Raw genomic sequence first — 72,089 nt, 5'->3', positions numbered from 1 at the left:
ACATACACAATCCATGTCTTAATTGTCTCGAAGGCTGAAAAATTCTCCTTTAACCTGTCTCTTCCATCTACACTGATTGAAGTGGATTTAACAGGTGACATCAATAAAGGATCATAGCTTTCACCTTAGACAACCTTATACCAGGGGTTTTCAAACTGCAGTCCGTGGCCCCAAAGTACTGCAGGGGGTCAGTTTTATAATTGTTTTTATTTTTAATGTTTTGGGGGATTTTATGGTAAGTATTTTATATTGCTAGCTGCAACAGACTACCATTGTGGATACTGTTTTTATGTTTCTGCATCCCAGATGAAGGAAGTTGGAGGTAGTTTCACAAGCCAATACTAACTAGTATTAGTGCAATGACTTGACGTTTACAGGAACAGTTAGCATAAATGGCTTCTTTGAAAAAATCTCAAACTATCTCTTTAATATGGAGGAAATTAGTATTTATATTTTTGTAAAAAAAAATGTAACTTCCCCACAGTTCAATGGCAAGAGGAAGTCAAAACAATGAAACTGTCTACCAAATCTATTTTAAAATGTTGATTACATAGATAAAAAAAAATTCTTAACATATGATGGGGGGTCGCCGGTTTGCCTGTGCGGGCGTCCCTGGGCAAGGAACGTTTTGAAAACCCCTGCCCTAACCCCTACGTTTACAGGAGCACAGAAGAATCCAACAATTTCCTCGTCCCGGGAGGCTCTGATAAATGTATTTATATTGTACAAAAATCTAAACGCAACCATGCTAACAGATACCCATAGACTTTGAGTCATACTTTGAGTCATTGCACTAACAGTAGTTAGCATTGGCTAGTGAAACTACCTCTTAACTTCCTTCATATGGGACACAGACATAAAAATGATATCTTGAGTTCATCTGGCTCTTGGTAATTAGATAAAGGGTCTCATTGCCATACTCCTGAAGTATCCCTTAAGGGCACTGGCACTGACTCTGACTGGGTATGGGGTCCATTCCTGCAGTGGTCAGCAGGTGGGGCTACTAACTAGTTATCCATGTTCTTAGATACACAATGATCTGAGAATATAATTAATGATATAGAAATATTGGGGTAACTAATCAAAAATATGCCACATTATGAACTGATGAATAAAATTGGTCGTTGGCCTGCCTACCTCTTGATGGGGTGGGTGGGAATAGAGAGAATCAAGTATGGTTTATGTTTGTCTCGCCTGAATAAATAAATTATATATTAAAATAAGTCATTCAGTAGTATATTAGCAACAACCACCTCATTGGTATGATTTGTATGCTCACCACCACTTTACAATTGAATGAATGGTGGTACAATAGTTTGATTAATGCTGATTACAATTTTGCTTGTGCTAATCCCCATAGAGTGACAATGACTTTGAGAAATCTGCTTCGTCGTCCCCAAAGCGCATAGACTTTGTGCCTGTGTCCCCAGCACCATCCCCTACAAGAGGGATAGGGAAGAAGGTATGTGCCTTGTGCAGCCACTGCAATTTGTATGGATGCCTGGCAGTTAGGACCACAAATGTTTCTCTGGCATAGAGTCCTGGCTCATAATTATATATTTCCTTCCTCCAATGAGCAGCAGTGCTTCTCCCCTTCATTGCAAATTCTGGTGAGCAGCAATGGCCTATCCCCCAGCCCTATACCTAGCCCAACGCGACGCTTCAGGTGAGTGCTCTAAGGGAATCTCTGATCACTGACAACTCCCATTCATAGTTCAACTGATGATCAGAATGCTTATTTAGTAACTGCTATAAATGTTGCTTTGTTGTCGGTTTTCTCTTTTCTCTAGCCGGCGGAGCCAAAGCCCCATTAACTGCATCAGGCCCAGCATCCTGGGGCCCATCAAACGTAAAGGTGGGTCTGTATTTTTTTTATATAGATATACACTACCGTTCAAAAGTTTGGAGTCACTTAGAAATGACCTTGTTTTTGAAAGAAAAGCTTTTTTTTTTTGTCCATTAAAATAACATCAAATTGATCAGAAATACAGTGTAGACGTTGTTCATGTTGTGAATTACTATTGTAGCTAGAAATAGCTGATTTTATGGAATGTCTACATAGGTGTACAGAGGACCATTATCAGCAACCATCACTCCTGTGTTCCAATGGCACGTTGTTAGCTAATCCAAGTTTATCATTTTAAAAGGCTAGTTTATCATAAGAACCCTTTTGCAATTATGATAGCACAGTTGAAAACTGTTATGATTAAAGAAGCAATAAAACTGGCCTTTAGACTAGTTGAGTATCTGGAGCATTAGCATTTGTGGGTTTGATTACAGGCTCAAAATGGCCAGAAACAAGCCCTTTCTTCTGAAACTCGTCAGTCTCTTGTTCTGAGAAATGATGGCTATTCCATGTGAGAAATTGCCAAGAAACTGAAGATCTCGTTCAACACTGTGTACTACTCCCTTCACAGAACAGCGCAAACTGGCTCTAACCAGAATAGAAACGGTGGGAGGCACCGGTGCACAACTGAGCAAGAGGACAAGTACATGCCAACCCAGGACCTCCGTATCTGGCTTGTTCACCTGCGGGATCGGTCAATTTAAATTGGGTGGGCCCATAAATACTCCTCAGTTTCATCAGCTGTCCGGGTAGCTGGTTTTAGACGATACCGCAGGTGAACAAGCTGGGTGTGGAGGTCCTGGGTTGGCATGGTTACATGGTCTGCAGTTGAGGCCGGCTGAACCTACTGCCAAGTTCTCTAAAATGACGGAGGTGGCTTACAGTAGATAATGTAACATTAAATGCTCTGGCAACGGCTCTGGTGGACAGTCCTGCAGTCAGCATGCCAATTGCACGCACCCTCAACTTGAGACATCTGTGTTGTGACAACTTAACATTTTAGTGGCCTTTTATTGTCCCAAGCACAAGGTGCACCTGTGTAATGATCGTGCCATTTAATCAGCTTGATATGCCACACCTTTCAGGTGTAGGGATTAATTTGGCAAAGGAGAAATGCTCGCCAACAGGCATGTAAAAAATTTTGTGTACAAAATTAGTGAAAAATAACTTTTCTGGAATCTTTTATTTCAGCTCATGAAACCAACACTTTACATGTTGCATACATGTTTTTTGTGTGTGTGTATATGAGTGTACAAACAAACAAATTGGTGATTTGTTGGGACACTAAAAGCCCATCTGAGGGGTAGAATTATTTTTGTAATACTTAATTTTTTATTTTATTGGAAGGACGAAAGATTTTACGACATTGGAACTAAGCTTTGCTCACTCTAGAGATAGAACCACACTAAGTAAGATTATTTTGAGGCAAGTATTAGCTGAATACGTTACAACAGAATATGCTCTATTTTGCCTCCCGAATGGCGCAGTAGTAAGGCACTGTGGCCGCTGTGCCACTAGAGATCCTGGTTCGAGTCCAGGCTCTGTCACAGCCGGCTGTCCCATCTCACACTAGCAACTTCTCTGCGGGCCGGGCGCAATGCACGCTGACACGGTCGCCAGGTGCACAGCGTTTCCTCCGACACATTGGTGCGGCTGGCTTCCGGGTTAAGCGGGCATTGTCAAGAAGCAGTGCGATTTGGCTGGGTTGTGTTTTGGAGGATGCACGGCTCTCGACCTTCGTCTCTTGAGTCCGTATGGGGGTTGCAGCGACAAGACACACTTCCAATTGAATAACACAAAATTGGGGAGGAAAAAAACATTTTAAAAAACAGTTCAGTATGAAAACCCAGCACCGTTGCAGTTCTTCACCCAAACTGGTGCGTCTGGCACCTACTATACCCTGTTTAAAGGCACTTAACTTTTGTCACCCTCTGAATGGCACACATACACAGTCCATGTCTCAATTATCTTGATGCTTAACAATCCTTCTTTAACCTGTCTCCTCACCTTCATCTACACTGATTTTTAAGTGGATTTAACAGGTGACCCCTAAGGGATCATGGCTTACACCTGGATTTACCTGGTCAGTCTGTCATGGAAAGAGCAGGTGTTCATAATGTTTTGTACACTATATACAGTACAAGTCAAGTTTGGACACCTGCCCATTCAAGGGTTTTTCTTAATTTTTTCTACTTTCTACATTGTAGAATAATAGTGAAGACATCAAAACTATGAAATAACACATGGAATCATGTGGTAACCCAAAGTGTTAAAACAAATACAAAATATATTTTGATTTTAGATTCTTCAAAGTAGCCACCCTTTGCCTTGACAGCTTTACACCGTCTTGGCATTCTCTCAACCAGCTTCACCTGGGATGCTTTTCCAACAGTCTTGAAGGAGTTCCCACATATGCTGTGCACTTGTTGGCTGCTTTTCCTTCACTCTGACGTCCAGAGTAGTTGTCTTAAGTCTCCTTTTATGTAGTGTTGTCTCTCTTGTGTGTGTTGTCCTGTATTGTATTTAATTTTAATCCCAGGCCCCCGTCCCTGTAGGAGGGCTTTCGCCTTTTGGTAGGACGTCATTGTAAATAAGAATTTGTTCTTAAATGACTTGCCTAGTTCAATAAAAAATTGGGTTGAGGTCAGGTGATTGTGGAGGCCAGGTCATCTGACGCAGCACTCATCACTCTCCTTCTTTGTAAAATAGCCCTTACACAGCCTGGAGGTGTGCTGGGTCATTTTCCTTAAAAACAAATGATTGTCCCACTAAGCGCAAACCAGATCGGATGGTGTATCTCTGCAGAATGCTGTGGTAGCCATGCTGGTTAAGTGTGCCTTGAATTCTAAGTAAATCACTGACGTAACCAGCAAAGCACCATCACACCACCTCCTCCATGCTTGGCGGTTGGAACCAAAAATATCAAATTTGGACTCCAGACCAAACAAAGGACAGATTTCCACCAGTCTAATGCCCAATGCTTGTGTTTCTTGGCCCAAGCAATTCTCTTATTGGTGTCCTTTAGTAGTGGTTTCTTTGAAGCAATTCAACCATGAAGGCATCTGAACAGTTTATGTAGAGATGTCTGTTACTTGAACTCTGAAGCATTTATTTGGGATGCAATTTCTGAGGCTGGTAACTCTGCAGCAGAAGTAACTCTGGGTCTTCCTTTACTGTGGTAGTCCTTATGGGAGCCAGTTTCATCAAAGGGTTTGATTTGTTTTTGAGACTGCACTTGGAAGAAACTTTCAAAGTTTTTGAAATGTTCTGGATTTGACTGACCTTCATGTCTTAATGTAATGATGGACTGTCATTTCTCTTTGCTTATTTGACCAGTTCTTGCCATAATATGGACTTAGACCTATTTGGTAACAAACATCTTCTGTATACCACCCCTACCTTGTCACAACACAACTGATTGGCTCAAATGCATTACGAAGGAAAGGAATTCCACAAATTAAGGCATACCTGTTAATTGAAATGCATTCCAGGTGACTACCTCATGAAGCTGGTTGAGAGAAAGCCAAGAGTGTGCAAATCTTTCAAGGCAAAGGGTGGCTACTTGAATGAGTAGGTGTCCAAGCGTTTGACTGGTATGAGCATAAATATAAACACAACATGTAAATTGTTGGTTTCATGAGCTAAAATAAATGTTCCATGTGCACAAACAGCTTATTTCTCACAAATGTGTTTACATCCCTGTTAATGACCATTTCTCCTTTGCCAAGACCTCACTGGTATGGCTCTCAAGAAGCTGATTAAACAGCATGATCATTACACATTTGCATCTTGTGCTGGGGACTATAAAATACCACTTTAAAATGTGCAGTTTTGTCACAACAATTCCACAGATGTCTGAAGTTTTGAGGGAGCATGCCATTGGCATCCTGACTGCAGGTATGTCCACTTGAGCTGTTGCCAGATTATTGAATCCCTCGTTCAATAAAGATTCTGAAGAGTATTTCTGGCTCCAATAAAGCCCTTTTGTGGGGAAATACTCCTTCTGATTGGCTGGGCCTGGCTGCCAAGTGGGTGGCCTATGCCCTGCAAGGTCCACCTATGGCTGCACCCCTGCCCCGTCAGATGAAATCCGTAAATTAGGGACTAATTTATTTCAATTGACCGATTTCCTTATGAAGTCTTATTCAGTGAAGTCTTTGAAGTTGTGTTTCGTGTTTTTGTACACACACACTATACTAGTACCACTTCACTTGCCCCTTTGAACTCCTGTTTAGGTGAAAGGGAATTTTGTGTGAGGTGTTTTATGTCCTATGGATATGTTGGTTCTCTTTTGATGAATGTCTGTGCCTCCTCTTCTCTAGGGGAGATGATGGAGATGGAGAGCCAGCCAAAGAGGCTTTTTCATGGGACCACTACCATGTTGTCCTCTGATTTGCCTACTCCCCAACAACTGACAGACTTCAACTCCTGGTGAATGTTCCTCAAACTTCATAAAAGCCACTGCATGTTTAGGCCATTTAGTTCAATTTAAACACTTTCAGTTCCCTCCCTGCCATTAGGCTAAACCCTGCACCTTCATATGATGAGCAGAATCACAATGCGACCCACTGTCATTGAATATCGTAACAGTTTGTGTGCTGAAATGCATCTTCTTCACTTGCCAGTCTCTGTCCACCAGACGTGCTAGACGGCAGCCTCAGCAGCGTGGGTTCTTCCACTGGCTCGCCAGCCAAGATGGAGGGAGTCTCAGAGTGTCCTTCCTCCAGCAACTCTCCCTTCACCCCCCTCCACGACCACTCCCCAAAATAAACAAGGGAACATGAGTCTCTAAACAAGGGCGAAGACGAGGCACAAAAGCCACCTTGGCTGTATGAGTTTCCTTTAGACTCACCCTTTTCACTTTTCTTTAGTTAATGTGGGATTCCCTTCCCCTGCTGGTTGCTTTCGCAAGGCTGTTTGCTAGGGGAGGAGAGGAGGTGTGTGTTTGCATTGAAAGGAAACCAAAGCCTTGGATGTGTGCTGTGTGGACGCACCATGCTGTAGTAGGCCCTAGTAAGAGTAGGGGGTGATTGTGGATGCTATGTACACCAGCTGCTAGATATAGATCCTTTACATGGTGCAGCTTAGCACCACAGTGGTCAGAACCACCATGTCGTTTACCCTGCATCACATGACCATGTCAGCCGCAGTATTGGATGGAAAATTACTGCCTGGATATGGAGAAAGACCCCCACTAAGTTAGTGTTTTCTGAAAAAATCTCCAGGCCTTTTGGTGTATGTGCACGAAATTGTCTGCAGACATTGTATGAATGAAAGGATTAAACTTGTTTTTCCTGCTTTACATAATTTTGTAAGTATGTACATAATTTTCAATTTATTATTATAGGTTTGTGATTGGCCCTGTGCCTGTATTAACAGCACAGCTTCAACAGTGAACGGACAATTCCCTCTAAACAGCGGATTAGAAATTCTGTTTCCTTACTCTTCCAGGGGTGCGAATATGGTCGTTCTCTACTCGTCCTTGTACTGTAAGAGAAGAACATGGTTATCCTCAGTAGTACTTAGATGTAGGGGATCAAGGAACTGTCAAAAGGTAGAGCATCAACCAGAATGTTAGCCCTTAATCTAGTCCTGCACTGGCATGCTGCAACTATAGTTGCCAGTGAGTTGGGTAGTGTCACGTCCACCCATCGTCCCTGCAGATTGTACTAGGGGAACAGCACGAGAGGGGGCTGTCAGGATTAGAACACGGGAGACTCCAATCTCTGAATCCTGTGTCTTTGCCTAGACATTGCCATAGACGTGCAGCCAAGTTAGTTTTCACTTCAGAACCTTTTTATGAAATAAATTGTTTTCTTGTTTGTTGGAGACATTTTTTAGTAATTTTTTTTTTTTTTTTTTTTTTTTTTTTTGCTACATAATTGCATTGGTTGATACTAAATATTAGAGTAGCGCATCCTGTTCTCCTTTTTACCCAGAAATTAAATCAATAGAATGGTGTAGGACAAACACACTGTAGTGCATGGAACAAAATCATGCCATTATATAAAATTTAAAAAAAGGGGCATGTGTTGTGTCCATATCCTGTGGTCAACATTTGGCATAGCTTTTAGTGCAAAATGTTTTACTGGATGTGTTGTTTATGAATAAAATGTGCAATGAACATTTGTAAGCAATACCAAAGATTGACCAGGGGAAATGTAAAGGCAGACTTAGTTTTTCTCTGAAAATCCAGTTGTACACTGATTCACAAATGTGATTTTAGACCATTGTAAAACATTTGGGGGCTAGTCATTTCAGTTAATCCTGTTCGAATGGTCTCTTAAATTGATTTTAGTTATTTTTCCTGTTTTATTACAAGGTGTGCCATCTTACGAAGGGAGTGTGAAACTCCACTTTGTCATATATAAGTAAGCAAGAGTGATTGTAAATCCTTTTTATGGAAGTAAGTCATTGATCTATTTTTTTTCTGAAATTATTAAGTTTTGAATACAAAAATGGCAAGCCGGTCATTCAGGTCTGCTTGCCCTGCTGTCAATATGATTGGTGTGATTTATTTTTGTCCAAGATGTTTTATTTTGTCCTGTTCATTTTCAATGTCTGCAATATGTCTAAGGCATGAGATGGGTAGAGTAAATCAAAGTGTTTATGTATGTGATGGGAGGGTGGTAGACTAGTTACACCAACCCTTTGCTCGTGTCCCTTGCTGGACTGAAACATTTCCCCTGTGATCCTTTCATATCAAAGACATCTAAACAGGAAAGGGTAAATATGTTTGTCTAATATTTCCATTCAATGACTGGTGTTCTGCTTTGTTGTTGATAGACTTAAATGTTTTTTTTTTTTTTTATATATATATAATTTCCCCCTCTTAATAAACCATTGGATTGACAATTGGTCGGAAGAGTGGGTTTGTTTCTGCCCATCTAGTCATAATGCATTTGATGGCCTTGTAGCAAGTCCCAACTCAACTGACAACACAGTACAATCGGAAAGTATTCAGACCCCTTCACTTTTTGTTACCTTACAGCCTTTATTCTAAAATGTATTAAATTGTATTAAATTATTCAGACCCTTTGCTATGAGCCTCTAAATTGAGCTCCGCTGCATCCTGTTTCCATTGAACATCCTTGATGTTTCTACAACTTTGTTGTACATTATTTGGAAAGGCGCACACACCTGTCTATCTATATAAGGTCCCACAGTTGACAGTGCATGGCAGAACAAAAACCAAACCCTAAGGTTGAAGGAATTGCCCGTAGAGCTCAGAGACATGATTATGTCAAGGCATAGATCTGAGGAAGGGTACCAAAAAATATCTGCAGCATTGAAGGTCACCAAGAACACAGTGGCCTCCATCATTCTTAAATGAAAGAAGATTGGAACCATTAAGATTCTTGCTAGAGTTGGCCTCCCGGCCAAACTGAGCAATCGGGAGAGAAGGGCCCTGGTCAGTGAGGTGACCAGGAACCTAATGGTCACTGACAGAGCTCCAGAGTTCTTCTGTGGAGATGGGAGAATCTTACAGAAGGACAACCATCTCTGCAGCACTCCGCCAATCAGGCCTTCATCAGTCGCAAAAACCATCAAGCGCTATGATGAAACTAGTTCTCATGAGGACCACCACAGGAAAGGAACACCCAGTTACCTCTGCTGCAGAGGATAAGTTCATTAGAGTTACCAGCCTCAGAAATTGCAGCCCAAATAAATGCTTCACAGAGTTCAAGTATTTGTATTTATTATGGACCCCATTACTCTTCCTGGGGTCCAGCAAAATTAAGGCAGTTTATACAATTTTAAAACATTACAATGTGTGCCCTCGGGTCTACTCTCCCACTACCACATATCTACAGTACTAAATCCATGTGTATGTATAGTGCGTATGTGTGTGTGTGTATGCATGTGTCTGTGCCAATGTTTGTGTTGCTTCACAGCCACCGCTGTTCCATAAGGTGTTTTTTTAATCTGTTTTTTAAATCTAATTTTACTGCTTGCGTCAGTTACTTGATGTGGAATAGAGTTCCATGTAGTCATGGCTCTATGCCTCCCATATTCTGTTCTGGACTTGGGGACTGTGAAGAGACCTCTTGTGGCATGTCTTGTGGGGTATGCATGGGTGTCCGAGCTGTGTGCTAGTCGTTTAGATAGACAGATTGGTGCATTCAACATGCCAATACCTCTCATAAATACAAGTAGTGATGAAGTCAGTCTCTCCTCCACTTTCAGCCAGGAGAGATTGACATGTACAGTTGAAGTTGGAAGTTTACATACACCTTAGCCAAATCACAATTTCTGACATTTAATCAGAGTAAAAATGCCCTGTTTTAGGTCAGTTAGGATCACCACTTTATTTTAAGAATGTGAAATGTCAGAATAATAGTAGAGTGAATGATTTTTCAGCTTTTTATTTATTTAATCACATTCCCAGTGGGTCAGAAGTTTACATACACTCAATTAGTATTTGGTAGCATTGTCTTTAAATTGTTTAACTTGGGTCAAACGTTTCGGGTAGCCTTCCACAAGCTAACCCACAATAAGTTGGGTGAATTCCTCCTGACAGAGCTTGTGTAACTGAGTCAGGTTTGTAGGTTTGTAGGCCTCCTTGCTCGCACACGCTTTTTCAGTTCTACCCACACATTTTCTATAGGATTGAGGTCAGGGCTTTGTGATGGCCACTCCAATACCTTGACTTTGTTGTCCTTAAGTCTATCTTTAATTCTGTGAATAACAATTTATCAATATTTATTATGAGTATTTCTGCAAAATCACCGGATGTTTTGGAATCAAAACATTACTGCATGTAACGCGCCAATGTAAACTGAGATTTCTGGATAGAAATTTGCACATTATTGAGTAACATGATGTCCTATGAGTGTCATCTGATGAAGATCATTAAAGGTTAGTGAATCATTTTATCTATATTTCTGCTTTTTGTGACTCCAATCTTTGGCTGGAAAATGGCTGTGACTTGACTCTGACCTAACATAATCATATGTTGTGCTTTAGCTGTGAAGCATTTTTTAAATCAGACACGATGGGTAGATTAACAAGATGTTTATCTTCCATTTGCTGTATTGGATTTGTTAATGTGTGAAAGTTACAGTTTTCGGAAAAATATTTTTGAATTTCGCGCACTGCCTTTTCAGCAGAATGTTGTCGTGGGGTTCCGCTCGTCCTGGATGGCATGAAGCTTGTCCCCAATGATGTACTGGGCCGTTCGCACTACCCTCTATAGTGCCTTGCGGTCAGAGGCCGAACAGTTGCCATACCAGGCAGTGATGCAACAAGTCAGGATGCTCTCGATGGTGCAGCTGTAGAACCTTTTGAGGATCTGAGGACCCATTCCAAATTTTTTCAGTCTCCTGAGGGGGAATAGGTTTTGTCGTGCCCTCTTCACAACTGTCTTGGTGTGCTTGAACCATGTTAGTTTGTTGGTGATGTGGACACCAAGGAACTTGAAGCTCTCAACCTGCTCCACTTCAGCGCTGTCAATGAAAATGGGGGCGTGCTCGGTCCTCTTTTTCCTATAGTCCACAATCATCTCCTTTGTCTTGCTCAAGTTAAGGGATAGGTTGTTGTCCTGGCACCACACGGCCAGGTCACTGACCTCCTCTCTATAGGGTGTCCCATCGTTATCGGTGATCAGGCCTACCACTGTTGTGTCCTCGGCAAACTTAATGATGGTGTTGCAGTTGTGCCTGGCCGTGCCTCGGCTGTGGATGCTGACTGTAATCCATGGCTTCTGGTTCTGGTATGTACATACAGTCACTGTGGGAATGACATCATCGTTGCACTTATTGGTGAAGCCAATGACAGATGTGGTGTACTCCTCAATGCCATTGGAGGAATCCCGGAACATATTCCAGTCTGTGATAGCAAAACAGACCTGTAGTTTAACATCGGTTTCATCTGACCACTTCTTTTGTTGATCTAGTCACTGGTGCTTCCTGCTTTAATTTTTGCTTGTAAGCAGGAATCAGGAGGATAGAATTATGGTCAGATTTGCCAAATGGAGGGCGAGGGAGAGCTCTGTATGCATCTCTGTGTGTGGAGTATAGTTGGTCCAGAGTTCTTTTCCCTCTGGTTGCACATTTAACATGTTGATAGAAATTAGGTAAAACTGATTTAAGTTTCCCTGCATTAAAGTCCCCGGCTAGTTGGAGTGCCACCTCTGGGTGAGCATTTTCTTGTTTGCATATGGCGGAATACAGCTCATTCAATGCTATTTTAGTGCCAGCCTCTGACTGTGGTGGTACGTAAACAGCTACAAAGAATATCAATGAAAACTCTCTCGGTAGGTAATGTGTCTGCAGCTTATCATGAGAAACTCTACCTCAAGCAAGCAGTAGCTCGAGACTTCCTTAGATATCATGCACCAGCTGTTTACAAAAATACATAAGACCGCTGCCCCTTGTCTTACCAGAAGCCGCTATTCTATCCTGCCGGTACATCGTATAACCAGCCAGCTGTATGTTGATATTGTCGTCGTTCAGCCACGACTCCGTGAAGCATAGATGTTACATTTTTAATGTCCCGTTAGTAGTTTAATCTTCCCAATAACTCATCCATTTATTGTCCAAAGATTGCATGTTTGCAAGCAGAATTGAGGCGATTGGGGGTTTATTTGATCGCCTCCTACTCCTCAGAAGGCAGCCCGCTCTCCGGCCTCTCTTTCTCCGCCTCCTCTAAACGCAGATGACTGTTCCCGAGGGAGCTGTATATCCTTCGTCTCGGGCTCGTCAGAGTCGTGAAAGAAGAAAAAGGATTCTGCTAGTCCGTGGTGAGTAGTCACAGTCCTGATGTCTAGAAGTTATTTTCAGTCAGACAGTAGCGACAACATTATGCACAAAAATAGTAAAAAATCAAAAAGTTACAAAACAACGCAGATAAACAAACAAAAAAACACAATCGGTTGGGGGCACTTAAAACGTCTGCCTTCTGCTCCGGTGCCATTTCACATGTACGTCTTACAGAACCTTTTCATAAGTCTATTCAAGTTTCTTCAACTGTGATTAGAGCGACTGTCAGGCTGTGTATGAAGGTGAAGTCAGATGCAGGAGAGCAGAGTATGATTAAATAAAGCGCACTTTATTATAGTTCCAAACCGGGAGCACAACGAAAACAAACACGCTCAAAAAAAACGGAACAATAAAGTAGAGCGCTTAACAACCACAACATAACATGAAAATAATTACACACAAAACATGATGGGAAACAGAGGGTTAAATACAAGTGGATTGATTGGGGAAAAGCAAACCAGGTGTGTATGAAAACAAGACAAGACAAATGGATATATGAAAAATGGAGCGGCGAAGGCTAGAAAGCCGGTGACGTCGGTCGCTGAATGCCGCCCGAACAAGGAGAGGAGCCAACTTCGGTGGAAGTCGTGACAGTATCCCCCCTTTGACGTGCGGCTCCAGCGGCAAGCCGACGGTGAAACTCCCGCAGCAGTTCAGGATCCAAAATATCTGCAACCGGAACCCAGCACCTCTCCTCCGGTTCGCACCCCTCCCACTCCACTAGGTACTGAAGGCCCCCTACCCGACGCATTGAATCCAGGATGGAACGAAAGATGTACGCCGGGGCCCCCTGGATGTCCAACGGGGGCGGAGGGACCTCCCGCACCTCAGAATCCTGGAGCGGATCAGCCACCACCGGCCTGAGGAGAGACACATGGAATGAGGGGTTAATACGATAATCAGGGGGAAGTTGTAATCTGTAACATACCTCGTTCACCCTCCTCAGGACTTTAAATGGCCCCACAAACCGTGGACCCAGCTTCCGGCAGGGCAGGCAGAGGGGCAGGGTACGGGTCGAGAGCCAGACCCGGTCCTCCGGTGCGAACACAGGGGTCTCACTGTGGTGACGACGTGCGGCTCGCTGTAGATGGACACAAGCGGTCTCCCATGTTCCTCTGCGCGCCTAAACCAGTCATCCACCGCAGGAGTATCGGTCTGACTCTGATGCCACGGTGCCAGAACCGGCTGGTACCCCAATACACACTGAAAGGGGGAGAGGTTAGTGGAGGAGTGACGAAGCGAGTTCTGTGCCATCTCGGCCCAGGGCATGAACACTGCCCACTCCCCCAGGCCGGTCCTGGCAATAGGACCGCAGAAACCTGCCCACATCCTGGTTGACTCTCTCGACCTGCCCATTACTCTCGGGGTGAAAACCTGAGGTAAGGCTGATCGAGACCCCCAGACGTTCCATGAACACCCTCCAAACTCTCGACATGAACTGGGGACCCCGATCCGACACTATATCCTCAGGCACCCCGTAGTGCCAGAAGACATGTGTAAACAGGGCCTCCGCAGTCTGTAGGGCCGTAGGGAGACGACAGGACATAGAAAAACGATCAACAACGACCAGGATCATGGTATTTCCCTGTGAGAGAGGAAGATCTGTTAAGAAATCCACTGACAGATGTGACCAAGGTCGTTGTGGAACGGGTAAGGGATGTAACTTACCTCTGGGCAGGTGTCTCGGAGCCTTACACTGAGCACACACTGAGCAGGAGTAAACAAACTCTCACGTCCTTTGCCAAAGTGGGCCACCAGTACTTCCCAGTAAGACAGAGCACCATAGGACCGATCCCCAGATGACCAGAGGAGGCAGACGTGTGGACCCAAGAGATCAACTGGTCATGGACAGCAGACGGAACGTACTTACGCCCAACGGGACACTGGGGGGGAGCGGGCTTCGTTAGCAACGCCTGCTCAATGTCCGCATCCAGATCCCACATGACTGGCGCTACCAGGCAGGAGGCCGGGAGTCTGATCCATGGGCCGCTCCTCTGTGTCATAAAGTCTGGACAGTGCGTCTGCCTTCTTATTCTGGGAACCTGGTCTGCAGGATAAGGTAAACACAAAACGAGTAAAAAACATGGCCCACCTTGCCTGACGAGGATTCAGTCTCCTCGCGGCCCGCTTGTACTCCAGTTTGCGGTGGTCAGTCCAGATGAGGAAAGCCAATATCCCCACGCTTTCAACGCTTTAACCAAAGCCAACAACTCCAGGGTCCACCACATCATAGTTACACTCCGCTGGACTGACCTTCTTCAAGAATAAAGCACAGGGGGGAGTTTCGGTGGCGTGCCCGAGCGCTATGAGAGCACAGCTCCTATCCCAGCCTCGGACGCATCCACCGCCACTATGAATGCCAAAGAGGGATCCGGATGGGCCAGTACCCCAATACACACTGAAAGGGGGAGAGGTTAGTAGAGGAGTGGCGAAGCGAGTTCTGTACCATCTCGGCCCAGGGCACGAACGCTGCCCACCGGAGCCGAAGTAAACAGAGCTCTTAGCTGCCCAAATGCCCTGTCCGCCTCAGCCAACCACTGCAACCTTACAGTACCCCCCTTCAGCAATGAGGTAATGAGCGCAGCAACCTGGCCAAAACCCTGGATAAATCTCCGGTAGTAATTGGCAAACCCTAAATATCACTGCACCTCCTTTACCAATTACGTATGGCTGAAATGCGGTCACTCTCCATCTCCCCCCCTGATGTGGAAATGTGATACCCTAGGAAGGAGACGGCCTTCTGAAAGAACAGGCATTTCTCAGCCTTGACATACAACAGTCGTCCAAGTACCTTGCCCACCAAGGACACATGCTCGGCGCATGTAGCGGAATAAATCAGAATGTCATCGGTATACACCACTACACCCTGCCGTGTAGGTCCCTGAAAATCTCGTCTACAAAGGATTGGAAAACTGATAGAATATTCTTCAACCCGTGACGAGGTACTCATAATGCCCTGTGGTGGCACTGAACGCTGTCTTCCACTCGTCTCCCTCCCAGATACGCACCAGGTTATATGCACTCCTGAGATCCAGTTTCGTTAAGAAGCACGCCCCATGCATTGACTCAATCGCCGTAGCGTTAAGAGGTAGCTGGTAACTGTACCCCACCGTGATTTGATTGAGACCTCGATAGTTAATGTACAGGCGTAAACCTCCATCCTCCTTCACAAAAAAATAAACTTGAGGAGGCAGGTGAAGTAGAGGGCCGAATGTACCCCTGACGCAGGGATTCAGAGACATATGTATCCATAGCCAGCGTCTCTGCTTGCGACAGGGGATACACATGACTCCTGGGAAGCACAGCGTCTGCCAGGAGATGTATTGCACAATCCCCCCTGTCGATGAGGTGGTAATTGAGTCGCCTTCTTTTTACAGAAGGCGAGAACCAAATTGGCATATTCTGGGGGGGATGTGCACGGTGTAGACCGGATCTGGACATTCCACCGTGGTAGCACCAACAGAAACCCCTACACACCTCCCTGAGCACTCTCGCGACCACCCCGTGAGAGCTCTCTGTGGCCAGGAAATAGTAGGGTTATGCAGAGCTAACCAGGGAAGGCCTAGTACCACAGAAAATGCAGGTGAGTCAACGAGAAAGAGACTGATTCTCTCCTCATGATTCCCCTGCATAACCATGGCCAAGGAGATGGTGGCCTTCCTAATTAGCCCGGACCCTAATGGTCGACTATCTAGAGCGTGTACCAGGAAGGGTCTAACTATAGTAAAAATGGGGATCCCTAACCTAATGGCTCTGTCGATAAAATTCCCAGCTGCGCCTGAATCGACGAGCTCCTTATGCTGGGAATGTGGGGAAAACTCAGGGAAACAAACAGGCACAAACAGTTGATCAACAGAGGACTCTGGATGAGTGTGGTGCAAACTCACCTGGGGTGATGCCAGAGTGCCCTGCCTGTTGCCTCGACTCCCAGAGGAACCAACACGGCACCGACCGGCAGTGTGTCCTCTGCAGCCACAGATGGCGCAGACACTATAAGCTTCTACCTTCCCTCTGCGCCGGGTTCTTCGGCTCTCACCTGAGCTCGGTTCCCCGCATCTCCATGTTGCCCGGCTCCATTTCCCCTCTCCCCGTTAGACACGGCCGCATGAGGCACCCCCTTTAACCATAAGGCACGGCCGCATGGCGCACCCCCTTTCCCCGTTAGGCATGGCCGCGTCCGAAGGGGATCAGGGGTTGCTGGTGAACCGGGTCTTTGAAATCGAAATCTCGAAAACATTGTTCTTTTTTAAACAAGCCATAGAAAGTTGGTTCCAATTTCAGTTTAATCCACCAGAAGACAGAACAAATAATACAACAAATATTGTGGTTTAACATCAAATATTAACATTTTTTAAAAACCTTTTTTTAGAAAGGTAAAACTTTGTAAATTACATCATAAATAGGACTGGTGGACCTGTCACACATTCAGCTAACATAAATATGGAAATGTCTGCTATACACAAAATTACAACCAACTAATTGCAGCATTACTGCAAAAATGAATGAGGCAAGTGGAAGTGGAAAAAAATATTTCAAACACTTGTTTTTCCACAAGGGCTATTAGCAGGACAATAGACACGATGTGGTCCCAAAAACACCTCTCTGACATAGGGTACAGCATATCTCATTGAATGTCTCGCCAGCTTTGATCCATGCCTGGGCCTGCAAGGTTCTTTGTTTGTCAGCCGAATCATTGGGTCGAAACAAATACAGAACAGTACAAGACAAGAGAACACACATGGTTAATGTTCTGGGGAAAAAATATATTATTTATATCTATAGTCTTAGAGCCTTTCCATAAGTCCACTCAAGTTAACTGTCGTCTGACTGTGATTAGAGCAATGTTGATTGCCTTTGCCGATCGCTCATCATCTTCAACCATCAGTGAGTCCATCATACCAAGTCCACCATGTGCATTGTTAAGTACTCTAAAAGCAGAGATTTGCCCCAACAAAAAAATGCTAATATTGGTTGGTTCCCCTCTCTCCACTGGGATTCTCTGCCTCTAACCCTATTACAGGGGCTGAGTGACTGGCTTACTTGTGTTCTTCCATGCCGTCCCTAGGAGGGGTGCATCACTTGAGTAGGTTGAGTCACTGACGTGATCTTCCTGTCTGGGTTGGCGCCCCCCCCCTTGGGTTGTGCCGTGACGGAGATCTTCGTGGGCTATACTCAGCCTTGTCTCAGGATGGTAAGTTGGTGGTTGAAGATATCCCTCTAGTGGTGTGGGGGCTGTGCTTTGGCAAAGTGGGTGGGGTTATATCCTGCCTGTTTGGCCCTGTCCGGGGGTATCATCGGATGGGGCCACAGTGTCTCCTGACCCCTCCTGTCTCAGCCTCCAGTATTTATGCTGCAGTAGTTTATGTGTCGGGGGGCTAGGGTCAGTCTGTTATATCTGAGGTAGTCCTGCCTCATGATGACTCCTTGCTGTCCCCAGTCCAACTGGCAGTGCTGCTGCTCCAGTTTCAACTGTTCTGCCTGCGGCTATGGAACCCTGACCTGTTCACCGGACGTGCTACCTGTCCCAGACTTGCTGTTTTCAACTCTCTCGAGACAGCAGGAGCAGTAGAGATACTCTTAATGATCGGCTATGAAAAGCCAACTGACATTTACTCCTGAGGTGCTGACTTGTTGCACCCTCAACAACTACTGTGATTATTAATACTTGACCATGCTGGTCATTTATGAACATTTTAACATATTGGCCATGTTCTGTTATAATCTCCACCCGGCACAGCCAGAAGAAGACTGGGTCTTCCTAGGGAGTTTTTCCTAGCCACCGTGCTTCTACACCTGCATTGCTTGCCGTTTGGAGTTTTAGGCTGGGTTTCTGTACAGCACTTTGAGATATCAGCTGATGTAAGAAGGGCTATATAAATACATTTGAAATATATCAATGTATTATTCACCATGGCAACCAACAACATTTATTTCTTAGTTAGGTTGGCTTGTTTGCAGAATTCACAGCCTGCTACGCTTGTGATAAACAAAATGCCTTTTATATAATTAAAATGCAGGGTTAATAATAACGATCATTGGATTGGAACAGATCACCATCACAATATTAAAAACTTTGAAATGCATCCATGAATTAAATCGCTTTAGTCGACATGTTGCGGTTCAACTGATGAAGGTGCACATGGGCCTATTTATATAATGAATATGAAATCTGAGGGCAGAAATTATTAAAGCATTAGACATCTCACTAAAGGCGTCAGTCATACAAAAGTTTTACTTAAATCCAAACTGGTTGGAGATTAGAGTACATGGCCATAAAGGATAGATAATCTTTCAAGCTGTTAAAACATTCATAGATGACCAGTCATATAACATAAACAGTGGTTATAGAGGGTGCAACCGGTCATCACCTTCGGAGTAAATGCCAGTTGGCTTTTCATAGCATTCAGAGGTCAAGACAGCATGTGTGTAGGAGCGAGAGAGAGAGGATCGAACACACACAGTAACACGTGGATATAGCAATAAGAATGGAAGTTTAATATGCAGTGCAGATCACCTCCTATTACCCTTCTCAGAGTTTTAAGAAGTGTGTGTGTTCAATTATGTGACATTGTGGAATTTAAAGCTTATTGAAGATGGAAGCAATAGGATTTGAAGCAATAGCCTACCTGCGTGTGGTCAACTATTTCAGCTCTGTTTCATGCTGCTGAGACAAACATGGGGACTGGTCTTGATAAATCATTTGGGTATTGGTTAGACAACAATTAGGGTGTGGAAATGTTAGGATTATTTAGCTTTTAGTACTGTAGCCTACTCCCTACCGGTCACGTTGTGCAGCGCCATATTTTTTTTCATTCAGGTTTTCATTCAATTTTTCTTGGAACAGAAACACCATATTAATCCAATTAATTAAGCTACATTTCTTATTCTCTAGTGCAGCCACTATTTAAAACAGTCAAATGCTTCTCAAATATGCCCTCTGGTGGTCAAACTAGCATTAAATAAAATGTTTACTGGTCACATACACGTGATTAGCTACACGTGTTATTGCAGGTGTAGCAAAATGCTTGTAAATGGCATTAATGAAAACTATGGCTGACAAATAACGCGCCACAGAATTCTGCGGCAGCCCGCAAGGTGTGCTGCAGTACGACGTACAACTTTTACAGGAAGAACCACTATATGCACTGAATGAAGCTGTAAGCAAGCTGAAGTAGACATTATGAACATTACCTTGCATCTTGTATTGAATAATCAGTACATAACTTAAGGAAATAATTATAGCTCAAGAAAGCTAGCACTTTGCCTTAATCATTTAGACAAATGTAGGCTTTTTAGCTAACTTAATGGCCGCAGTTTTAAGTGCATCCCAATAAATAGGCTATTTCATCCAAGAAAGGAAGACCTAAGTTATATGATAAATATTTCAATCCTAATGATTAGAGGCCAAGGTTGAGAAAGGGGAGACAACTGATAGAAAATGTATTGTGAATCAGGGGGCCATCCTTGTTGACTCTGGTGGAGAACAATATCTGTTGGTCTGGGAAGGCTGGAGCGCTCAAGGTAACAGAGGCATTATTGTCCTTTTCCATACACAGAGGAGTCTCTATAGACAGGACATCTACAAGGCTACTCTACAGCGGGTAAAACAGAGGAGAAAGGAGGCACTGTTTCAGAGGATCATCAAAGAAGACTTGGAGAGTGCGGCTTTGAGCATGAGGACTACAGGCAGGGACAGAAAGGCGGAGAGCAGTAGGTGTATCTGGAACAATCATGACATTGGGGTCCACGAGGTGGAGTAGGACAGATGCAGGATGAGGGCTAGGCTGAGAGAAGCAGTGGCGGAGGCCAAGAGGAAGGGGGAGGATCTGCTAGGCCTGCTGGAAGAGCAGCTGGGCCTGGCCAGGCAGGAGGCTGCATGGAGGACACTGCATAAGGATGCACTGCAGGCAGAGGAACACAAGATATCTGTCCAGCTTCAAGCACAAGCAACCGAGGCCAAAGACACCATGGAGAAGAGGATGCTATGTGAGAAACTGAAAAGAAAGTGTTGAAAGAAGCGCAGGAAGCCAGGAGAGAGAATGAGACTAACATTGGATATCAAGAGGCTTGGAAATCAGCTGACAATTAAAATACAGAGGCAGGAGGACTCTGTTGGAGCATGCTATAGCTCTACAGAGAGACCTAGAGGAGACCTTGTAATAAAAACACAAAGTGGTGTCTTAATTTTTTTTAATGTTTCCACACATTCACCTTTTAAAATAAAGCTATGTACACATTTAATCTTTTCCCACAGTAAAAATAAATCAGATACACAAAGCCTATGGGAAACAGAGTGAAAAAAGTAAAGCATAAACATTTTAAAATTCTGAATCACCCAACAATTATTTAGCCTTGATAATTTTATATTGCCATTGAGTTATTATACTAGCCAAGTAACCAGAGGTCTGAAAATGATCTCTAACATTTAGCTTTATATTGGATTTCCTCTAAGAAATTATTCAGTTTGAAGTTGTGATAAAACATTTTGATTAATGCTTGGTATACCACAAAACAGGTGATCTGAAATTCCAATAAATAATAGTATGTGGGCTGATTATAGTGACCCAGATTAAACCTACAGTACTAAACTGCACTTTTTCCAAAAGTCCTAGTCTCTAGTCCAGAGGTATTCCATTCATGGTTTATCACATTTGCAGTTAATTATTTACCAATTTAAATTAATTTTATCTGCGCCTGTGAAGTTGGCGTTATGTTTGGGACTTGAAATGCATTATTTTCCACCTCAAATTACCTTTGGTTAAGAACATTGAGCACATACATGGTCTTAACAATCAAATAAAAATTCTGAAAGTAAGGCAACATTCATACTTTTGTGGGGCCAATCCTGTAATTCATTATGAATTGACATGAGGCACCCAACAAATACATTTAGTTGAAGTCTTTCCCCTAAGAGAAAACCAGGTCCCACTCCCTGCTTAAGTTCAAACAAAAACATTGATTTATTTAGCATGCATAATACAAACCAATGCTGTTTATCCAAAATATCAAATCAAATATCTTGTCAAGGAAAGTAGAGAACACAGCACTTATGAACTCAAAACCCCATGAGGTATATACAAGAATTGTGCAAAACAGACACCATATATTTTTGTAATCTGTTATTATGCAATTTAAGTGACACCAGGTAAGGTAAAAATGCTGTCATTTCAAGATACTCTTTTTTTTTTTGTTCATCTGGGCAATTTACAAAGTAATTATTGATAGAGTCGAACACCCATTAAGAGAATGTGGCCAATTTGGTGCTTTGGATTCAACATAAATCATCCCAATTGGCTTCAAGTTTGACAATGCAGGTCATTATGTGGAACATTTAATGTGTTTAACTTCTAAGTGTCCCCCCCCCCCCCCCCCACCACGGGACGGTTGAGCTAACGTAGGCTAATGTGATTAGCATGAGATTGTAAGTAACAAGAAGATTTCCCAGGACATACAGTAGACATATCGGATATGGGCAGAAAGCTTAAATTCTTGAATTAATACCATGCTATTGTTTGAGGAGAGTGCACAGTTTTGAACTTGAAAATGTATTAATAAACCAATTAGGCACATTTGGGCAGTCTTGATACAACATTTTGAACAGAAATGCACTGTTTCATTGAATCAGTCTAAAACGTTGCACATACACTGCTGCCATCTAGTGGCCAAATCTAAATTGTGCCTAACCTGGAATAGTACATTATGGCCTTTCTCTTGCATTTCGAAGATGGAACAAAAACGCATGTTTTTTTTCTTTGTATTATCTTCTACCAGATCTAAATGTGTTATTCTCATACATTAATTTCACATTTCCACAAACTTCAAAGTGTTTCCTTTCAAATGGTATCAAGAATATGCATATCCTTGCTTCAGGTCATGCGCTACAGGCGGTTAGATTTGGGTATGTCATTTTAGGCGAAAATTGAAAAAAAAGGGTCCAATCACAGGCCTCTGCAATGGCTTCCTGACCAGTGCATCTAACTGCATGAGAGTGAGGCCTGAAACACAGCATGCAGCTCATGGAAGCCCACGCTTACTAGCATCTTAGGAGTATCAGAGCTCGGGCAGATTCTGTTGCCCTGCAACATTACAGTGTTACTTTTGTGTTGCATTATTGTTGTCCGATAAGATGTGTTAGTAATATTATTGGGAGGATACATCTTATCAGTTGTCTGCAAAGCAATATTATTAAGTGATCATTTCTGAAAGAAAAAACATCTTCCTATCTCACACCAGTTTCTAACTGCATATGAAAACTAGCGAGCATCTGGGCGGGGAAAAAGAGAGTGCCAACATTGGGATCAATCAGAGTAAAGAATGGATGGCTGCCTATGGTCACCCTGCAGCGTTATCTGACAGTCTATTTTAGTCTACTAGCCTGGCTCCTACCAGCCTGGCTCCTACCAGCCTGGCTCCTACCAGCCTGGCTCCTACCAGCCTGGCTCCTACCAGCCTGGCTCCTACCTCACAAATGTAATCGATTCATGTTTCATATTTTTTTTACTGCCATCTCTGATGGATTCTATTAGAACAACTGATGCAGAGGACTCGCATCTTTGAGCTTTCTATTGTCACTTTGTATGCTGTTAGGAGCTGGACTGAAGATAATTACGTAGTTATCAACTAAAGACCTACTTCAACCCAAGTGTCTATCCCAAGCAAATAATAATACCACTAAGGTCATCCACATATTAAAAGTCACAGATCAATGAGAGCTCTTAAATAAAGCAATAAACCAAGATATTAGTGAATTTGTTTAGTGTGGTGTTAGTTACAAAATAAAATGTTAACTATTATAGAATAATGCCAGCAAAATAATATCTTGATTTAAAAATTCTAGGTCCTAAAATATCATATAGGACATCGCCTTTTAAAAGCTTGCAAATCCATTTTACATTTCCTGTAAAGTTTGGTGAGACTGCCTGTTGTCAAGAGTTTATTCCGTTTTATGTTGACCACGTTTCCTAATTTCCCAGGAAATTGCTCAGGTGTGCTACTGTGCTTAAGAGAATAATGGCGTGTTTAAGGTCCAATTTAACATCATCTGACAAAGTGCATTGATTCATACGAATTGGTTGAAATAGCTGTTCTTGGGTTTAAATAACTGTTCTTGGGTCACTCTTGTTGTGTGTGCCTTAAAAATTACCTCCGTTCCCACATGAGCATTAGAAACTTAAAAAGGGATGAGGAGGGAGTTTGTACAATATATTTTTCCTATGTTTGAAGTTAAGAGAAGGGAAGAGTAATAGATTCTTGTCAAGCATGACTCTCTCGCTCGCTCTCACCATCATTCTCACTCTCTACCTCTGAACTGGCGTCCCCCTGCCTGTCCCCTCACGCCTCCTCTGGTGGCGGGGGCCTCTTCAGGTCACGGATCTGCTTGATCAGGTAGTTCTTCTCATCACAGAACTGTTCGTCCTCAGAGCGATCTGTCTGGAAGTGGCTCAGGAAGTCCACCAGCTTGGCCTGGTTCTTCAGCAGAATGTCCAGCACAGGCTGAGTCTTGTTGGGGTTGGCCACAAACACCTAGGACCAGAGCGGACAGTCTTTGTATTGAATAGTGCTACAGCGTGAGTGCCATAGCCTGACATCTATTCTAGTTGGTTAACTGGTAAATGTATACCTTAGTATATGTTAATGGAATCATTTATTTAGAATAATACAACAGTATGAAGTTATAACTAACTTTTAAAGGCAGCATTAATATTTCTGCATCCTCTATAAAGACTGAGAATCATAGATTAGGGGATGAAAATGTGAATAACATGTATTTTAGGTCAAGTAACCCAAAACGGTAGAAAGTAGGACAAGCAGAGAATGAGGCCAGAATCTGTACCCTCAGCCTTGGCCGATCCCTTAATAAAATATTTCTACACACCTTGAAGACATGGAAGGCCTCAAACTGGATGTTGCGGCTGTTGTCTCGCAGCATGTTCATCATCATCTTCAAGTTCTCTGCACGACTGATGTACTTGGTCATCACAGTGAAGTTATGTCTGTCCAGAAGAAGCTCTCCCAGGAGCTACAAAACAGTTTGGTTAGTAATATAAAGGAGGGTCATCATTGCTTTTAGGATAAGTTAGTAAGATATTTCAGTAACAGAATAAATAATTGAGTCACGTGGGAGGTCAAAACTTTAAAATGTTGGGTTTTATGACAAAGTGATACCATGAAGCATCAAACGTGATATAGAGTACCTTCAGGGACTGCCGTTTGGTGACATAATTCTCGGAATGCAGTAGCTTCTCATATTCTGTAAACACCCTGTCATAATTGGTCTCCAGAAAATCTGCGCACATAATCTTATGTCTCGTGAGAAGATCCTAGCAACACATTTGAGAGAAAAGAACAGGATATTAGATAAATAAATAACAGATCACGAGTGCTAACGTCCTGTCCAGGGGATGTACAGTGGGGCAAAAAAGTATTTAGTCAGCCACCAATTGTGCAAGTTCTCCCATTTAAAAAGATGAGAGGCCTGTAATTTTCATCATAGGTACACTTCAACTATGACAGACAAAATGAGAAAAAAAATCCAGAAAATCACATTGTAGGATTTTTAATGATTTTATTTGCAAATTATGGTGGAAAATAAGTATTTGGTCACCTACAAACAAGCAAGATTTCTGGCTCTCATAGACCTGTAACTTCTTCTTTAAGAGGCTCCTCTGTCCTCCACTCGTTACCTGTATTAATGACACCTGTTTGAACTTGTTATCAGTATAAAAGTCGCCTGTCCACAACCTCAAACAGTCACACTCCAAACTCCACTATGGCCAAGACCAAAGAGCTGTCAAAGGACACCAGAAACAAAATTGTAGACCTGCACCAGGTTGGGAAGACTGAATCTGCAATAGGTAAGCAGCTTGGTTTGAAGAAATCAACTGTGGGAGCAATTATTAGGAAATGGAAGACATACAAGACCACTGATAATCTCCCTCGATCTGGGGCTCCACGCAAGATCTCACCCCGTGGGGTCAAAATGATCACAAGAACGGTGAGCAAAAATCCCAGAACCACACGGGGGGACCTAGTGAATGACCTGCAGGGAGCTGAGACCAAAGTAACAAAGCCTACCATCAGTAACACACTACGCCGCCAGGGACTCAAATCCTGCAGTGCCAGACGTGTCCCCCTGCTTAAGCCAGTACATGTCCAGGCCCGTCTGAAGTTTGCTAGAGAGCATTTGGATGATCCAGAAGAAGATTGGGAGAATGTCATATGGTCAGATGAAACCAAAATATGGTGGAAACATCATGCTTTGGGGCTGTTTTTCTGCAAAGGGACCAGGATGACTGATCCGTGTAAAGGAAAGAATGAATGGTGCCATGTATCGTGAGATTTTGAGTGAAAACCTCGTTCCATCAGCAAGGGCATTGAAGATGAAACGTGGCTGGGTCTTTCAGCATGACAATCATCCCAAACACACCGCCCGGGCAAAGAAGGAGTGGCTTCGTAAGAAGCATTTCAAGGTCCTGGAGTGGCCTAGCCAGTCTCCAGATCTCAACCCCATAGAAAATCTTTGGAGGGAGTTGAAAGTCTGTGTTGCCCAGCAACAGCCCCAAAACATCACTGCTCTAGAGGAGATCTGCATGGAGGAATTGGCCAAAATACCAGCAACAGTGTGTGAAGACTTACAGAAAACGTTTGACCTCTGTCATTGCCAACAAAGGGTATATAACAAAGTATTGAGAAACTTTTGTTATTGACCAAATACTTATTTTTCCACCATCATTTGCAAATAAATTCATTAAAAATCCTACAATGTGATTTTCTGGATTTTTTTTCTCATTTTGTCTGTCATAGTTGAAGTGTACCTATGATGAAAATTACAAGCCTCCATCATCTTTTAAAGTGGGAGAACTTGCACAATTGGTGGCTGACTAAATACTTTTTTGCTCCACTGTACTTGTGCATCAAGCTGCCTCACGATACAGGAGGTTGGACATAGGGCAGGAGCCTTTCTGGCTCGGACAAGGCTTAGTTATAGTAAGCACATAGGCCATAAAGAAGTGAGAAAAGCAGCAGTGTACCTTGAATGAAGCGAAAGCATCTGAGGCGATGTCGAAGGTGGACAGCTCTACATAGCGGAAGAAGCAGTAGAAGTCTTCAGAGAAAAGAACGCTGCGCGCCAGGGGCTCATGACGCAGGCACTCCCTTAGCATCATCCCACAGTTCAGAGCCACTTCCGCACTCTCGTACCTGCAAAGGTGGGATTCATGTCAGTAGTGCTCAACACTACTACATGGGTGTGTTTTGTTGGTGATTATTCATTTAGGATCTGTTGCGATTGTATGCACGTGGGTCTGTAAATAGGGATGTGGCGGTCATGAAATTTTGCCAGATGACTGTCATGAAATTGCCTGCTGGTCGCATGGCAATTGATCGTTAATTAACAAGCATGTTTAGCATCTCCAGGCCTCCACGCACACAAGCCTTTGGAACATATATATATATTTTTTTAAAGTCTAATAAATCAATTTTATATACACCATCACAAATGCATTAAACCTGCCTAAAATAAATAAAGAAACATTATGATATGAAGAAAATGTATTTCAGAAGAACAGAATGAGTTGGCCAACTGTATGTTATCTGGCTATGCACCATTCCATAGGCTAGTTCATTTAGCAGACACAATGTGCTAATAAGTGCCATTATTTTATATTAAGAAGAATATAATTTACTTAAATTAATAAAATAGATAGGATATTTTTCCCATTCCGGAGTGAGTGCACAAATGAAGAGGCTATGTTGAGCATAAAAGTGATCAAAGTCCTATATACTAGATTTAGAGTTATTTGGCAACTTTAGTTATGAAAGATAGAAATCAAAACAAATATGGGCTGCATGGTTGCCACTAAAAAGAGGATCTCAGCTGCAACTATATTTATTTCTCAGCTGTTCATATTAAGCAAATGCCCCGCTCTAAAACCGGAGTAGACTACCCAGCATGATTGGAAAAACGAGTGCAAACTTTTTTTGTGAGTTTCTCACATCATCAATAGGCTATAGCCTAAATTGTTATATTATTTAATGCCCTATTACAAGGCTATTCAAAATTGAATTCACTATAAATTCTAGGCTAACTCTGTAAGCCAATGAACCAATAGCATTGCCTAGGCCTATACGTTCTCTCCCAAACTCATTGATAGAAAGTTTGGAGCGTAGCATACGTTAACCAGTCCATCATGTATGCATTATACAGTGCACACTCAAAGGCGATTACTAGTATTTTTTTTTTTTTTTTTTGTATAGGCTAGACCAATTATGTACCAAAGACATCTTAAATCTTTATATTTTATGCTGTGCGTAATATACATATAAAGGCCAAATCATTTATCATTCAGTTATTTATTTTTTAGCTTGGGCTCTTCTATAGGCCTATGCGTAAGCTCTAATAATATTGGCGTTTTGAATGAATCATCACCTTAGAAAGCGCTGTCCATTTTGTTGTGTTCAGCTTTGAAAAAACATCCACAACGACCAATGTTTTCCACTCAGTTCAAACCTCTTGTTGAACTTCTTTCCTCAAATTGATCGATCACAGTGAGGTGAGTTTTCAAAGCATGATACTGTTTTGATGTAATTTTCGATTGCATTTTTATTCATATCAGAGTGGTTAGAGGGAAAATAGAGAGCCGAGTACCAGGCCATTAGCGACCTGATGGTCGTGACCGAGTTGGGTACTACCAACGCATGTCCAGAGTGCATAAGAGGAGATTACTGTGACAACGGTCACGTGGAAATTTACTGTGGTCATGACTCATGACTGCCGGTCCGCGGTAACACGGTCACCGCAACAGCCCTATCTGTAAATGAACAAACAGGGGACTTAAATGCCTAAAAAGTCAATGAAAATGGGGACAAACCTAACTAAAATAGATAAATCCAAACCTCTTGCTTATCATGTCTACTGATCTAACAGATGGCAAATGGGCAGCTTTGAGACTCACCCTTTCAGCAGCATGAAGAGGATCTGTGGGTGTGAGGAGATATACTCAACCGTGGGCGTACGGGTGCCAATCTGACGCCGTACAATGTTGCTGAACAGCTGGACCACATCCTTCTTTCCCTGGTGGACGATGATGATAAATATTACAATCACTGAAGAATAGGAGGGTGATACCCTATGCGCATGTTAAAAAAATACTGAGATAAAGGAATGAGAGGCCCACAGAACACAGTCACTCCCCAGTGCTTTATGCTCCTCCCTCTTCTGTATTGATTCATACATCCACTATGGACTACCTTTGTATCCTGAATATATTTCCCCCACACACAAAACTAATGGGTAGAACATTTCCCCACCTCAAAATCAATCCTTTGCAGGTTTGCAATGAGAGCAATAAGGAGGTTGGTGTTGTAGAGCTCCTGGGCCAGTTGGGCAACTGCCTCCGTTTGGGGCTCCTTGTCCCCTGTACCACACAGCACCTCTTTCAGAGATGACAGGTTCTTCGACACCTCTTCTGCAACCTGGTGACAAGAAGATGAGGGAACAGCACTTAGTTAAAATCAGGGGCTGCATCTGAAATGGCACCCTATTCCCTATAATATAGAGCACTATTAACCAAACTATTAACCAAACCCCATATATGGCTCTGGTCAAGTAATGCACTAATAAGTAATGCACTATATAGGGATTAGGGTGCCATTTCAGACGCATCCAATACGCATCCATTTCAGACGCATCCAATAACTCTCACGCCATTTCTATATGATGCTGCTGTCTTGATGCTCAAACATTAGAGACCAACTTTAACTAACAAATGCCAACAGACAATTTCTAGCATGCTCTCAAAACAGCAGTCCACCTGACCTTTTCACATTTTTTGCTTTCTGCCGCATCCAGCTTTTCCAAGTAAGCCACGTTCTCCTTCAGACTCTTCACAATCTCTGCTGGGCTCTTCTGAGACTTCCCGAAGGGGAAAGGCATGATGAGAAGGTGATGAGTTGAGTCTGGATGTAGGACGGGAAAAGAATGCACCGCTTTCCCTTTGGATAAAATGTATTGCAGACGAATGATGAGCTATTACGTAAACAAACTGCAGCACACATGATCTGACTGAGATCATGGCCTATGCAGTCACTGAAAAATGCACATTACAGTACACTATGGTAACCAGAGCCACACATACAGTTGAAGTTGGAAGTTTACATACACTTAGGTTGGAGTCAATAAAAATCATTTTTCAACCACTCCACAAATTTCTTGTTAACAAACTAGTTTTGGCAAGTCGGTTAGGACATCTACTTTGTGCGTGACACAAGTCATTTTTCCAGCAATTGTTTACAGATTATTTCACTTATAATTCACTGTATCACAATTCTAGTGGGTCAGAAGTGTACATACACTAAGTTGACTGTGCCTTTAAACAGATTGGATAATTCCAGAAAACGATGTCTTGGCTTTACAAGCTTCTGAGAGGCTTATTGACATCATTTCAGTCAATTGGAGGTGTACCTGTAGATGTTTTTCAAGGCCCACCTTCAAATTCAGTGCCTCTTTGCTTGACATCATGGGGAAATCAAAATAATTTTTGTAGACCTCCACAAGACTGGTCATCATTGGGAGCAATTTCCAAATACCTGAAGGTACCATGTTCATCTGTACAAACAATAGTACGCAAGTATAAACACCATGGGACCAAGCAGCTGTCATACCGCTCAAGAAGGAGAAGCGTTCTGTCTCCTAGAAACTAAAGTACTTTGGTGGAAAAGTGCAAATCAATCGCAGAACAACAGAAAGGGACCTTGTGAAGATGCTGGAGGAAACCGGTACAAAAGTATCAATATCCACAGTAAAACAAGTCCTATATCAACATAACCTGAAAGGCCGCTCAGCAAGGAAGAAGCCACTGCTCCAGAACTGCCAGACTACGATTTTCAACCCCACATGTGGACAAAGATCGTACTTTTTGGAGAAATGTCCTCTGGTCTGATGAAACAAAAATAGAACTGTTTGGCCATAATGACCATCGTTATGTTTGGAGGGAAAAGGGGAAGGCTTGCAAGCCGAAAAATTCCATCCCAACCAGGATGGCAGCATCATGTTGTGGGGGTGCTTTGATGCTGGAGGGACTGGTGCACTTCGCAAAATAGATGGCATCATGAGGGGGGAAATTATGTGGATATATTAAGTTAAAGCTTGGTCGCAAATGGGTCTTCTAAATGGACATTGACCCCAAGCATACTTCCAAAGTCTAGGCAAAACGGCTTAAGGACAACAAAGTCAAGGTATTGGAGTCATCACAAAGTCCTGACCTCATCCTATAGAACATTTGTGGGCAGAACTGAAAAAGCATGTGTGAGCAAGGAGGCCTACAAACCTGACTCAGTTACATCTGCTCTGTCAGGAGGAATGGGCCAAAATTCACCCAATTTATTGTGGGAAGCTTGTGGAAGGCTACCCGAAACATTTGACCCAAGTTAAACAATTTAAAGGGAATGCTATCAAATACTAATTGAGTGTATGTAAACTTCTGACCCACTGGGAATGTGATGAAAAAAATAAAAGCTGAAATAAATAATTCTACTATTATTCTGACATTTCACTTTCTTAAAATAGTGGTGCTCCTAACTGACCTAAAACAGTGAATTTTTACTAGGATTAAATGTCAGGAATTGTGAAAAACTGAGTTTAAATGTATTTGGCTAAGGTGTATGTAAACTTCCGACTTCAAATGTACATACACACAAAAAAAGTATGTGGACACCCCTTCAAATGAGTGGATTCGGCTTTTTCAATTCTTCAAAATTATGCCCTACTAGAGCTTCCCTGGTCCACTGTAAGTGCTGTTATTGTGAAGTAGAAACGTTTTGGAGCAACAACAGCTCAGCCGTGAAGTGATAGGCCACATAAGCTCACAGAAAGGGACCGCCGAGTGCTGAAGCGAGTAAAAATCATCTGTCCTCGTTTGCAACACTCAATACCAGAGTTCCAAACTGCCTCTAGAAGCAACGTCAGCACAATAACTTCTTGTCGGGAGCTTCATGAAATGGGTTTCCATGGCTGAGCAGCTGCACACAAGCCTAAGATCACCATGTGCAATGCCAAGAGTGGCTGGAGTGGTGTAAAGCTCACCACCATTTGACTACTTGTTTTTGTAACTGATGCAGTAGAATCAGATACAAATAAAAAAAAACGTATGGAACAGGGGGGACTGTGAAGAGACACACACGATAAGACAGACAAGTACACATGGATTTTGTATTGTAGATATGTGATAGTAGAGAAGTGGCCTGAGGGAACATACTTAATGTGTTGTGAAAAGTGTTATGAAATGTCATCTAATATTTTGAATTGTAAATAACTGCCTTAATGTTGCTGGACCCTAGGAAGAGTAACAGCTAATGGGGATCCTTAATAAATACAAATACTCTGGAGCAGTGGAAACACGTTCTCTAGAGTGATGAATCACGCTTCACCATCGGGCAGTTCGACAGACTAATCTGGGTTTGGCAGATGCCAGTAGATCAATACCTGCCCCAATACAGTGCCAACTGTAAAGTTTGGTGGAGGAGGAATAATGGTCTGGGGCTGTTTATGGTTTGGGCTAGGCCCCTTATTTCCAGTGAAGGGAAATCTTAACACTACAGCATACATTCTAAACAATTATTTGCTTCAAACTTTGTGGCAACAGTTTGGGGAAGGCCCTTTCCTGTTTCAGCATGACAATGCCCCCATGCACAAAGCGAGGTCCATACAGAAAATGGTTTGTTGAGATCGGTGGGGAAGAACTTGACTGGCCTGCACAGAGCCCTAACCATCGAACACCTTTGTGATGAATTGGAACTCCGACTGCGTGCCAGGCCTAATCACCCAACATCATTGTCCGACCTCAATAATGCACTTGTGGCTGAATGGAAGAAAGTCCCCGCAGCAATGTTCCAACATCTAGTGGAAAGCCTTCCAAGGAGAGTGAAGGCTGTTATAGCAGCAAAGGGGGGGCCCAACTCCATATTAATGCCCAGAATTTTGGAATGAGATGTTCAATGAGCAGGTGTCCACATACTTTTGGTCATGTAGTGTATTAATATATGGCTCTGATGGTAACTAACAAATCAAATCATGTCCTGACAATGGCATATTTGCTCATCACCATAATTAGCCTAAGCTGTAGGCTACATTGACAGCTACACATGTTATTTATCTTTTTGGTATTTTGCACCCCAGTATCTCTACTTGCACATCGATCACTCCAGCTTTAATGCTAAATTGTAATCATTTCACCTCTATGGCCTATTTATTGCCTTACCTCCCTAATCTTCTACATTTGAACACACTGTACATAGATTTTTCTATTGTTATTGACTGTATGTTTGTTTACAACTCTGTGTTGTTTTTGTCCCACTGCTTTGCTTTATCTTGGCCAGGTCACAATTGTAAATGAGAACTTGTTTTCAACTGGCCTACCTGGTTAAATAAAGGTAAAATAAAAATATTTGTGGTCAGACAATAGAAAACAGAATGATCAGATCATAGAAATCAACTGGGTCAAATCTAATGCAGGGTCCCTGGGAGCTACATGTTAAGAAGTTAGCTAGGTGTCTATCTGTATTGGGCCATCCCCACCCATAGCCAAATGGTAAACTCTTTTATGAGTTACTGGTGATTTTCCAAAGTAATATCCGGATGTCACTCAAACTTGCTGATTAAATCGCTATTATTGTATGCTACCTTTCAGTTAGACCGTGGCAATGAGTTTGTTGAGGATTAGTTAGAACTGATGATTGATTAGCTAGCTACTTTTATTTTGGCTTGCTAGATAGCTTAGTTTGTTGACATATTGTGCATGAACCTGTAGGACACTGACAGCTAGCTAGCTAGCCAGCCAAATGTTAATCTTGTCTCGCTAACTTGGCTGGCTAAATCAAATTGCGACAACACACTAAATAACCACGAGAACACAGTCAAATACAATTTCCAGAAAGTTGCTAGCCATCTTAGTAGCAAGCGAAAAGTAGCTATTAGTTAAAAACAACGAACGATTAGCAAACTCACAGCCGGCTAGCTACCTAGCTCGTTTAGCACGCTACAGTAGCTTTTTTAACTCACCAAGCTCAGAAGGTAACTTCGAAATGTTTACAAAATATCCTTTGGGAAGTGTAATACTTATACTAACCCTATACACCACACCTATTAACAAACTTCATCACTATCGTGCAAAATTATTTTCTCGTGATCTAAAAAGTATTTCTACTGGCTAGTTGTTGTCAAACAACTTAATTTCCCCTAACTCCTCGTTCTGGAGAACAGGGCGGGTATGTTACGTTTGAGATGTTCGATTGACATATATTTTAAACCAATCAAACTTAAATGATGGAACGACACGGCCCTAATCCCCGCCCCTGAACTCAAAATGCATTGATACATTATGATTAAATCTATTAAAAATATAATTTCTACAGATTACAGTAACAGATGTAGCTATTTGAGGATACATTGTAGCAAACCCTGTGTACCGGTTTCAATCAACTTGGAAACTTATTTGAAATGCTCATCAAAATACTGCATCTAACAGTAGACCTTTAAGTACCACAAAATAGTCTTTCCAGCTATTATAGGCCTACATATTGACAAAACATTTACAGTTACTTTTTCTCAGATGCACCAGCCAGGTTGACAGGTTGTACATGTAGGCCCTATATTTCCTAAAAAGGTCAACATGTGTTTTTGTTTTTTTTGCACATTAGGCAAATGGCCATAATGAAGAATGAATAGCCATAGACCTGGCTAAGGTTGCAAAGGGTCGGAAACTTTCCGGTAAACTTCTGAAAATTATCCGGAAATTTTCCATGGGAAGTTAAGCCTGGGAATTTTGCTTAAATTCATTTTAAAAAATGTGCTTATAACAGTGAACATTTTTTGTAGGATACACATAAGGCAATTCTAGATCGTGTAGCATATTTTGGTTAAACTATCCCCAATTCAATGGAATTGCAACCCTCTGCATGCACAGTGCACTCTTCCATCACATGTACAGCTGATTCTCAAGATCTTGCACACTAGTGATATGCTATTGAGCCCACACTACTGCACTGTCTGAGCCAAGGACTACATGCTTTCTGGTAAGTTTTGAGTACAATACTGGGTGGGGTGAATATATTTTATACGACATACATTATTTTTTGTTAACTAGTAAATAGTAGCCTACAGCAAAGTGTGTTTAAATAATTTCTAACTTGTTAACAATTTCTGCAAGTTAGTTTTTGCTACCATGTGGGTGTTAGCTTGCTTGAGCCTGCTAACTGAGGAGTGTTAATTCACTTGTTTCCATTCATGTTTCATTTTAAAACATTTGTCTTACAAAGGAGTTGTTTAATCTAACTTCTTAACTATTTATCTGTACATGGAATTGTATTTGTTGTATTTATCTGTACATGGAATTGAATCTTTACTGGAAAATGACACAGGCACCATCTGATGTGTGGAGACATTTCACTGCAGCTAATATACATTTGCAAATACTGTGCCAAATCATATGTGAAGAATGCAACAAAGATGCAGAATCATCTAGCCAAGTGCATAAAGTTCCCTCAGCGCTCACAAGCAACCTCTGACAAAAGTCCCTCTACTTCTATTCGAGGTGAAAATGATGAATCCGACACCTCATCGATAGCAACGGCTCATGGTCCTCCTGGAATCAGAAGTTTTTGGACTCAATGGAGAAACGTAGTCAGAGAAATGCTAAGGAATGTCTTGCTCGAGCTGTGTATGCAACTGGTTCACCTCTGATGCTCACAGGCAATGTGTATTAGAAGAGATTTCTGAATTGTCTTTGCCCAGTATACACCCCTCCAACCAGACATGTTTTATATACTCATTTGCTGGATGCAGAGTTCAACAGAGTTCAAGTGAAGGTCAAGCAAATTACAGAGAAAGCAAACTGTATTGCAATCATCTCTGATGGGGAGTCAAATGTTCATGGGCAAGGAATAATTAACTACATCATCTCCACCCCTTAACCAGTATTCTACAAGAGCACAGACACAAGAGACAACAGACACACCGGTCTCTACATTGCAGATGAGCTGAAGGCAGTCATGAATGACCTTGGACCACAGAAGGTATTTGCACTGGTGACAGACAATGCTGAGAACATGAAGGCTGTTTGGTCTAAAGTGGGGGAGTCCTACCTTCACGTCACACCCGTTGGCTGTGCTGCTCATACTTTGAATCTGCTCCTCAAGGACATCATTGCACTAAAAACAATGGATACACTCTACAAGAGAGCCAAGGAAATGGTTAGGTTTGTGAAGGGTCATCAAGTTATAGTAGCAATCTACCTCACCGGGCAAAGTGAGAAGAATAAGATCACCACATTGAAGCTTTTAATTAAAGTTCAATTCTCAAGTAAATTGTTTTTTTAAATGTATATTGGAATGATTTAATCATTTCCAATTATGTCTACTTCTAAGGTGAAAAGGTTTAGGTTTCTGTCTCCATATGATATGGCAAATATATCCAATACAAAACCATCTACATTTAAATGGTATTAATTAATAATTTGCATATATTTCCATTAATTCCCGTTAATTTCCATATATTCCAGTTAATTCCCACGGAAAGTGTCCACCTTTGAATATTCCCCAAAATGTGCAAGCCTAGTCCTGGCTTGATCCAAAATATTTCAGAAATCAAATACTTCCATATTATGCCACCTTCATACTAACAGACTAGGCCTATCTGTAGAACCGATGGTTTTGATGCGAGATATGAGCACTATTTGTTGTAGGCCTCCTAGAGAGCATAATATTATTTGTTCGATGGCATCAGTGCTATCTTTGTACATTATTTGTACCAAAATGTGCGTGCATAGTTTAGTGGTGTATGCTGACCACACCGCTTGCATCGCGTGCGCGATCATTGCAAAATAAATGTACACATGCATGTTATTCAATCATTGCACCCACACCACGCACACATCAGCGAGTGTCTGCGTTGCCAGGCGCTAAAATAGAAATTGGTTCTATTTGTGACGCTCAACGCGCTGCAAGTCCGGCCTCTCCCATCTCCTCATTGGTTCTTAGGAGCACATACCCAGGTACCGTCTCTGTTACAACTGCAAGGAGGCTTGTTGTGCAATTTAACTGAACGTCTTTACTTCCGAAGTTGACCACTCACTCATCCAATCATCACATCTCCCACTCACTCATCCAATCATCACATCTCGTTGACCACTCACTCATCCAATCATCACATCTCCGTCTACACACAACATACTTGATACATTCTTAAAGCAACAGTATTCAATATTCAACTAAGCTACGACACCATATTACTGAGCACAACACCCCCCCCCCAACCCTCCTGCTCTAGTTCACATATTCTTTAAGACACGAGGGAAGAGCTATGACCCGTTGGGGTCTCCCAGTGTTCAAAGGTGTGGCTGGTGGCAGGGGAACTACAGGCATTTGAGGCCTGACTGGTGGAAGGGCCCTGAACTGAGCCTGGTGAAGGGGTGGAGGTGCATGAGCCCCTTGAACTTGTTCCTGCCCATGGTGAGTTGTGGACAGACGGGTCAGGGAAGGATCCCCCACTGGCGAATGGACCTTTCTGAGGCAATGTGCATGCCAGCAGGATCCATCCTGAAGTTGGAAAGTTGTAGTCTCTTGAAAAAAAAAATGTATCACTAGCCACTTTAACTTGCTGAGTGTAGGGGGGCATTTTCAGACATTTTCTCTCTCTCACCTATTGAAGAAGCCACAGTCCTGTTGAAATATTATTGTTTATTTATTGTAAAAACAACCTGAGGATTGATTATAAAAAAATGTTTGACATGTTTCTACAAACTTTACGGATACTATTTGGAATTTTCATCTGCCCCGTCGTGACCGCTCGAGCCTGTGGATTTCTGAACGTAACCCGCCAACCAAATGGAGGTATTTTGGATATAAAAATAATCTTTATGGAACAAAAGGAACATTGATTGTGTAACTGGGAGTCTCGTGAGTGCAAACATCCGAAGATCATCAAAGGTAAGCGATTCATTTTATTGCTTTTCTGACTTTCGTGACCAATCTACTTTGCTGCTAGCTGTTTGTAATGTTTTGTCTACTGAGAAAAATGTCCTTACATAAACGCTTGGTATGCTTTCGCCGAAAATATTTTTTGACATCTGACACACCAGGTGGATTAACAACAAGCTAAGCTGTGTTTTGCTATATTGCACTTGTGATTTCATGAAAATTAAATATTTTTATTAACCTTTTGTAACTAGGGGGCAGTATTTTCATTTTTGGATAAAAAACGTTCCCGTTTTAAACGGGATATTTTGTCACGACAAGATGCTCGACTATGCATATAATTGACAGCTTTGGATAGAAAACACTTTGACGTTTCCAAAACTGCAAAGATATTGTCTGTGAGTGCAACAGAACTGATGTTACAGGCGAAACCCAGATAAAAATCCAACCAGGAAGTGCCCCATATTTTGAAAGCCCTGCATGCCAATGACTCCTTATATGGCTGTGAATGGGCTATGAATGAGCTTACGCTTTCTACGTATTCCCCAAGGTCTCTACAGCATTGTGACGTCTTTTTACGCATTTATGTTGAAGAATAGCCATAAGGGACCACATTGAGCAAGTGGTCACATGATGGCTCCCGCAGAAAATCTTACGTAAAGTACAGAGGTAGCCAATATTCCAATCGCTTCTTATGAGAAACCAATTGTCCCGACGGATATATTATTGAATAGATATGTGAAAAACACATTGAGGATTGATTCTAAACAACGTTTGCCATGTTTCTGTCGATATTATGGAGCTAATTTGGAAAAAGGTTTGACGTTGTAGTGACCGCATTTTCCGGTCGATTTCTCAGCTAAACGTGAAGAACAAACGGGAGCTATTTCGCCTACAAAAATAATATTTTTGGACAAAGGGAACATTTGCTATCTAACTGGGAGTCTCCTGAGTGAAAACATCCGAAGTTCTTTAAAGGTAAATTTTTTCATTTGATTGCTTTTCTTATTTTTGTGAAAATGTTGCCTGCTGCTAGCAGGGCATAATGCTAGGATATGATAAACTTACACAAATGCTTGTCTAGCGTTGGCTGTAAAGCATATTTTGAAAATCTGAGATGACAGTGTGATTAACAAAAGGCTAAGCTGTGTCTCAATATATTTCATTTGTGATTTTCATGAATAGGAAGATTTTCTAGGAAGATTTATGTCCGCTACGTTATGCTAATTAGTTTGAGGCGATGATTACGCTCCCGGATCCGGGTTTGAGAGTCGCAAGAAGTTTAATTTGAATTTGGTGCTCTGACGAAAATTAATTCAGTGGATATTGACGAAAATGATCCCGCTAACGGGATGGGTGCTAGCCACTTTAAACAATGCCATTTAATATAATGTTTACATACCCTACATTACTCATCTCATATGTATATACTGTACTCGATACCATCTACTGCATCTTGCCTATGCGGTTCTGTACCATCACTCATTCATATATCTTTATGTACATATTTTTCATACCTTTACACTTGTGTGTATAAGGTAGTTGTTGTGAAATTGTTAGGTTAGATTACTCACTGGTTATTACTGCATTGTCGGAACTAGAAGCACAAGCATTTCGCTACACTTGCATTAACATCTGCTAATCATGTGTATGTGACAAATACAAGTTGATTTGATTTGATTTGATTTGAGCTGTCTTTCGACTATCAGGGGCTTGGACAAAAATGAGGAGAGCTTGTTTCCGACGGTTGTCAGTCCTGATCCGCACCCAGTCCTGGGCCTTCAGGCTTAGTTGTTACACTCTGTGAGATGTCTCATAATGTTTTTTCATCCATTGCTGTGCCGCTCCAACATAGGCTTGCCTTGCTGCAGCAAGCTTGTTCTTTTGTTTTGGGCAGAGGACGTCCAAAGGGAGTTTCAGTTCCCTGCCAATCATCAGGGAGGCAGCAGACACCCCAGTTGTGGAGTGCTTGGTAGCTCTGATGTGGAGTAATGTAAGGCACTTCCAAAGGTTGTCCCTTAGCCAAGTAGGCCCGTATTCCTTCCTTCAGGGTCCTGATCAAGCATTCCACCCCCCTCCCCCCATTTGCTTGACGGTGGTACACAGCCGGTCCGGATGTGCTTGAAAGATTGCTTTTCAAGGTACTGTGGCATACAGCAGGTCAACCACCAGGGGGAGACTCGTCAAGGCCTGGTGACAGACAGTGTATACATCACAAGGCGATGGCTTTATCTGCTGGACGTGCAATGTCTCGACGGGTTCTCCGACCAGGACTAATTGCGGCTGATTGGGAGTTGGTGAGTAATCAAGGGCTGATTGCTCACCAGCTGTGCAAGGCCCATAAAGCTGCCAGAAGGGCAGCACACAGGGAGAGTGGGGAACGAAAGTACTAGCTGGGGAAGGTTACAGAGGTAACAGGAGTGAGTGCAGTTTTGATCCCGACAGGATACAGCAAGACCCGGAGCCCAGAAGACGGTATCCCGGAGAGGGTCTCATGGGGGAGACCTATCATTTTCTTTTTGATTTATTATTTAAATAAACACCCTTGAAACCGAGCTAATCCTACTCTGTCTGTGTCTGATCTGTGTAAATGTCTTGACCAAACCATCTGGTCTGCCACAGTACACAGACAGATCATTCGAAACAAACTGGGGGCCATTGTCTGTCGTAATTGTGCTGGCCAACCCCCAGTGACAGAAAAGCTAATCTAGTGTTTGGATGATCATCTGTGAGGTGGAAGTGGACAATGGCATCACTTCTTCCCATTTTGAATGCAAGTCATGAATGACCAGTAGGTATCTTGCGTGTGCTGCGGCTCAGTGCAACTCTCCACAGATATCCACCTCCAGGTGGTCCCTTGGAACCTTTAGCCATTCCACTGGTGTCAGGGGTGCAGGAGTGGGTCTGCCTGATTTCCAACTCATCGGGCATGCTGTGCAGTCCTTCACAAGGGACTCAGTGTCTCTGTCAATATTTTGCCACCAGACCGTGTCCCTGCATCCTTGCTTCACCTTAACAATGCACAAGCGCCCCTTATGTCCCATGCACCTCTCGAATCAGTGTGCGATGTCCTCTGGCGATGCATACTTCCAGCATGAGAGCTCATCTCTCACCCTGTAGAATGGCAGCAGTTCTCCATCCACCATAGCAGGCCATCCTTCCCTGATGTACACTATCTTCCAAAAGTTTGGGGTCACTTAGAAATGTCCATGTTTTTGAAAGAAAAGCTAATTTTTTGTCCATTAAAATAACATCAAATTGATCAGAAATACAGTGTAGACATTGTCAATATTGTAAATGACTATTGTAGATGGAAACAGCTGATTTTTTATGGAATATCTACATATGTGTACAGAGGCCCATTATCAGCAACCATCACTCCTGTGTTCCAATGGAACATTGTGTTAGCTAATTCAAGTTTAGCATTTTAAAAGGCTAATTGATCATTAGAAAAGCCTTTTGCAATTATGTTAATTAACACAGTTGAAAACTGTTGTCCTGATTAAAGATCAATAAAACTGTCATTCTTTAGACGCGTTGAGTATCTGGAGCATCAGCATTTGTGGGTTCGATTACAGGCTCAAAATGGCCAGAAACAAAGACCTTTCTTCTAAAACTCGTCGGTCTATTCTTGTTCTGAGAAATGAAGGCTATTCCATGTGAGAAATTTCAAGAAACTGAAGATCTCGTACAACGCTGTGTACTACTCCCTTCACAGAACAGCACAAACGGACTCTAACCAGAATAGAAAGAGGAGTGGGAGGCCCCGGTGCACAACCGAGAAAGAGGACAAGTACATTAGAGTGTCTACTTTGCGAAACAGATGCCTCACTGTCACGAATATCACCGAAGGTGGCTCCCCTTCCCGTTCAGGTGGCGCTCAGCGGTCGTCGTTGCCAGTCTACTAGCTGCCACCGATCATTTTTCCCTTTTCGTTTGGTTTCGTCTAATTGTTTTCACCTGTTCCTTGTTGGGGTTTTGGGGTTGGTGTTATTTAAGTTCGATTAGCCCGCTTGTGTTTGTGCGGGCTTGTTTCTGTTATGTAAAGGTGTTCGTTATATTGTGGGGTTTCCGCTGTCCGGTTTGATACCAGTGTGTATTTTAGGTGGAGTGTATTTACGTCTGTGTTTCGGTGTCACCTATTTGTACAGTTTCTGGTTGGACATTAATGCGTGTTTTTTCCCGTATCCTTGGCTCTCTGCGCCTGACTCCACACCCATTCACTCTTTGGACGTTACAGAAGCCCTCACCAACAAGTATGGAGTCAGCAGGAGCAGCGACCACCCCTCTCCCCACGATGGAGGAGCGAGTCCTTCATCACACGTCCATCCTCCATCGCATCGGATCAGCGATTGATCAGATGATGGAGAGGATGGACCACTGGGAGAGGAGTGGTCTCCCTACTACCCCTCCAACCCTCCCACTGGAGTGGGCCAATGCCGTCTGGAAAGGGCCAGACTCGGCGAGGGGCCACTAACCGGAGTTCACCCGCAGTTTCCGGGCCAAGCGGCGGGTGAGAGATTGTGAGAGATTGTTCCATCTCAGGCAGGGGATGAGGAGCGCGCAGGACTTGGCCGCTGGAATTCCGGACCTTGGCCGCTGGAGCGGGGTGGAACGACAGGGCCCTGATAGACCATTACAGGTGTAGCCTGAGAGAGGACGTCCGCAGGGGGCTGGCTTGTCAGGACACTACGCTCAGCCTGGACGAGCTCACAGACATGTCGATCCGGCTAGACCATCTGCTGGCTGCTTGCGGACATTCTGAAAGGGTCCTGTCTGTTCCACCTCCTGGTCCTCCCACTCCCATACCTATGGAGCTAGGGGGGGCTGCATCTAGGGAGACCGGAGGGGGAGGCTCCTCCTGTACCAGCTGTGGCCGGAGAGGGCAAACTTCCGGTCGGTGCTGGAGGAGTCCATCTGGGAGTCAAGAGGGCAGAACACTCCTCGGTCACCCCAGGTGAGTCAGCACCACACTCACCCAGAGCTTCCTGTTGGTCACATGTTTTTATTAATTTGTTTCCTTAAGTTTTCTCCTTCTTTCCAGCATAAGGCGCTAGTCGATTCAGGCGCAGCTGGTAACGTTATTGATCGCGGACTCGCCAAGAGGTTGAGGATTCCGTTAGTAAAGGTAGACCCCCCCTTCCCCGTGCACTCCTTAGATAGTCGACCGTTAGGGTCAGGGCTGGTCAGGGAGGCACGATTCCTCTGGAGATGATTACGTGGGGGGATCCTAAGGAACGGATGAGTCTGTTCCTTATCGATTCAACTGCGTTTCCGGTGGTGCTTGGGGTTCCCTGGCTGGCTAGTCACAATCCTAAGATTTTGTGGAGACAGGGAGCTCTCCAGGGGTGGTCTGATGAGTGTTCAGGCAGGTGTGTAGGAGTTTCCATCGGTGCGACAACGGTGGAGAGTCCAGACCAGGTTTCCACCGTGTGCACTCCCTGACCCTGGTACGGGCTGGAGGAGAGGTGCTGGGTCTGAGTATGCCGATTTGGCTATCGCCCTCAGTAAAAAGAAGTACCACCCCATCGACAGGGGGATTACGTGATAAACCTCCAGGTAAACGCTGCACTACCCAGGAGTCATGTGTATCCTTTGTCCCAGGAGGAGACATTGGCTATGGAGACATATGTCACGGAAGCTCTGGGATAGGGGTATATTCGGCCCTCCATGTCACTCATCTCCTCAAGTTTCTTTTTGTGAAGAAAAAGGACGGTGGTTTGCGTCCGTGCATTGATTATCGAGGTCTCAATTCCATCATGGTGAGTTTTAGTTACCCACTACCTCTCATTGCTACGGCGGTGGAATCATTTCACGGGGAGCGGTTCTTCACAAAACTGGACCTCAGGAGCGCGTATAATCTGGTGCGTATTCGGGAGGGAGATGAGTGGAAAACCACATTTAGTGCCACATCTGCCCATTATGAGTACCTCATCATGCCGTACGGGTTAAAGAATGCTCCAGCCATCTTTCAATCCTCCGTCGACGAGATTCTCAGAGACCTGCAAGGGCAGGGTGTGGTGGTGTATATTGACGATATATTGATCTACTCCGCCACACGCGCAGCGCATGTGTCTCTGGTGCGCAAGGTTCTTGGGCGACTGCTGGAGCATGAACTGTACGTGAAGCCGGAGAAATGTGAGTTTTCCAAATGAGCCGTTTCCTTCCTGGGCTATCGCATTTCCACCTCGGGGGTGGTGATGGAGTGTGACCTCGTCAAGGCCGTGTGTAATTGGCCGACTCCGACCACGGTAAAAGAGGTTTAGCGGTTCTTAGTGTTTGCCAATTACTACTGGAGGTTAATCCGGGGTGTTGGCCAGGTAGCGGCTCCTATTACCTCACTGCTGAAGGGGGGGCCGGTGCGTTTGCAGTAGTCAGCAGAGGTAGACGGAGCTTTCCGTCGTTTGAAGGCGCTGTTCACCGAAGCGCCAGTGATGGCGCATCCGCACCCTTCTTTGGCATTCATAGTAGAGGTGGATGCATCCGAGGCTGGGGTCGGAGCCGTGCTCTCACAACGCTCGGGTACGCCACCGAAGCTCCGCCCCTGTGCTTTTTTTCCCGAAGAAGCTCTGGCCCGAGACGCCGGGTGAGAGGGCCTGCAGTACCTCTTGGACTGGGAGGGGTACGGGCTGGAGGAGAGGTGCTGGGTCCTGGTTGGGGATATATTGGAGTTCCTTCGCCTCCATCCGGATCGCCCTGCGCCTCGCCCCCCCCGGGTCGTCCCCGAGGCCGGTGTCGGCCGGTGTTTCTGCGGGCTTGTTTCTGTTATGTAAAGGTGTTCGTTATATTGTGGGTTTTCTGCTGTCCGGTTTGATACCAGTGTGTATTTTAGGTGGAGTGTATTTATGCCTGTGTTTTGGCGTCACCTATTTGTACAGTTTCTGTTTGGACATTAAAGCGTGTTTTTCCCGTATCCTTGGCTCTCTGCGCCTGACTCCACACCCATTCACTCTTTGGACATTACACTCACAAGTCCTCAATTTGCAGCTTCATTAAATAGTACCCACAATACACCGGTCTCAACGTCAACAGTGAAGAGGCGACTCCGTGATGCTGGCCTTCTAGGCAGAGTTGTAAAGAAAAATCCATATCTCAGACAGGCCAATAAAAATAAATGATTAAGTTGGGCAAAAGAACAGACACTGGACAGAGGAACTCTGCATAGAATGCCAGCAAACCAGAAGCATAGTATTTACGATTGTCATAAACTGTGAAGAGAGAGAGAGGGAGGGGGGGCTAGGATCCTCCTCCCAGGTTCCATCATGACAGTGCACTACACCAAGTCTTACAGGGCTCTAGTCAAAAGTAGTCCACCGTATAGGGAGTGAGCTGCCAGATTCAGCTTGTGAGATGGGTGCTGTAGCAGTTATGTTTACGAAACATGACAGTTGCTCTCTTTTCCTCCTGTCACAGACCTGGTGCCACTATTGGTTGTGATGTGAAGATGTATCACTACTACTGTGCAATATGGAATATGGCCCAGGTCAAAGAGAATCCCTCACAGGGGATCTACCTGCAAGTGCCCTTTGAAAAATAACCGTATTACAACGGAGCTGGAAATTTCTGTTAAAAACAATCCTAATATTTCTGTATTCATTGGTCTCTGGATGTAGTGTGTATTGTAGCAAACGCCGGGATGCATCTCAGGATGCCAGTGAAGGTATCTAACTTATATTTTACGTGATATTCAGCACACAAGGGATGGCTTTTCTTTTGACACTTTTAAAGTAGACCACAAGAGGATAACTCAATACTGTTGTTGAAGGTGAATGGCCAGCGTATTGACATATCCAATTTATATTTTTCAGATGATCAGGAGGAACAGGGAGGTGTGGCCAATGACTCAGACTCCTCCCCTCAGCAGACTAGGGGCTGTGAGAGATTCAAGAAAGGGCGAATCAAAGTTGGATCCCTTGGCCAATCGGAGGACACCCGCTCAACCTCCTCTCGGAGGATGATGAGAGCTCCTCGCATGTAACGAGGCGGTCTTCTGGTCAGACTCCGGAGACGGGCACACCGTGCACCACTCCCTAGCATTCTTCTTGCCAATGTCCAGTCTCTTGACAACAAGGTTGATGAAATCCGAGCAAGGGTAGCATTCCAGAGGGACATCAGAGACTGTAACGTTCTTTGCTTCACGGAAACGTGGCTCACTGGAGAGACGCTATCCGAGGCGGTGCAGCCAACGGGTTTCTCCACGCATCGCGCAGACAGAAACAAACATCTTTCTGGTAAGAAGAGGGGCGGGGGCGTATGCCTTATGACTAACGTGACATGGTGTGATGAAAGAAACATACAGGAACTCAAATCCTTCTGTTCACCTGATTTAGAATTCCTCACAATCAAATGTAGACCGCATTATCTACCAAGAGAATTCTCTTCGATTATAATCACAGCCGTATATACCCCCCCCCCCCCAAGCAGACACATCGATGGCTCTGAATGAACTTTATTTGACTCTTTGCAAACTGGAAACCATTTATCCGGAGGCTGCATTCATTGTAGCTGGGGATTTTAACAAGGCTAATCTGAAAACAAGACTCCCTAAATTTTATCAGCATATCGATTGCGCAACCAGGGGTGGAAAGACCTTGGATCATTGTTACTCTAACTTCCGCGACGCATATAAGGCCCTGCCCCGCCCCCCTTTCGGAAAAGCTGACCACGACTCCATTTTGTTGATCCCTGCCTACAGACAGAAACTAAAACAAGAGGCTCCCACGCTGAGGTCTGTCCAACGCTGGTCCGACCAAGCTGACTCCACACTCCAAGACTGCTTCCATCACGTGGACTGGGACATGTTTCGTATTGCGTCAGACAACAACATTGACGAATACGCTGATTCGGTGTGCGAGTTCATTAGAACGTGGGTTGAAGATGTCGTTCCCATAGCAACGATTAAAACATTCCCTAACCAGAAACCGTGGATTGATGGCAGCATTCGCGTGAAACTGAAAGCGCGAACCACTGCTTTTAATCAGGGCAAGGTGTCTGGTAACATGACCGAATACAAACAGTGCAGCTATTCCCTCCGCAAGGCTATCAAACAAGCTAAGCGTCAGTACAGAGACAAAGTAGAATCTCAATTCAACGGCTCAGACACAAGAGGCATGTGGCAGGGTCTACAGTCAATCACGGACTACAGGAAGAAATCCAGCCCAGTCACGGACCAGGATGTCCTGCTCCCAGGCAGACTAAATAACTTTTTTGACCGCTTTGAGGACAATACAGTGCCACTGACACGGCCTGCAACGAAAACATGCGGTCTCTCCTTCACTGCAGCCGAGGTGAGTAAGACATTTAAACGTGTTAACCCTCGCAAGGCTGCAGGCCCAGACGGCATCCCCAGCCGCGCCCTCAGAGCATGCGCAGACCAGCTGGCCGGTGTGTTTACGGACATATTCATTCAATCAATCCCTATACCAGTCTGCTGTTCCCACATGCTTCAAGAGGGCCACCATTGTTCCTGTTCCCAAGAAAGCTAAGGTAACTGAGCTAAACGACTACCGCCCCGTAGCACTCACTTCCGTCAACATGAAGTGCTTTGAGAGACTAGTCAAGGACCATATCACCTCCACCCTACCTGACACCCTAGACCTACTCCAATTTGCTTACCGCCCAAATAGGTCCACAGACGATGCAATCTCAACCACACTGCACACCGCCCTAACCCATCTGGACAAGAGGAATACCTATGTGAGAATGCTGTTCATTGACTACAGCTCGGCATTCAACACCATAGTACCCTCCAAGCTCGTCATCAAGCTCGAGACCCTGGGTCTCGACCCCGCCCTGTGCAACTGGGTACTGGACTTCCTGACGGGCCGCCCCCAGGTGGTGAGGGTAGGCAACAACATCTCCTCCCCGCTGATCCTCAACACTGGGGCCCCACAAGGGTGCGTTCTGAGCCCTCTCCTGTACTCCCTGGTTCACCCACGACTGCGTGGCCATGCACGCCTCCAACTCAATCATCAAGTTTGCGGACGACACAACAGTGGTAGGCTTGATTACCAACAACGACGAGACGGCCTACAGGGAGGAGGTGAGGGCCCTCGGAGTGTGGTGTCAGGAAAATAACCTCACACTCAACGTCAACAAAACTAAGGAGATGATTGTGGACTTCAGGAAACAGCAGAGTGAACACCCCCCTATCCACATCGATGGAACAGTAGTGGAGAGGGTAGCAAGTTTTAATTTCCTCTGCATACACATCACAGACAAACTGAATTGGTCCACTCACACAGACAGCATTGTGAAGAAGGCGCAGCAGCGCCTCTTCAACCTCAGGAGGCTGAAGAAATTCGTCTTGTCACCAAAAGCACTCACAAACTTCTACAGATGCACAATCGAGAGCATCCTGGCGGGCTGTATCACCGCCTGGTACGGCAACTGCTCCGCCCTCAACCGTAAGGCTCTCCAGAGGGTAGTGAGGTCTGCACAACGCATCACCGGGGGCAAACTACCTGCCCTCCAGGACACCTACACCACCCGATGTCACAGGAAGGCCATAAAGATCATCAAGGACATCAACCACCCGAGCCACTGCCTGTTCACCCCGCTATCATCCAGAAGGCGAGGTCAGTACAGGTGCATCAAAGCTGGGACCGGGAGACTGAAAAACAGCTTCTATCTCAAGGCCATCAGACTGTTAAACAGCCACCACTAACATTGAGTGGCTGCTGCCAACACACTGACACTGACTCAACTCCAGCCACTTTAATAATGGGAATTGATGGGAAATGATGTAAATATATCACTAGCCACTTTAAACAATGCTACCTTATATAATGTTACTTACCCTACATTATTCATCTCATATGCATACGTATATACTGTACTCTATATCATCGACTGTATCCTTATGTAATACATGTATCACTAGCCACTAACGATGCCACTTTGTTTACATACTCATCTCATATGTATATACTGTACTCGATACCATCTACTGTATCTTGCCTATGCTGCTCTGTACCATCACTCATTCATATATCCTTATGTACATATTCTTTATCCCCTTACACTGTGTACAAGACAGTAGTTTTGGAATTGTTAGTTAGATTACTTGTTGGTTATTACTGCATTGTCGGAACTAGAAGCACAAGCATTTCGCTACACTCGCATTAACATCTGCTAACCATGTGTATGTGACAAATAAAATTTGATTTGATTTGATTTGATTTGATGTAAGGACCCCACACACACACTGTAGTTCCTTTGGGCGTGCCCATTATTAGGACAGATAATGTAAAAAAAGGTCACTGCACATTACAATTGCATGCTAAATCTCATCACGCATAAGTCTGTTCTAAGCTGTTCTGATCAATGTTCATCAGAGAACAAATTTTCTGCTGAAGATGGTCTTTATACTATTGCTTGTCCAAGCATTACCTTGTGCAAAATGTATGGATTGGAAAAGCGCAATCAGTTATATAGGTCTTATTATTTCCTACTATGTCTGTCACCTGACATTGTCTTCTCTCCCTGGCAGCTGTTCTCATCGGGAACTGTCCAACTCACTACGTACTCACGGGCTGAATTTGTGAACTTTGACATCAAAAAAGTCATCATGGAAATCAAGAGGGGGAAGAGAATGGTGAAAACCTTGAAAATAGTACTGTAGTACAATAATGTGAAGACAAAGGTGTGGCTAAGTGGTACAAGTATCTAGCTCTATCAACTAATTAAGCTCCCGTGGCATTCGTAAATTTATATTTTTACATTAATCTCCTAGTTTGAAAAAGTGGTAGAATTGGCTAAATAGGTTATCCTACTATGAGTCTTGACGGCTATTTCTCAAAGATCTCCGACAACATGCCAAACAGAACTACTAAGAACTTGACCAAAACCACCATCCCTGTCTATCCCTGGCTACCTACAAATGGACACTAAGGCTGGTCGTGTGAAGCTGGACTTTTACAGTAGGATTCAGTCTGGATATTGAATGGTCAAAGTGCAATGGCAGGTAACAGACTGCGTGTATGTACATGGAACATTAGAGGGAGCCATAACCCCATTAAAAGGAAGAAGGTACTGTCTTTTTTGAAAAAAATAAATATTGATATTGCCGTGTTGCAAGAAACTCATTTGGATGATAAGGAGCATCTGAAATTACAACAAGGGGGGTTTGGTCAAGTGTTTTTCTCATCATTTACATCCAGAAGTAGAGGTGTAGCAATTCTTGTGAAAAAGAACTTGCCACTTAAGGTCTTGAATTGTGTGAAAGATAAATTTGGTCGCTTTGTTATAATCAATGGAACTTTACAAGGGCAGAACATTTCCATAATTAATATTTACTTCCCCTCTGCCCACCCCCCTGATTTCCTCACTAAGGTATTTCTAGACTTTTCAGAATTAAACTCAGACACTGCAGTGGTTGGAGGAGATTTGAATTGTTTGTTGAACCCCCTTATTGATAAGTTTCCCAGCGGTATAGCTTCACTCTCTCCTCAAGCTAAGTCACTTAAAGCTATTTGTGATGATCTGGGGTATGCTGATGTTTGGAGAACTTTTCATCCCTCCAACAGAGAGTTCACTTTTTTCTCTAAACCTCATGGATGTTAGACTATAATATATTACTTTTTATGCCCAGGACGTCTTTGCAGTCTGTTTTATCCGCTAGGATAGGAAGCATAGTCATATCTGATCATGCGGAGGTGATCCTGGACATAAAACTCAATGGGGCATTCAATCTGTCAAGACACTGGAGGTTGAATACAACAATTCTTAAAGACCATACATTCACATCATATTTTTTTACAGAGTTTAAAGCATTTTTCTCTATTAACTCTCAATCAACAGATAACCCCTCGTTCCTTTGGGAAATCTGTAAAGCGTACTCCAGGGGTCTGATTATGTCATACACAGCCACTAAGAGACGGAAAAAGCGTGAAAAGCAAAAAATGTTAGAGGGTGAATTAGGAACTAAAGAGAAGGACTACATTAAAACTCCCACTCCTGCCCTATTAAAGGAAATATCAGTCCTTAGATCAACGTTGGACTCTCTCCTAACACAGGACGATGAAAAGAAAATGAGATTTGTCAGGCAAAAGCTATATGAACATGGCGATAAGCCAGGAAAGTACTTGGCGTACCTAGCTAAAAAGAGAGCTGACTCACAGTCAATTGCTACTATTACTGATTCTGATGGAAATTATTTATATGAAAATAAAATTATAAATGGCTAATTTAAGAAATGTTATGCAAATCTTTATGCCTCAGAACTGCCAAATGATGCACCCAAATTAACGGAGAACTTATTTTCTAAGATTGAGCTCCCTACTATCTCCGAAGAACAGAGGTCTCTCCTTAATGCCCCTATTACCGAGGAAGAGATAATGTTCGCAATTAAGAATCTGCAAAATGGTAAGACCCCAGGACCAGACGGGTTTTGTAGTGAGTTCTATAAAGAGTTCCATGGCCTGATCCTTGAGCCATTGCTTGATATGTTTAATCACTCATTTTCAAATGACCAGCTCCCTCAAACGCTGAGAAAAGCCAACATATCACTTATTCTCTAAAAGGGAAAATGCCCAGTCTTGTTCCTCGTACAGACCAATTTCCCTTCTGAATGTGGATAGAAAATTGCTTTCTAAAATTCTAGCCACAAGATTAGAGGACCCACTGCCACTAATTGTGAAAGGAGACCAAACTGGCTTCATTAAGGGCCGTAAGTCATGCAACAATGTCAGGCGGCTTCTTAATGTAATTCAAGCCTACCAACAAAGTGCTATGGATGGTCTTGTGCTCTCCCTAGATGCTGAGAAAGCATTTGATCGTGTGGATTGTTCTTACCGATTCTTTGCTCGAAATAAATTTGGTCTAGGGGACAACTTAATAAAATGGGTGAAAGTTTTATATGATGATCCTCAGGCTGCTGTCCTTACCAATGGGCTAAGGCCAAATAGCTTCTCTATACCTGCATACTGGACCCTATTCCAACTAAATTACTGAAAGAGCTTCTTCCTGTGGTTGGCCCTCCTATGTTGAACATAATAAACGTCTCTCTATCCACCGGATGTGTACCAAACTCACTAAAAGTGGCAGTAATAAAGCCTCTCTTGAAAAAGCCAAACCTTGACCCAGAAAATATAAAAAACTATAGACCTATATCAAATCTTACATTCCTCTGAAATTTTTTAGAAAAGGCTGTTGCGCAGCAACTCACTGCCTTCCTGAAGACAAACAATGTATACGAAAAGCTTCAGTCTGGTTTTAGACCCCATCATAGCACTGAGACTGCACTTGTGAAGGTGATAAATTACCTTTTAATGGCATCAGACCGAGGCTATGCATCTGTCCTCGTGTTCCTAGACCTTAGTGCTGCTTTTGATACCATCGATCACCACATGATTTTGGAGAGATTGGAAACCCAAATTGGTCTACACGGACAAGTTCTGGCCTGGTTTAGATCTTATCTGTTGGAAATATATCAGTTTGTCTCTGTGAATGGTTTGTCATTGACAAATCAACTGTAAATTTCGGTGTTCCTCAAGGTTCCGTTTTAGGACCACTATTGTTTTCACTATATATTTTACCTCTTGGGGATGTCATTAGAAAACATAATGTTAACTTTCACTGCTATGCGATGACACACAGATGTACATTTCAATGAAACATGGTGTTTCAGACATAAGGAAGTGGATGGCTGCAAACTTTCTACTTTTAAATGCTTATTCTAGGTCCCAAGAAACAAAGAAATCTTCTGTTGAATCTAACAATTAATCTTAATGGTTGTACAGTCGTCTCAAATAAAACTGTGAAGGACCTCGGCGTTACCCTGATCTCTCTTTTGACGAACATATCAAGACTGTTTCAAGGACAGCTTTTTTCCATCTACGTAACATTGCAAAAATCAGAAAATGTCTGTCCAAAAATGATGCAGAAAAATGTATCCATGCTTTTGTCACTTCTAGGTTAGACTACTGCAATGCTCTACTTTCCGGCTACCCGGATAAAGCACTAAATAAACTTCAGTTAGTGCTAAATACGGCTGCTAGAATCCTGACTAGGGGCAACAAATTTGATCATATTACTCCAGTGCTAGCCTTCCTGTCAAGGCAAGGGCTGATTTCAAGGTTTTACTGCTAACCTACAAAGCATTACATGGGCTTGCTCCTACCTATCTCTCTGATTTGGTCCTGCCGTACATACCTATACGTACGCTATGGTCACAAGACGCAGGCCTCCTAATTGTCCCTAGAATTTCTAAGCAAACAGCTGGAGGCAGGGCTTTCTCCCATAGAGCTCCATTTTTATGGAATGGTCTGCCTACCCATGTAAAGAGACGCAAACTCGGTCTCAACCTTTAAGTCTTTACTGAAGACTCATCTCTTCAGTGGGTCATATGATTGAGTGTAGACTGGCCCAGGAGTGTGAAGGTGAACGGAAAGGCTCTGGAGCAACGAACCGCCCTTGCTGTCTCTGCCTGGCCTGTTCCCCTCTTTCCACTCGGATTCTCTGCCTCTAACCCTATTACAGGGGATGAGTCACTGGCTTACTGGTGCTCTTTCATGCCGTCCCTAGGAGGGGTGCGTCACTTGAGTGGGTTGAGTCACTGATGTGATTTTCCTGTCTGGGTTGGCGCCCCCCCTTGGGTTGTGCAGTGGCAGAGATCTTTGTGGGCTATACTCAGCCTTGTCTCAGGATGGTAAGTTGGTGGTTGAAGATATCCCTCTAGTAGTGTGGGGGCTGTGCTTTGGCAAAGTGGGTGGGGTTATATCCTTCCTGTTTGGCCCTGTCCGGGGGTATCATCGGATGGGGCCACAGTGTCTCCTGACCCCTCCTGTCTCAGCCTCCAGTATTTATGCTGCAGTAGTTCATGTGTCGGGGGGCTAGGGTCAGTTTGTTAAATCTGGAGTACTTCTCCTGTCTTATCCGGTGTCCTGTGTGAATTTAAGTATGCTCTCTCTAATTCTCTCTTTCTCTTTTTCTTTCTCTCTCTCTGAGGACCTGAGCCCTAGAACCATGTCTCAGGACTACCTGGCATGATGACTCCTTGCTGTCCCCAGTCCACCTGGTCGTGCTGCTGCTCCAGTTTCAACTTTTTTGCCTGCGGCTATGGAATCCTGACCTCTTCACCGGACCTGCTACCTGTCCCAGACCTATTATTTGACCATGCTGGTCATTTATGAACATTTGAACATCTTAGCCATGTTCTGTTATATTCTCCACCCGGCACAGCCAGAAGAGGACTGGCCACCCCTCATAGCCTGGTTCCTCTCTAGGTTTCTTCCCAGGTTTTGGCCTTTCCATGGGGTTTTTCCTAGCCAACGTGCTTCAACTCCTGCATTGCTTGCTGTTTTGGGTTTTAGGCTGGGTTTCTGTACAGCACTTTGAGATATCAGCTGATGTACGAAGGGCTATATAAATAAATTTGATTTGATTTGATTTATATACAGAGGTACCAGACAGTGCTGTTTTTTGTCCCCTCTCCTATTTGCACTCGTTATGGAACCACTGGCCGAGGGACTGCTCATTGGTGATGTTCACCATAAAATAAGCTTGTATGCTGATGATGTCCTGATATTCATCTCTAGTCCCGAGACTTCAATTACATCTCTTATTAATATTACTGAATTATTCAGCAAATTCTCAGGCTTCAAGATTAACTTAACTAAATCAGAGGCTATGCCACTTGGTAACCTTCATTCTGTACCTAATACTTCTCCCCCCTTCCCTTTTAAATGGTCTCCCTCAGGTTTTATGTATCTGGGTATATTTGTAACTCCTAAATTCCAGCAAATGTACAAAGTCAATTTTGTTCCCTTGTTTGATACAATAAGACAGGATCTGGAGCGCTGGAACTCTCTCCTGATTTTTTGGTTGGGTAGAATATCCCTATTGAAAATGAACATTTTACCTAGACTACTTTACCCAATCCAAATGATCCCAGTATTACTCTCCAATAAGGTAATAAAGGATGTAAATGGATGGCTAAGTTCCTTTATATGGAGTAAACGCAAGCCAAGACTTAAGATGGCAATATTGAAGCTGCCAAATTCTATGGGTGCCTTGGATCTGCCCAATATCAGGTTCTATCAGTGGTGTGCCCACCTATGTTATATTTCTGACTGGATCACAAACGATGACTCCTCTAATTGGTTAGACATTGAGACTTCTCTTTCAAAATACCCCTTACAGGATATTTTATTTTTCAGAAGTTTCAAGTCTGTAGAAGATCAATGCAATAATCCCATTACACTTAACACACTCAAAGTATGGAGGTCAGTTCAATGCTTCCTGGGAAGGTCCAAACTAACCTCCGCTCTTACCCGAATTAACAACCCAGATTTTGATCCAGGATTGCTGGATGCTGGCTTTAACTTTTGGCTTAATAAGGGCATATGCAGACTAAATGCTTTATTTGCTGATAAGATTGTATGTCATTTTAGCAGATGGTCGAGAAATATCGACTCTCAAAGCAGGACTTTTTCCGCTTCCTGCAAGTAAGACATTATATTCTGAAGAGCACCACCTTAATAATAATTGGTAACCCTGATATGTCTGCCATTGAAATAATGCTTTTTTTCCCACAAAGGAAAATGTCTGTAAGTCTGTTTTATGATGCTTTAAGGTCCTTTTCTGCTGTCAACACACAGAGGGTGAAACAAGTGTGGGAGAAAGAATTGTCTGTTACTATTGATGAAGAGATGTGGGAGGACATTTGGAGATATGCAAAAACAATATCTATATGTAATCATACTAGAGCAATCCAATTAAGAATAATACACGGATTGCATATATCCCCAAATCGCAGACATGCTTTTAGCCCCTCTTCCTCTTCTCCTCAGTGTCTTAAATGCAAAACTGACACAGGCACCCTAACACATTGTTTATGGACATGTACCAAATACAAAGATACTGGTCTGCAGTTCTGCAAGAAATTGAAAAGATCCTATGGGTTGATCTAGAATTAGACCCAGTTTCTTTACTGTTTGGTCTCCCTAGTAGGCATGTTGCTTCTGTGGGTAAGAGGAGGCTTTACAACATCCATACCTTCGCAGCGAGGAAAAACATCATTTTACAGTGGATTAGTGATAAGGTTCCTTCTATTAAAGATTGGTATAAGATACTATTTGAATGGGTGCCTCTGGAATATCTGACATGTACATTGCATTCTAAAACAGATCAGTTCTACAAAGTATGGGAACCTTATCTAAATTACCTAGAACCTGAGGTATCAGCTATTATGCTGCAATGATTCTCTTAGAATGCTGGTGATCTATGTATTTCAGAATTACACTGTACGTTCCATGTGTGGAACCTAACTTCTTGGTTTAAACTGAGCTTTTTTGTTTAATTTTTGTTTGTAAGTTTGTTTAAAAGGTATGTATTGAGAGACGCAATGATGGGGATGGGGTGAAAGAAGTGCCGAGCGGGAAGAGGAAAATGGTCTACGTATGTATGTAAGTATGGGTAGGTGTGTATGTATGTATGTATGTATGCATGTATGTATGTTTATATATATATCCTATGTGTGTTGTGTGTATGTTATGTATATGTATGTATTATATATGTATTATGTATATATTATTTGTGTTGTGTGTGTTATGTATATGTATGTATATATTATATATGTATTATATATATATTATCTGTGTTATATGTGTTATGTATGTATGTACTGTATATATATTATATACAGTGGGGAGAACAAGTATTTGATAACCTGCAAAATCGACAGTGTTTCCTACTTACAAAGCATGTAGAGGTAATTTTTTTATCATAGGTACACTTCAACTGTGAGAGACAGAATCTAAAACAAAAATCCAGAAGACATTGTATGATTTTTAAGTGATTAATTTACATTTTATTGCATGGCATAAGGTACAGAAACCTTTGTTTGCAATTACAGAGATCATACGTTTCCTGTAGTTCTTGACTGGCTAGGCCACTCCAGGATCTTGAGATGCTTCTTACGGAGCCACTCCTTAGTTGCCCTGGCTGTGTGTTTCGGGTCGTTGTCATGCTGGAAGACCCATCCACGACCCATCTTCAATGCTCTTACTGAGGGAAGGAGGTTGTTGGCCAAGATCTCGCGATACATGGCCCCATCCATCCTCCCCTCAATACGGTGCAGTCATCCTGTCCCCTTTGCAGAAAAGCATCCCCAAAGAATTATGTTTCCACCTCCATGCTTCACGGTTGGGTTGGTGTTCTTGGGGTTGTACTCATCCTTCTTCTTCCTCCAAACACGGCGAGTGGAGTTTAGACCAAAAAGCTCTATTTTTGTCTTATCAGACCACATGACCTTCTCCCATTCCTCCTCTGGATCATCCAGATGGTCATTGGCAAACTTCAGACGGGTCTGGACATGCGCTGGCTTGAGCAGGGGGACCTTGCATGCGCTGCAGAATTTTAATCCATGACGGCGTAGTGTGTTACTAATGGTTTTCTTTGAGACTGTGGTCCCAGCTCTGATGTCCTTACACAGCTCACTGGTCTTGGCCATTGTGGAGAGGTTGGAGTCTGTTTGATTGAGTGTGTGGACAGGTGTCTTTTATACAGGTAACAAGTTCAAACAGGTGCAGTTAATTCGGGTAATGAGTGGAGAACAGGAGGGCTTCTTAAAGAAAAACTAACAGGTCTGTGAGAGCCGGAATCCTTTCTGGTTGGTAGGTGATCAAACACTTATGTCATGCAATAAAATGCAAATTAATTACTTAAAAATCATACAATGTGATTTTCTGGATTTTTGAAGTGTACCTATGATTAACATTACAGACCTCTACATGCTTTGTAATTAGGAAAACCTGCAAAATCGGCAGTGTATCAAATACTTGTTTTCCCCACTGTATATATATATATATATATATATATACGCAGGTATGTGTAGGTGAGTGCTGTTTTTTTGTTGCTTTGTCTCTGTTGTTGTATCTCTTAATATGGGTGAAAAATGTGACATTTCAATAAAAAATACTGTTACAAAAAAAACAACTAATTAGATGTTATTTGCAGAGAATTGTATGAATTTCTACAGAATAGGAGTTCCTTGAAAGTCACCAATGCCATGTCAGAGACCTGTTCTCGTCTTATCAGTCAGATAATTTTTTAATTAACCTTTATTTAAGTCAGTTAACTTAGTATTAAGAATCGGACCCTTTTTTTCAATTTTCGTCTAAAATGACATACCCAAATCTAACTTCCTGTAGCTCAGGCCCTGAAGCAAGGATATGCATATTATTGGTACCATTTGAAAGGGAACACTTTGAAGTTTATGGAAATGTTAAATGTGAATTTAGGAGAATATAACAGATTAGATCTGGTAAAAGATAATACACAGTGTATGTGCAAAGTTTTAGGCTGTAACGACGTTCGTCTGTAGAAGGAGAAGCGGACCAAAAAGCAGCGTGGTGGTTACTCATGTTCTTTAATGGAAAATGAACGATACATGAAATAACTTATCTACAAAACAACAAACGGAACGTGAAAAACCTATACAGCCTATCCTGTGACAACAAACACAGTGACAGGAACAATCACCCACAAACACACAGTGAAACCCAGGCTACCTAAGTATGATTCTCAATCAGAGACAACTAATGACACCTGCCTCTGATTGAGAACCATACTAGGCCGAAAACATAGAAATGCCCCAAAACATAGAAAAACAAACATAGACTGCCCACCCAACTCACGCCCTGACCATACTAAATAAATACAAAACAACGGAAATAGAGGTCAGAACGTGACATAGGCTGATCCAATGAACCATCACATTACTGTTAAAAAATGTTGTATCAAGTCTGCCCAAATGTGCCTAATTGGTTTATTGATACATTTTCAAGTGCATAACTGTGCACTCTCCTCAAACAAAAACATGGTATTATTTCACTGTAATAGCGACTTGTATTTGGACAGTTAGATTAACACGAATTTAAGCTTTCTTCCCATATCAGATATGTCTATGACCTTCTTGCTACTTAAAATGTCATGCTAATCACATTAGCTCAACAATCCTGGGGGTTAAGAACAAATTCTACAATTTTACAATGACGATGGCCTAACCCGGACGACGCTGGGCCTATGGGACTCCCAATCCCGGCCGGATGTGAAACAGCCTGGATTCGAAACCAGGACTGTAGTAATGCCGCTTGCACTGAGATGCAGTGCCTTAGACCGCTGCGCCACTCTGTATCTTCCTTAGTTTAACTCAGTAAAATCTTAGAAATTGTTGCATGTTGCTTTTATATTTTTTGTTCAGTATACTTTCACATTCACATTTGTCATTTAGTGGACGATCTTATCCAAAGCGACTTACAGTCAGTGCATTCAAGTTCATATTAGGAAATCAGTCAATGTAAATAAATTCATTAGGTCCCAATATATAGATTTAACATGACTGGGAATACAGGTGGTCACAGATACCTTAAAATAAATGGGCCTGACAATGGGCCTCAGGATCTCGTCATTGTATTTCTCTGCATTCAAATTGCCATCGAAAAAATGCAAATGTATTCATTGTCCGTTGCTTATTCCTGCTCATACCATAACTCCACCGCCACCATGGGGCACTCACCCATACGATGCCATACACGTGGTCTGCAGTTGTGAGGCCAGCTGAACGCACTGCCAAATTCTCTAAAATTACATTGGATGCGGGTTATGGTAGAGAAATGAACATTAAACTATCTGGAAACAGCTCTGGTGGACATTCCTGCAGTCAGTATGCCAATTGCACACTCCCCCCAAACTTGAGACATCTTTGGCATTGTGTTGAGTGACAAAACGGCACGGTTCCTTTTATTGTCCCCAGCACAAGGTGCACCTGTGTAATGAACATGCTTTTTAATCAACTTCTTGATATGCTACCTGTCAGGTGGATGGATTACCTTGGCAAAGGAGAAATGCTCACTAACAGGGATGTAAACAAATTTCTGCACACAATTTGAGAGAAATAAGCTTTTTGTGCATATGGAACATTTCTGGGATCTTTTATTTTAGCACATGAAACATGGGACCAACACTTTACATGTAACATTAATATTTTTGTTCAGTGTACAATAGACATGATGTATAACACATTTATTATATTGGTGACATTTCTTTTGTTGTTGCCCAAAATAATGAAGAAAAAACATTTGGGGCCTCATGAGTGGCACAGGCACTGCAGCTCTTCTAGGCGTCACTAAAGATCCGGGTTCGATCCCGGGCTGTGTCGCAGCTGGTCACGACCGGGAGACCCATGAGGCAACGCACAATTGGCCCAGCATCGTCTGGGTTACAGGAGGGTTTAGCCGGTCGGGTTGTCCTTGTCCCATTTTATTAATTGTTCCTGTGAACAATTAATAAAATCGGCATTGGACAATTTACATTTCTCTGACACATTGGTGCTGCTGGCTTCCGGTTTAAGTGAGCCGTGTATCAAGAAGCAGGGCGGCTTGGCAGGGCCGTGTTTGCATTAGTCTCGACCTTTGCCTCTCCCGAGTCCGTAAGGGAGTTGTAGCGATGGGACAAGACTGTAACTACCAATTGGAAATCACGAAATTGAGTAGAAAAAAGGGGTAAATAAAAAAAGAGAAAACATTTGGATGATGGCAGTATTCATTTTTCCTCTTAGGATCTTCCAAAGATTACTTTTTACTGTTAAACATGTGCCAGATCAATGTGTGATCCCTCTCAAATAGTGGTTGTTGATGGAAGCTTTGGGGTTGGATGAGTTTTGTTATGGCCAGATGCATCATAGCCAGAGTGTGAGGAATGTCACAGATACCTGGATGTTGACCAGAGCACAGAGAAGGCCCTCAGGAAGTGTGGCCTCCTTCAATACTACCTCAATCAACAACAAATCCAGGGGGGCAACCTTCTAAATGGTTGCGTCTGTGTTTAGTTCAAACTTGATCCCTGTCAAAGTTAGAAGTATGTTTATTATTGGCAATAAAACGGACTTCAGTCAGTTGCATATTTTGTAATGTAGTATTGTATTGTTTTGGAGTATTTATATTTAAAATGCTACTGTTTATTTAAAATGTTAATCTTGATCAACAACATATTGATAAACTGGGTAGTATGCTACATTACACGTACGGGTGCATGGTTTGAAGAAACCACTAGCTAATTAGGTGTCCACAGCGAAGCTTGCATGTTTTATTCACATGTTCAAGCATAGATTGGTAAAAAAAATCTAATTTGGCACACAGAAACTAAAGGCCATGACTAACTTGGTCAAAATGAATGGCAACGACTGGCCTATAGGTGGGGCTGTTATAAATTGTCCCACTTAAACTTTAATATCTGAAGCCCCATTTGACCTAGAGACTTTAAACTTTGTAGGTAGGTGTCTTTTCTCATGCTGAGCAAATTTGCCTCAAGGACCCATAAGGTCCATCAGGATAGATTTTTCTCCATCCTGGACATTTTGGAAAACCTTTGAAAAACCAATTATCATGAACCAGTCCAGGTTCAGTAGGGCCATGGTATGTCTCTTAATCTCAGGGAGCCCAGAGAGCGTGTCAGCATGACGAAAACACCCCCTTTTTATCTGAGGGTATAAAAGTTTGAGTTAAGAATGGACATATCAGACTAAACGGACCACAAGCTGCAGCTAGGTCTACATTAGTCACGACCCTGGAACTCCACACAAGGTTGAAGAAGACAAAGGAACCTCTAACAATCAATTCTACGGTTGAGTAGCTGTACCCTATCTAAGAATATGAATTTAAGTAGGATCATCCGGTTATTCTCTTCAAATCGTCGTCGTCTACACTGCTCTCATCACCACTCTGGGGATCATCAACATGGCTCATTAGACGTCCTCAGAAGACCACTCTTCTAGAACGAGTCCAAGTAAACACACAACTAAGAAGAAGGACATTGTGAACTCTTGTGGACAAACAGAACTTACATCTGAGACAAAGGAGAAGGCCATCCGAAAAAGAAGGTCCAATCGAAGCCTTTTCACAAAGTGGAACCCTTTCCATGAAGGCCTGGGCCCAACAGAGATACCCGACGAATACCTTCAACACGTAAATACCCTAAAGAGTGGCAGTTCTGGGCATGGTATTAGGGTTACTGTGATCTTGTTAGAGAACTAAAACATTCTATTTATCCTTGATATTTTCTACACAACGTAAAGGATGTAAACCTGATATACACAGTGCAAAAGCTCTTAATGTTACAATGTTTTCGTTATAACGTCTTTATACCAATTTTATAGACATCACAAAATAGACATTCATTTTCCACATTCCATCTCTCATCATTCCCAACATTTGAATGTTGAAATATATTGTCCCAGTGTTCATTGTGGGATGTTGATGTTTTGGACGGCAAACTCTTCTGTAACACAGAGACATTCCATTCACCCATACTAGAGACCAGAAAGGAGCTGCATTACAATTTACAGTCGACGTGAGGTGTCATAAAACCCCCACATGAATCATGACTGTGTGGGAGCAAAGTCTTGCATCTCACTCATCGTAATATCTGCAGTGCTGCTCGTGGCAACGTCATTTCGCTGAGTCTACCTTTAAGTTTGGCATTGATATCTTAAAAATATGGAAACTATTAACAATTAACTTTTTTTACTATGTAACACTAATGCTTAAAATAATAATAAAACATCTTCTAATGGACTAAAAGTCAGATTTACCCCAAATTTGGTCTTTGGACTCATCACAATAGTCCCTAAAGAGTTTGAAAAAATAACACTGATGCATTCAAAGATAGCACCAACGCTAATATATGCTAAAATATACTACAAATACTTGACAAATATTCTTCTCATGAACTATAGGGCCAAATGACACCACATGTAATGGAATGTAGGCCCATGCTACCATTATAGAGTGCTTGCTTTGTTGTCCAACTGATCTTGTGCCCTTTCTGTCATCCTATGAACCCTGTTCATTGCTGCTCGCAGCGATATTTTTATTGACTTAATCCAATCGACTTTGACATTGTCCATATTCAAAGTGATATGGGAATATCATACAGTGTCTACATTGATTTTATGGTGATGATAGACTCTATCGAAAATGGGCATCATCAGGATTTCCCATCCAACTAGGATGTGGACGCAACATACATCATTGACTCTATGAAAGGTTTTACAAAAAATCTACTGTACATAGCTAGGTAGGTGCTGTGCGGTCAAAGAGGTGAAACTTGTTCGGTGACAGAAAGCAGAAAAACAAGAATTTTGTCTGGAAAGAAGCGGGTCGTGGTCAAAACGATGTTAACGGACATGGCGTCAGGCAGCTCCTGTATTATGGCAAGTTTTGAAATGCTAAGTCAAATCGTGTTCAAATTAGGCACTCAAAATAACTGGTGTGAGTATAACGTTGACGGGGCAAAGAGGGAGGGGTCAGGTATTCACCCCTGTAAAATTACCTTTTCAAAATGATTACAATGTGGTTTGTGTTATTTTATTTATGATTCTTTCAAACTTGTCCTTCTCGCATGCGCAACTTAAAATGACTCATATTTTCATTTAAAGGGTGCTACATGCATGGCAGATATTGTGATACATACCACTATTATTAACTGGGTGGTTCGAGCTCTGAATGCTGATTAGCTGACAGCCGTGGTATATCAGACCATATACAATGAGTATGATAAATAATTTATTTTTACTGCTCTAATTACATTGCTAACCAGTTTATAATAGCAATAAGTCCTCTCGGGGGTTTGTGGTATATGGCTCATATACCATGGCTAAGGGCTGTATCCATGCACTCTGCGATGCGTCTTGCATAAGAATCAAATCAAATCAAATCAAATGTATTTACATAGCCCTTCGTACATCAGCTGATATCTCAAAGTGCTGTCCAGAAACCCAGCCTAAAACCCCAAACAGCAAGCAATGCAGGTGTAGAAGCACAGTGGCTAGGAAAAACTCCCAAGAAAGGCCAAAACCTAGGAAGAAACCTAGAGAGAAACCAGGCTATGAGGGGTGGCCAGTCCTCTTCTGGCTGTGCCGGGTGGAGATTATAACAGATAATGGCCAAGATGTTCAAATGTTCATAAATGACCAGCATGGACAAATAATAATAATCACAGGCAGAACAGTTGAAACTGGAGCAGCAGCACGGCCAGGTGGACTGGGGACAGCAAGGAGTCATCATGCCAGGTAGTCCTGAGGCATGGTCCTAGCGCTCAGGTCCTCAGAGAGAGAGAAAGAAAGAGAGAAAGAGAGAATTAGAGAGAGCATACTTAAATTCACACAGGACACCGGATAAGACAGGAGAAGTACTCCAGATATAACTAACTGACCCTAGCCTCCCGACACATAAACTACTGCAGCATAAATACTGGAGGCTGAGACAGGAGGGGTCAGGAGACACTGTGGCCCCATCCGATGATACCCCCGGACAGGGCCAAACAGGCAGGATATAACCCTACCCACTTTGCCAAAGCACAGCCCCTATACCACAAGAGGGATATCTTCAACCACCAACTTACCATCCTGAGACAAGGCCGAGTATAGCCCACAAAGATCTTCGCCACGGCACAACCCAAGGGGGGGCGCCAACCCAGACAGGAAGATCACATCAGTGACTCAACCCACTCAAGTGACGCATCCCTCCTAGGGACGGTATGAAAGAGCCCCAGTAAGCCAGTGACTCATCCCCTGTAATAGGGTTAGAGGCAGAGAATCCCAGTGGAAAGAGGGGAACAGGCCAGGCAGAGACAGCAAGGGCGGTTCGTTGCTCCAGAGCCTTTCCGTTCACCTTCCCACTCCTGGGCCAGACTACACTCAATCATATGACCCACTGAAGAGATGAGTGTTAAAGACTTAAAGGTTGAGACCGAGTTTGCGTCTCTTACATGGGTAGGCAGATCATTCCATAAAAATGGAGCTCTATAGGAGAAAGCCCTGCCTCCAGCTGTTTGCTTAGAAATTCTAGGGACAATTAGGAGGCCTGCGTCTTGTGACCGTAGCGTACGTGTAGGTATGTACGGCAGGACCAAATCAGAGAGATAGGTAGGAGCAAGCCCATGTAATGCTTTGTAGGTTAGCAGTAAAACCTTGAAATCAGCCCTTGCCTTGACAGGAAGCCAGTGTAGGGAGGCTAGCACTGGAGTAATATGATCAAATTTGTTGCCTCTAGTCAGGATTCTAGCAGCAGTATTTTGCACTAACTGAAGTTTATTTTGTGCTTTATCCGGGTAGCCGGAAGGTAGAGCATTGCAGTAGTCTAACCTAGAAGTGACAAAAGCATGGATTCATTTTTCTGCATCATTTTTGGACAGAAAGTTTCTGATTTTTGCAATGTTACGTAGATGGAAAAATCTGTCCTTGAAACAGTCTTGATATGTTCTTCAAAAGAAAGATCAGGGTCCAGAGTAACGCCGAGGTCTTTCACAGTTTTATTTGAGACGACTGTACAACCATTAAGATTAATTGTCAGATTCAACAGAAGATCTCTTTGTTTCTTGGGACCCTGTTTCTTGGGACACATGCTTCTAGCGAGGGCAATTTTGGGGCTTCACCATGTTTCATTGAAATGTACAGCTGTGTGTCATCCGCATAGCAGTGAAAGTTAACATTATGTTATCGAATGACATCCCCAAGAGGTAAAATATATAGTGAAAACAATAGTGGTCCTAAAACGGAACCTTGAGGAACACCGACATTTACTTTTGATTTGTCAGAGGACAAACCATTCACAGAGACAAACTGATATCTTTCCGACAGATAAGATCTAAACCAGGCCAGAACTTGTCCGTGTAGACCAATTTGGGTTTCCAATCTCTCCAAAAGCATGTGGTGATCGATGGTATCAAAAGCAGCACTAAGATCTGGGAGCACAAGGACAGATGCAGAACCTCGGTCTGATGCCATTAAAAGGTCATTTATCACCTTCACAAGTGCAGTCTCAGTGCTATGATGGGGTCTAAAACCAGACTGAAGCATTTCGTATACATTGTTTGTCTTCAGGAAGGCAGTGAGTTGCTGCGCAACAGCCTTTTCTAAAAATTTTTGAGAGGAATGGAAGATTCGATATAGGCCGATAGTTTTAAAAATATTTTCTGGGTCAAGGTTTGGCTTTTTCAAGAGAGGCTTTATTACTGCCACTTTTAGTGAGTTTGGTACACATCCGGTGGATAAAGAGCCGTTTATTATGTCCAACATAGGAGGGCCAAGCACAGGAAGCAGCTCTTTCAGTAGTTTAGTTGGAATAGGGTCCAGTATGCAGCTTGAAGGTTTAGAGGTCATGATTATTTTCCTTATGAACAGTTGATGTTAAGATGTGTCTGTTACTTGAACTCTGTGAAGCATTTATTTGGGCTGCAATCTGAAGTGCAGTTACCTCTAATGAACTTATCCTCTGCAGTAGAGGTAACTCTGGGTCTTCCGTTCCTGTGGTGATCCTCATGAGAGCCAGTTTCATCATAGCGCGCATCCAGGTTAACACAGCGTGCATCCAACCAGGAAGCCAGGCACACCAATGTGTCGGAGGAAACACTGTACATCTAGCGACCTGGTCAGCGTGCACTGCGCGATGAGACAAGGATATACCTACCGGCCAGACCCTCCCTAACCCGGACGCGTCCATGTTCCATAGCCTGCGTCGCCCTATGGACCTCCCGGTCGCAGCCGGCTGCGACAGAGCCTGGGCTCGAACCCAGAGTCTCTGGTGGCACAGCTAGCACTGCAATGCAGTGTAAAAGTTTTTTTTTGCAAACACCTTTCTGAATTGAAAAGTAATCCTCGAAGTAATCATTTAGTTTTTCAAAAGTTTCTGTGATCTGATTACAATATTTTTACTGGTAACATGACAGATTAAAAGTTACAATTTTTTGTAATCCCTTACATGTAACAGATTACATGTAATCTGTTACACGCCAACCCTGCTTTCCTGTCTAAACATACCTGTCTGGTTACGTGTGTGGAGTCATTCTCCCATGTTGACGTGCTGACAGCATCAGAGATTGGCTCATAAAGGGTTAAAGCCATGCGTAGCAGAAAACACGGCAGCATCTGGGAGAATGTTTCAGTACAATAGAACACAGAGGAAGAGTTCAAACCTTGGCTATGTCCCAAATTACACTATATCCCCTATATTGCACCACTTTTGGCACTTTTACTCTATAACCTATAGTCAAAAGTAGTGCACTATAAAGGGAAAAGGGTGCCATTTGTGAGAGTTCCAACCTTGAGATTCACTCCTCATCCTCCTCCCCCTTCTCTCCCCAAAACATCCATATGCATGGACAAAGCTATGACTCCTCAGCCAGACTGTTAGAGATAGCCTTTCTCTTCCCCTCCTACACATACCACCTACACCTCTGCAGGATTGGCTGTATGATAGATTGGGGTATGAAGTATGAGGTATAAAGTATGATCATACATCATATCGTATATTACACGTAATATTAAATTATAAATTTATGAACATTCAGTTATAGGTGATTTGTTTCTATGCTGAACAAAAATATAAACGCAACATGTAGCCGTTTCCAGATAACTTAATGTTAATTAACCATTTTTACTTGCAGGATCGTCAGAGGGAGGGCGTGGTGCCGAGGAGTATTTATGTCTGCAATAAAGCTTTTTTGTGGGGAAAAACTAATTCTGATTGGATTGTTCATCTTATTAACACTAGATGGCCATATAGCTTCATATTGGGAGATGGGTTCTGGAGTGTAGTCAAATGTTCTGTTTACTGTACTAATCATGTGGCTTATGAAACACCAAAAAGAGCAAGGCAGCTCTTTCAAAAATGGACAAAATTTGATAAACGTATTATTGTATTTTTCCATCCATCCCAGGTTCCCTGTCCCAGGTGTGAAGCGACCTCACTCCCATGGCTCTGATTCTAAGAACAAAATCCCTGAACCGGTCATCAGCCAGGTAATTGACAAACTCAAACACATCAACCAGGTGGGGTGTGTGTGTTTGTGTGTCAGTTTGTGTGTGTGTGTATGCATACGTGCGTGCATGTGTGTTCTTTCATATACAGTGCCTTGCGAAAGTATTCGGCCCCCTTGAAATTTGCGACCTTTTGCCACATTTCAGGCTTCAAACATAAAGATATAAAACTGTATTTTTTTGTGAAGAATCAACAACAAGTGGGACACAATCATGAAGTGGAACGACATTTATTGGATATTTCAAACTTTTTTAACAAATCAAAAACTGAAAAATTGGGCGTGCAAAATTATTCAGCCCCCTTAAGTTAATACTTTGTAGCGACACCTTTTGCTGCGATTACAGCTGTAAGTCGCTTGGGGTATGTCTCTATCAGTTTTGCACATCGAGAGACTGACATTTTTTCCCATTCCTCCTTGCAAAACAGCTCAAGCTCAGTGAGGTTGGATGGAGAGCATTTGTGAACAGCAGTTTTCAGTTCTTTCCACAGATTCTCGATTGGATTCAGGTCTGGACTTTGACTTGGCCATTCTAACACCTGGATATGTTTATTTTTGAACCATTCCATTGTAGATTTTGCTTTATGTTTTGGATCATTGTCTTGTTGGAAGACAAATCTCCGTCCCAGTCTCAGGTCTTTTGCAGACTCCATCAGGTTTTCTTCCAGAATGGTCCTGTATTTGGCTCCATCCATCTTCCCATCAATTTTAACCATCTTCCCTGTCCCTGCTGAAGAAAAGCAGGCCCAAACCATGATGCTGCCACCACCATGTTTGACAGTGGGGATGGTGTGTTCAGCTGTGTTGCTTTTACGCCAAACATAACGTTTTGCATTGTTGCCAAAAAGTTCAATTTTGGTTTCATCTGACCAGAGCACCTTCTTCCACATGTTTGGTGTGTCTCCCAGGTGGCTTGTGGCAAACTTGAAACTACACTTTTTATGGATATCTTTAAGAAATGGCTTTCTTGCCACTCTTCCATAAAGGCCAGATTTGTGCAATATACGACTGATTGTTGTCCTATGGACAGAGTCTCCCACCTCAGCTGTAGATCTCTGCAGTTCATCCAGAGTGATCATGGGCCTCTTGGCTGCATCTCTGATCAGTCTTCTCCTTGTATGAGCTGAAAGTTTAGAGGGACGGCCAGGTCTTGGTAGATTTGCAGTGGTCTGATACTCCTTCAATTTCAAAATTATCGCTTGCACAGTGCTCCTTGGGATGTTTAAAGCTTGGGAAATGTTTTTGTATCCAAATCCGGCTTTAAACTTCTTCACAACAGTATCTCAGACCTGCCTGGTGTGTTCCTTGTTCTTCATGATGCTCTCTGCGCTTTTAACGGACCTCTGAGACTATCACAGTGCAGGTGCATTTATACGGAGACTTGATTACACACAGGTGGATTGTATTTATCATCATTAGTCATTTAGGTCAACATTGGATCATTCAGAGATCCTCACTGAACTTCTGGAGAGAGTTTGCTGCACTGAAAGTAAAGGGGCTGAATAATTTTGCACGCCCAATTTTTCAGTTTTTGATTTGTTAAAAAAGTTTGAAATATCCAATAAATGTCGTTCCACTTCATGATTGTGTCCCACTTGTTGTTGATTCTTCACAAAAAAATACAGTTTTATATCTTTATGTTTGAAGCCTGAAATGTGGCAAAAGGTCGCAAAGTTCAAGGGGGCCGAATACTTTCGCAAGGCACTGTATATATGTGTATGCTCAGGTCAGTCAAAACAGGCTGTTGCTGTTGGGCACTGGCCTACACCTGGGCCTGGCCTGCACACACTGTCAGGTTATAAGCGCCAGCTCAGCCCATAGATTTCTTCTTTTGACTTAGGTTACTGTAGAGCCGCACTTTCACAGAGACAGCAAACAAATGTTCTACCTGCACCTGGTGTTAACATAGTCCAGGTGAAGCCTGCTACAAAACACCTTACCATCCATCAGGTCCCTCTTGCCTGGACCTTTCTGACAGTGTAGGGTGGGATAAGAGCACTCTCTGAGGGTGATCAGGGTTGTTGTGACGGGCTGCAGGACCAGTTCATCACACTTACTAAGTCTCAGCTGTCATCAAGGACAAGGCCCCCCACTTACTAACTGCCCCTCCATTTCCATGACAACCAGCCTCAGAAGGAGACAAGGGTTCTAATAGTACTCTCCCAGTCTGACTCAGCAGTTAGTTGGTTGTATAAGCCAATGAGATCTGTGTAATACTATAGTACACTAAAGTAATGCACTATAAAGGGAATAGGATACCATTTGGGATGCTGACAGTAACTTCCAGCCACCTCCCCTGTCTAGTGCAGTAATAGAACCCTAAAATCTCTCCCCGATCTCTTTTGTTGTTGTGTCCCCCTGCCTTCCTCTTCTGGGCTGGGGGCGAGGGGGGGGGGTGGAAGATGAAGAATGTGCCTCTTTGCCACAGTGATAAGATAAGACTTCACTTAGTGCCTTGAAATGCCTGTGATTATTTCCATGCCTCATGTCGACCACACCCCTCCCTTCCCCCTGCCTGCTTTGTGCAAGGCAATAAAGGCCGCTGGCTCTAGATTGGTGGCTCAAATCACAATTAATGAGATACTTTTAACTTGTTATGGCTGCAATACCCCTATCGGGAAAAGTGTCATCAACAACCGCTGAATAGCATAGCGCTACATACAATAAATATTACTATAAATATTTATATTCATGAAATCACAAGTGCAATATAGCAAAACACAGCTTAGCCTTTTGTTAAGTCAGATTTTGAAAGCAATCCAAGCGTTTGTATAAGTTTATCGATCGCACAATAAAACATTAAGTACACTTAGCATCAGGTCACGAAAATCAGAAAAGCAAACAAATGAATCGTTTACCTTTGATCTTCAGATGATTTCACTCATGAGACTCCCAGTTACACAACAAATGTTCCGTTTGTTCCATAAAGATGATTTTTATATCCAAAATACCTCCGTTTGTTTGTCGCGTTACATTCAGAAATTCACAGGAAAGAGTGGTCACGACAACGCAGACAAAAATTCCAAATAGTTTCCATAATGTCCACAGAAACATGTCAAACGTTTTTTATAATCAATCCTCAGGTTGTTTTTAAAATATATAATCGATACTATATCAACCGCAGATGTCTTTCACAGTAGGAGAGGGGAAAACAATGGCTGTCCAAATTCTGTTGCGCAAGCAAAACTCATGTGACCACTTGGCGCGATGTTATTGTTCTGGCTCATTTTTTAAAATAAAAGCCTGAAACTATGTCTGAAGACGGTTGACACCTTGAGGAAGCGATAGGAAATTGGAATCTGGTTCATATCCCTTTAAATCCAGCAAAGGAAGGCTATGGAACATGGAGTTTTCAAAATATAAGCCACTTCATGTTTTGATTTTCCTAAGGTTTCGACTGCAATATCAGTTCTGTTATACTCACAGACAATATTTTGACACTTTAGAGTGTTTTCTATCCAATACTAATAATAATATGCATATATTAGCAACTGAGACTGAGGAGCTAGCCGTTCACAATGGACACCTTTTCATCCATGCTACTCAATACTGCCCCTGCAGCCATATGAAGTTAAGTTGCTAAGACTGGTGAAATGTGCTCTTTTGTAGTGTCAGAAAAGCCAAACTACAAATTGTGGATCTCATCTGATGTGGAAGCTTTGCATTATTTAGTGTACAAGCCTCCGTCTCAGGCAGATGATAACATGAAGGTGTGCATTTCAAATCAAATCAAATTGTATTGGTCACATACACATGGTTAGCATATGTTATTGCGAGTATAGCAAAATGTGCAGCAATATCCGACAGTGCAGCAATATCTAACAAGTAATATCTAACAATTCCACAACAAATACCTGATACACACAAGTAAGTAAAATAATGGAATACGAATATATAAATATATGGATCAGAAATGACAGTGGCATAGGCTAAGATGCAATAGATAGTATACAGTATATACATATGAGATGAGTAATGCAAAATATGTAAACATTATTAAAGTGGCATTGGTAAAGTGACTAGTGTTCCATTTATTAAAGTGGCCAATGATTTCAACTTGGTATGTAGGCAGCAGCCTCTCTGTGCTAGTGATGGCTGTTTAACAGTCTAATGGCTTGAGAAAGTAGCTGTTTTTCAGACTCTCGGTCCCAGCTTTGATGCACCTGTACTGACCTTGCTTCTGGATGGTAGCGGGGTGAACAGAGGGCAGGTAGTTTGCCACCGGTGATGCGTTGAGCAGACTGCACCACCCTCTGGAGAACCCTGTGGTTATGGGTGTTGCAGTTGCTGTACCAGGTGGTGATACAGCCCAACAGAATGCTCTCAATTGTGAATCTGTAAAAGTTTGTGGGGGTTTTAGGAGACAAGCCAAATTTCTTCAGCCTCCTGAGGTTGAAGAGGCGCTGTTGTGCCTTCTCACCACACTGTCTGTGTGGGTGGACCATTTCAGTTTATCTTCTTATGGCTTGGGGGCAGTATTTCGACGTCTGGATGAGAACCGTGCCCAAAGTAAACTGCCTGTTAATCAGGCCCAGAAGCTAGGATATGCATCTAATTGGTAGATTTGGATATAAAACACTTTAAAGTTTCCGAAACTGTTGCAATAATGTCTGTGAGTGTGACAGAACTGATATGGCAGGTGAAAACCTGAGGAAAATCCGTCCAGGAGGGATTTTTTTTATGTGGGTAGTTTTCAATTG

The 72,089-nt window shown here is 42.9% G+C and overlaps 2 protein-coding genes across 3 annotated transcripts in view; one reads left to right on the top strand and one right to left on the bottom strand.

Annotated features, from left to right (window-relative positions):
• The window catches only part of LOC139396089 (P2R1A-PPP2R2A-interacting phosphatase regulator 1-like), a 12,653-nt gene extending 3,950 nt beyond the window's left edge, over nt 1–8,703 (top strand). The window contains exons 7-11 of the mRNA XM_071143299.1: nt 1,361–1,462; nt 1,581–1,666; nt 1,791–1,855; nt 6,169–6,277; nt 6,472–8,703. Coding sequence (XP_070999400.1) covers nt 1,361–1,462; nt 1,581–1,666; nt 1,791–1,855; nt 6,169–6,277; nt 6,472–6,616 — 507 coding nt within the window. The 3' untranslated portion in view covers nt 6,617–8,703. The remainder of the gene's footprint in view (nt 1–1,360; nt 1,463–1,580; nt 1,667–1,790; nt 1,856–6,168; nt 6,278–6,471) is intronic.
• Nucleotides 8,704–20,779: 12,076 nt separating this feature from the next.
• On the bottom strand, nt 20,780–33,888 carry LOC139396062 (calcium-binding protein 39-like). 2 transcript variants are annotated; one of them, XM_071143292.1, is made up of 8 exons: nt 33,662–33,888; nt 29,423–29,598; nt 28,915–29,079; nt 28,560–28,678; nt 26,637–26,805; nt 24,801–24,926; nt 24,482–24,625; nt 20,780–24,129 (listed from the first exon to the last, which is right to left on the bottom strand). In XM_071143292.1, exons 2-8 carry the CDS (start codon nt 29,537–29,539, stop codon nt 23,938–23,940), a joined length of 1,032 nt encoding a protein of 343 aa, XP_070999393.1. In that variant the 5' UTR covers nt 29,540–29,598; nt 33,662–33,888; the 3' UTR covers nt 20,780–23,937. The 2 variants fall into 2 exon arrangements, with proteins under 2 accessions (XP_070999393.1, XP_070999394.1); XM_071143293.1 differs by having other exon boundaries at nt 29,423–29,562; nt 33,662–33,871.
• Nucleotides 33,889–72,089: the final 38,201 nt, after the last annotated feature.

Source organism: Oncorhynchus clarkii, chromosome 3, assembly GCF_045791955.1.
Source record: "Oncorhynchus clarkii lewisi isolate Uvic-CL-2024 chromosome 3, UVic_Ocla_1.0, whole genome shotgun sequence".
NCBI classification, from domain to species: Eukaryota; Metazoa; Chordata; class Actinopteri; order Salmoniformes; family Salmonidae; genus Oncorhynchus; species Oncorhynchus clarkii.
The sequence above is the reverse complement of the archived record's forward strand: the minus strand, read 5'-3'. Positions and strand labels throughout refer to the sequence as shown.

What these genes read in the sequence shown, in the direction of transcription:
- LOC139396062 (XM_071143292.1), bottom strand. Translation starts at nt 29,539, where the DNA reads ATGCCTTTCCCCTTCGGGAAGTCTCAGAAGAGCCCAGCAGAGATTGTG. An exon ending in AAAGCAAAAAATGTGAAAAG is followed by an intron (nt 29,080 to 29,422) that starts GTCAGGTGGACT and finishes TCTTGTCACCAG; the next exon opens with GTTGCAGAAGAGGTGTCGAA. An exon ending in AGGCCTTCCATGTCTTCAAG is followed by an intron (nt 24,130 to 24,481) that starts GTGTGTAGAAAT and finishes CTCTGGTCCTAG; the next exon opens with GTGTTTGTGGCCAACCCCAA.